The 60,948-nt window shown below is 42.7% G+C and overlaps 2 protein-coding genes and 1 non-coding gene across 8 annotated transcripts; 1 reads left to right on the top strand and 2 right to left on the bottom strand.

The window, feature by feature from the left end:
* Window positions 1-3,208: 3,208 nt before the first annotated feature.
* On the top strand, window positions 3,209-40,224 carry LOC139389308 (phosphatidylinositol polyphosphate 5-phosphatase type IV-like). Of its 6 annotated transcripts, none has more exons than XM_071135947.1 (11): window positions 3,209-3,468; window positions 33,154-34,046; window positions 34,954-35,077; window positions 35,194-35,291; window positions 35,490-35,614; window positions 35,837-35,956; window positions 36,083-36,190; window positions 36,368-36,529; window positions 36,683-36,798; window positions 36,932-37,068; window positions 37,254-39,996. In XM_071135947.1, the coding sequence occupies exons 2-11, from the start codon at window positions 33,208-33,210 to the stop codon at window positions 37,384-37,386; spliced, it is 1,962 nt and encodes a 653-aa protein (XP_070992048.1). In that variant the 5' UTR covers window positions 3,209-3,468; window positions 33,154-33,207; the 3' UTR covers window positions 37,387-39,996. The 6 variants fall into 6 exon arrangements, with proteins under 6 accessions (XP_070992048.1, XP_070992044.1, XP_070992046.1 ...); XM_071135943.1 differs by having other exon boundaries at window positions 3,212-3,468; window positions 35,194-35,306; window positions 37,254-39,095; XM_071135945.1 differs by lacking the exon at window positions 3,209-3,468 and adding an exon at window positions 32,407-32,558 and having other exon boundaries at window positions 37,254-40,224.
* A 798-nt stretch (window positions 40,225-41,022) lies between these two features.
* LOC139389309 (mitochondrial-processing peptidase subunit alpha-like) lies at window positions 41,023-52,125 on the bottom strand. The gene is made up of 13 exons (XM_071135948.1): window positions 52,071-52,125; window positions 46,561-46,763; window positions 46,376-46,455; window positions 46,148-46,230; window positions 45,876-45,970; window positions 45,607-45,707; window positions 45,163-45,426; window positions 44,974-45,066; window positions 44,736-44,854; window positions 44,559-44,649; window positions 43,222-43,284; window positions 42,978-43,122; window positions 41,023-42,822 (listed from the first exon to the last, which is right to left on the bottom strand). Exons 1-13 carry the CDS (start codon window positions 52,115-52,117, stop codon window positions 42,653-42,655), a joined length of 1,554 nt encoding a protein of 517 aa, XP_070992049.1. The 5' UTR covers window positions 52,118-52,125; the 3' UTR covers window positions 41,023-42,652.
* A 2,345-nt stretch (window positions 52,126-54,470) lies between these two features.
* Window positions 54,471-54,523, bottom strand: LOC139390260 (U7 small nuclear RNA). Its single transcript, XR_011629486.1, has one exon. It is a non-coding gene; the product is annotated as a U7 small nuclear RNA (small nuclear RNA).
* Window positions 54,524-60,948: the final 6,425 nt, after the last annotated feature.

The raw sequence follows: 60,948 nt of genomic DNA, 5'->3' as shown, positions 1-60,948 counted from the left end.
GTATTCTGTGTCATGATGAGGTAATTCACCAAATTGACAATATTCTGATTTATTGCACCACCTCCTCCAGGCCAATCTGAATTCCAGTTAGGAGAGTCACCTTTTCCTAGAAACACTCCTCTTTTCATTCTTTTCACTTTAGTGGCTTACTAATATCCTCCCTTTATGGGTATATGGCCGTGCATAGCGCAATCAAACATTTATCTTATCATTACTTCAGGATAAAATCCGGCATATATTTTCAACATCAACTTCTGCAATTTTTATACTAGAAGATGAGAGATCCTGAGTTTGATATTCCTTCATAGGGTATGCTGATGTAGTCACGATTAGAGTGTTGTGAGAGGCTAAGGATCACTGATCAGCAGGACAGACTGGCTCCATGCCCCATGGAATTCTGGGTAAATATCTGGGGACCAGTCATGGGAATGAAATACATGTCAAGTCTCAGAGCGGGGACAGTAGCACTGGCACCAACACAGCAAGGCCACAACTGTGCCTCTGTGTGTGAGTGAGGGACTTTCCTTCTTTCTCTCTTTCTTTCATTCTTCCTTTTCCTTCTCTCTCAATATTTGCAGCAAAACAATCTACTTAAGACTGATGGACTCTGGTTGTTTTAGCAAAATATAGTGTTACATCAAGTGTTTTTTTTACAAGACTGAATAGTCGTGTATGCCTCAATTGTGTGTGTGTGTGTGTGTGATCTAATGTTTGTTTGGGGAGAGGGAAGGAAGGGTGAGGAAGATTAGTACTCTCCTATGAGCGCTGTGTAATGTCGGTATGTGAGCACTGAGCACTATGGTAGTAGATTGTGACACTCTGGTTTAGAAAGAGACTTGGAGATCAGTGTTGTGCTAGCTGGACAATGGACCACCAGAGGGTTTTTACTACACATTGAAGACAGCATGTACATATCTTCCTTTCTTCCATAGCCAGGTTCCTTCACTTCTTGTGCTAAAAGTCCCTGTTATCATGTGGTCCTATTCTGCAGCTCACATAGAGAGCCCGCCCAGATCAACAATATCCATATTTCGCCTTACAAATGTTTTTTCTTACTGTCCTCTCTCTCTAAACTTCCGTTAGGCAAAATGTTCCATATAATATGGTACCATCAACACTAAATCACCTTCAACTTCCTCCTCTCACTAACTCCAGAATTTCTTTGATGTGTCCTGAATGCCTAACATGTGAAAAACAGTTATTTAAGGCAAGTTTCAGCTCAAGTCCTCGTGCTTTTCACAGGGTTTTCAGATGTTCACCCCCTATTCTCTCCAAACAATGCCACATTTAAGAGTCTACGCATTTCAGACCTATTTTGTTTGTGTCTGGCACAAACTATTGTCCTATTCATGATATGACTACTTCTACATAGTGGGAAACACACAGAGTAACAGGGAGGAAATAATTCTGCAACGACATCTGTGAGAAAGAAGGAGAAACAAAAGGTTGATTACACCTTGGGCGTTATACCGTGATCACACACAAATGGGACGATTGTAAAATATAATCAACAGCCTGATAAAGTGCACATCGAACAAGTGAAGTCTAAAGAGGCCATCAGCAGTTGAAACGATAACAAAGCTTCTCTCCGCCATGGTTTCGCAAAGAAGCTGAGGGATGGGGCTGGAGAAATGTAACCACTCTCAAATCATAGACAGAGCTAAGGACTGATCATGCATGATATCAAAATTACAGTTTCAACCATGTTTTGAGGCTATGTAATGTTTGTTAATTTTTTACTTTGTTTACTTGTTTGGATTAAAACAAGTTTATATTTGGGGTTATTATGACAGTTGAACTCAGCTCATGAGGCATTTATATGTTATATTGTATTCCAGAATCAATGTGTGCATATCATTAATTTATTAATTTAAAGTCCAAAAATACATAGTAGCTACTGTATATTTCCCCTTTAAGTGCAGTGCAGTTCTTCAGTACTTTATTTCAACTTGCTTTGGATGATAAAAAGTCCCTGTTATCATGAGGTCCTATTCTGCAGCTCACATAGAGAGACCGTCCGGGATCAACAATATCTCTGATTTATTGCATGCATTCGCAACAGCCTTGCATTAGTTTACTAGTTCTTTATGTTGCCTATGAATGCATAATAAAATGAACACTTTTTTTTACGATATCTGACGAAGATCTCAAATATGTCTCCCTGGTGTATGGGGGTTCTTTCATCTCTTCCTTAAAACTCAAACCTGGCACATTGCCATTTTAAAGGTCCAATGCAGCTATTTTATCTCAATGTCAAATCATTTCTGGGGAACAATTAAGTTCACCTTACTGTGATAAATAAACAAAAATAGCTTCTTAGCAAAGAGCAATTTCTCAAGCAAGAATTTTGCTATAACTGTCTGGGAGTGGTCTGATTGGGGAGAGGGAAACTGAAAACTAGCTGTTATTGGCAGAGAGGTTTGGAACTCTCTTTCTTATGGGTCTTTAACTAATTTACCTCATCGTGATGTCACCATGAAAGGCTAAAACACAACCCAAAAGGCAGTGAGAATCTAAGGACATATGGCTTTCTTTAGCTAACTTCAGCAGTGCTCTGAGGATGCTCCACCCTTTCTGATCTTTTGCTGTGTTCAATGGTACTGTACTGTGAGTATTTAACTTCTGCACTATGTAGCAGCCTCCCTAGGGTGGAGATGATCTTTGACTGTACATTATCGTCACAGTAATAATGTAGTGTATGTATCCTCAAGAGGTTTATTAGAATAACATTGAAAATATCTATTTGTACAAATGTTATTTTGGGAAAGTAGAGCTTTTGCATATGCACAATTGATGCTTTGTATCATGGCATCTGTGTCCAGTGTCTTCTATAGTCTTTTGTGTATCTGTCATTTCTGGGCAACAGAATATCTAATTTGGTACTGCTGTTTTATTCTGTCAACATTGACCATTTTAAAGCCCTACTGTTTATGGAACTTAAACACTTAGAATTGTTTCACAATGTGTTGGTTTGTTAGACCCAAATGAACTGACTTATTCTAACTTGACATACCTCTGGTCAGAACATGGCATGTTCATAGACACAAACAGTGTCTCCTTCCTGTCGTGTTCCATTCATACCAGTGTCCCATCAGGTGAGAGGTAGAAATCACTTCTCCCAGCGTTCTGTGCAACAGGAAATGGCCTCCTATTCCCAGGCCGGGCGTGGGGCGGAGAATCAGCATTGCCACAGGATGATGTTACACTCACTGTAGTAGGGGAGAACCAGGATGAACGTGACACTTTTCGTTTTTTTCCTAATTACTCAGCGATCAATAGCGATAGAGACACCATATTTTATTAGTTGTGATTTCATTTCAGGGGAAATAAGTTGAAATTAAATAGACCGAGAACAGAACTTCCACAACCTTACTTTTGTACTTGCCAGCAGGACAGGAGTAACAGCCTTGGGACGGAAGTAACGGCTAGCGAGAAGCGCACAATATCTGTCTTCTCTCCATGTTTCTGGTTTGTAATGCCCTTTACTTTCAACAAATGTACTATCAGTCGTCATTTCATGTTTGTATCGAGTTAAATAATTGATGCTTTTGGTTCATACATAAATTTATGAAAATGAGCCATGAGTCAACAGCGCAATGTTGCACAACCACAATATTTAGCCTTATGAATATTAATCAGACTAAAATGGATGACATAATAGCTGTATTAACCATCATTTTCTCATCTCACTTTAATGGGAATGTGGTAGGAGATGTTTTTCACAATTTTCTTTGACTATTCATGCTTTTTTTTTGTTGCAGGTAGGTCATCCTCCACGTCATGAACATGCTGACTTCACTATGTCATTCCAGCTTCTGTGATATCTGAGAAAATGGGCTTGTATAGTACTTTCGTCGCGACTTTCCCCTTCCCCTTTCAGTAGAGGGATATCAGTAAGACTTGCAAGCTTTGGTTCTGAGGGTGGAAATGGGCTATAATGGGGAGAGGGATGACTAGTCTTTCCTAAAGCACTGTGTTCATTTGGTTCATAATTAAATGACAATAAAAACGTAATACTATACCTCACGCTCTCTGACTATACTGTATGTACTTAAAGCGGAGCAGAAAAGAGTTGCACTACTCTCACTCGTGAAGAGAATTACAGAATCTCCCATATGTGTTCAATTGGGTTGAGATCTGATGAGTGAGACGTCCATGGCATATGGTTTACATCATTTTCATCAAACCATTCAGTAACCACTCGTGCCCTGTGGATAGGTGCATTGTCATCCTATGGGGGCATAGCCATGGTAGCCAAAATTATGGCCTGTCCAGCATTTTTACACATGACCCTAAGCATGATGGAATGCTCATTGCTTAATTCACTCGGGAACCACACCTGCTTTCAAAACACTACAGTATGTGTCCCTCATTTACTCAAGTGCTTCCATTATTTTGGCAGTTACCTGACCTTGTTGATAGATATACCTGTCCCTGAGATCTGGATGTTCTCCTCTCACCCAGGACAGGTAACTACTGCCTTGATCTTTCTATCTCTGAGAAATCTCAGCCGGACTCCCATTTTACCTGACATCTGCCATCCTGTGTCGTCTCAGCAACCGGTTGACAGCCCCAACACAAAGGGAAAGAGATGGAGGGCATTAGGACTTTGTTTACCATTTAACCCGAGATCTCTTCTTCTTCCTCGATCAGCACAATTCTGCGGGTTCTGTAACATCACCACATTCCACATACAGTCAGAAGCCTGGGAAACAGTTCCAGAGTGGAGAAAATAATATTTACATTTCTATTTACAGTTTTATTTCCCCACAAATGTCCGCTGTGACCTCGCACAAAGAGTTTTGGGTTACTCTCTTTTATGAGGCTCTGCCAAAATGTGTGTTTGTTTGTTTAAGTGCTGGGTGTGCCATGTTGCAGTAGACCAGATTGAAGCCTTCACACTGTTTTGAGTTACTTTCATTTGGCTGGTATATTGGTAGAAGAGAGTGAACATATGTTCAAGTTTGGGTGAAGAAAGATAAGTCATGCTAGTTTTGTCAACCTGCGCTGTGATTGCCTCAGGTCTCAACATTTTGCATGGAATCTTCTATACTGAAAACTATAAACACCGAACTAGGACACATTTTGCATAACAGAAATTCAAGAAAATAGTGTCAGTTATTCTTTGACTCATTGAGTCCACTTTGGGAGTGGAGTAAGTCTGCAAATTCAAAGTTCCCTCGACAGTTACTTGACTATATTTAACAGTAAAGATAGGCCTATACATGTACTGTACCTGCTTTTCCTTTAGAAGACACTTATTTGCTGACCATATGATCAGACCGTCCTTACCTCCTCCATTGCGGCTCCTAATAATTTCAGTTTCAGGGAGCCATACTGCTAGGCCTGCCAGCCGGCCATTCAGAGCCGCTGAGTTATACAGTACTGGCTGGCAGGGCAGGTCAGGGCAGGTCAGGGTCGCCATGTGTTTGTCCCCCAGGCACCCTCCCAGTGTCCCCAGACAGGCACCAGTGCTCCAGTGTTTGACCGGCCATCCATGTGGACATGTGCTGGACAAGCGCTCCCGACAGTGAGACCGCAACACTGGGAAGAACTCACCCGTGCATCTGCCTATCTAGTCCCTGGGAAACAAAGACCCGTTTGTACTTTTGGACTCATGGACTACTCATTACCCCAGCGCAATGCTCCTCCAAAGCCAACCTCCACCCTTTGCCGGCCTGTTTGGTTGTGTCCTTTCATTCATTGCCACCACATTCAGCTCCTCTCCTAATTTGTGATTTGTGCTTTGAATGGATGGATGGGGTCAGGGGTGCAGAGAGAGGCAGAGACAGGCCAGGGAGATGGTCCCTCATTTGGGACTGAACGGCTGCCAATCTCCCAGCTGCCTTTGCTCAACTGGAGGATTACAAAGGAGAGACTGACTCCCACGTTCTTCTGGTGCTCTTCCTGTAAGTCCCCCTGTTTAAGATATGTGTCAATTAGCCTCCCTGGTAGTGTGTGTGTGTGACAATAGTCCATCAGCCTTGCTCACCTGTTCCTCATACATGAGAGGGTAACAACTGGTTACTGATTCCCCAGCCTTTCTCCCTCCCAAATGCCCCCCTCTGTCTGTCAAAGCTTCTGCTCTGGGGATCTGTGGTGTAATTTAGCTCACCACACTCTGTGTAACACACCCTTCATTTGTCACGGAGCTTATCGAATGGCCTGCTATTAAATTCTAGTACTTTCCTGTGGTTTCCATGTGTGTAGAATTGAGCTGTACAATAATGCTTGATGATTCATCAAATTCTACATTAAAGCTCAATATGAAAAAAGGCCCCATGAGAAAGCGACAAAAGCATTCTTACTTAATTTGTCAATCATCCAATAAATAGTTTGCATAGTCAATTTACACACAGCTCTGACATGCACACTTACCCCAACAGACATGCCACCAGGGGTCTTTTCAAAGTCCCCAAATCCAGAACAAATTCAAGAAAGCATACAGTATTATATAGAGCCCTTATTTCATGAAACTTCCTTCCATCTCATATTGATCAAATAAACAGCAAACCTGGTCTCAAAAAACAGATAAAGCAACACCTCACGGCACAACGCCTCTCCCCTATTTGACCTAGATAGTTTGTGTGTATGCATTGATACTGTATGTAGTTCTGTCCTTGAGCTGTTCTTGTCTATTGATGTTCTCTATTATGTCATGTTTCATGTTTTCATGTTTACATGTGTGGACCCCAGGAAGAGTAGCTGCTGCTTTTGCAACAGCTAATGGGGATCCTAATAAAATACCAAAATACCAAATACTAAGTATCATCCTCCACGAGTGAATCTCACTATATCTTTATATTCCCCATCATGCACACTTTCCCATCAGTCTCTATCAGTTGAGCGGTGGATCTCGTGAGCATACTTGTCCTTGAGTAGCATCTGAATGAACACATTGTTCTCTGTGTGATCAAGTGTAAATGTGCAATTGACTCTTGGCCATGAACGATAGAATCTACGGAAATATTCATGTTTTCCCCTGATTGAGTTTGCCTTGCCAAGTGGAAGTCGCATGCTGATGTCATTACATGTAGTTGGACAATAAGGAAACAGGGCAACAAAACATACAGTACGAGGTCAACAAGATTGCCGTCTCCAATACTACAATCATAGCTATTTGCAGGAAATGATATTCTAGGTTCCATTAAAAATGGATCGCTTTCCTAGTCCATTATAATGTATTAGATATCTCAGATGATCAAATTGTATTTGTCCAGCTCAACTCATTATGTAAACGTTAATGGGCTTGTTATACTTCACACGGTTTTCTTTATTCAGTGCAAACAACATATGTAGACCCAGACCTGTCCAAAATACATACCCCAAATCTCTCTCACTCGTCATCTGTCCAACACATCAGAATGACATGAATGAGTGGCATGTAAACCAAGCAGGAGAAAAGTCGCCACATGTTACCAGTCATGTAATTCCACCGATTACTCTCTCCACTGTCCTCTCCACTCTGTGACTGCTCTGTACATTCCAGAGGATACATTTCACTGATTTAGAATCAGTTCATGGGGTTGACTGTTGCAGTCCAGAGACCACGTGCCTCCCTCACAGCACTGACAGGCCATGTTGAGGCATCTCAGCTATTTCCTTGATTATTCTCTTCTCTGTTGTTTGGGCGCATGCTATATTTGTGAAATCTGAGTTATGTGGAGTATTTCGTCATGTGTCTGTCTGTTAATTTGATTTGGGCTGATATGTTATCTTATATTGTTATAGTGTGTCAACCGTGTTATCTTATACCCTTATAGTGTGTCAACTGTACCATATAACTTGTTATAGAGACACAACTTATATGGATCAACTTCAGAAGTGACCTTCGCTTGTTCATGCCCCTCAAAAACAAAGCCTGCTTTTCAGAATTGACCCCAATGAGCACAATGGGGTTTGGGACTTCAGCAGTTCAGTCAGACCAGAATCAAACTGATTTAGGCTACACATTTATTTCATTGAAATGATCCTGACCTTTCACAAAAAAACAAAGCTAAATCTTGACCCATAGAAATGACTTTTTTTCCTGTCGTATTTTTTTGAATAGCCTTTATTTGACCATTTTGTTCTGATATACTGTGTACATATAATTCCTCTCTGAAAAGACAGGCGCACATAGGTGCTGGAACCAACAGCATATAATGTAACGCAGTAAATAAGACAGAGACTGGACTGGAAGTAGTGGAATATGGAGTAGCTGCCTGGCTGTGAAGTTGTGAACTTTAGGAGCAGCGGGCCGGCTCTGCCCAGTGGCTGGCAGACACACACATGCTGCAGACAGCTGCAACTCACACGTACAGATCTGTGCCAGTGACATCTCTGCTGCCTTTTTGTGGTAAATAGCATTGCCAACAGCTGCAACACGCTGAACTGATGTATTGAAGTAATGTGTGACAGTCAATGATACAGTAACCAACAGTGTGTGGTGCATGTACAGTACTAGTCAAACATTTGGACACACCTACTCATTCAAGGGTTTTTATTTATTTGTACTATTTTCTACGTTGTAGAATAATAGTGAAGACATCAAAACTATGAAATAACACATATGGAATCACGTAGTAAACAAAAAAGTGTTAAACAAAATTAGATTATTCAAAGTAGCCACCCTTTGCCTTGATGACAGCTTTGCACACTCTTGGCATTTTCTCAACCAGCTTCATGAGGTAGTCACCTGGAATGCATTTCAATTAACAGGTGTGCCTTGTTAAAAGTTTATTTGTGGAATTTCTTTCCTTCTTAATGCGTTTTAGCCAGCCAAACCTGTAGATTGAAATTCATTCCAGGTGACCACCTCATGAAGGTGGTTGAGAGAATGCCAAGGCAAAGGGTTGCTACTTTTTAAAATATATTTTGATTTGTTTAACCCTTTTTGGTGACTACATGATTTCATATGTGTTATTTCATAGTTGTGATGTTTGCAGTATTATTCTACAATGAAGAAAATAGTACAATTTTTTTTTTAAGAACTTGAATGAGAAGATGTGTCCAAACTTTTGACTGGTACTGTATGTGCGTGTAAACTTGAGTGGATCAAATCAGTGTGGCTGTAACAATGTCACACAGAATATATTTTTTGTGTGTCTTTTCCTACCAGCACTGACTAGCAATGGAAAAATGTACTTGCTACAACTGTGATATGTGGTTGTCTCACCCAGCTCCTGAGTGGCACAGCGGTCTAAGACACTGCAAACTCAGTACTTGAGGTGTCACTACAGGCACCCTGGTTTCAATCCAGTCTGCATCACAACTGGCCGTGATTGGGAGTACCATAGGGCGGCACACAATTGGCCCAGCGTCATCTGGGTTTGGCCGGTGTAGGCCGTCTTTGTAAATAAGAATTTGTTCTTAACTGACTTGCCTAGTTAAATAAAGGTTTAAAAAAGGTATATATAGCTTAAGATGAATTTGCAAGTTGCTCTGGATAAGATTGTGTGCTCGGCTAAATGACTAATACTGTTTGTAAATGTAAAATGTAAGAATGTTTTCCTGCAACATATCCAGACAGAATGGCTGATTTTACAGCTAGAGAGAAGGGGAGAACATAAACTAGTGTATATGGGTTAAAAATAGCAGACTTGGTCACTGATAAAAGTCTAACTGTTGTGTCCTCACCTTTGGTCTATCCAAACTGTTCCCTTTCAATTGCTACCATGATCATGCATCTGCTTTTCAAATTTCGTCTGTAAGAAACATTTCAATTTAGCCCTATCCACGTAGGCCAATTCCGACGAGTGTAAATGGTTAAGTAGCATGGCTGTGTTAAACCCCCCCCCCCCCCAGTACTTGATCCCTAGAGGAATGAATGAGTCAGTGGGAAACAGCCATCTGTCCCACCAGGTGTTCTGCTGAGATCAATGGGAGATGAAAGGGCTCTATAACTTGACAATTATCACCTACGACCACTGGGGACTATCAGGAGAAATGACCCATATGCTCCTCTCAGCCTCTCACAGGCCGCTATCAGGCGTCGGGTCCTCCTCCGCGACATCACTTTCCAATGATATCCTCACATGGCGATTACATAGAAGTCATCAGGTTGATGGGAAATGGGTAAGAAGACAAGAGGAGGGTGAGATGGACCACAGAGAGGAGAGAGAGAGAGAGAGATGGGGACAGGGAAGGGGGTGGGGGAGGCAGCAAGGCTCCCATGCCCCAGGGGCCCCAGGGGAGTAGTGATGGCAGATGTGTCGTCTGGGGTCCAGCTCAGGCCTCCTGCTCTGGGGATGGAAGTCTGCAATCTGGGCTGAGACCAGAGGATGACAAGAGACTGTCATCCATCACCCTCAGAAGACCTTGCTCTATAAATACATAAACAGAAGATCCAGAACAGCGTCTTATAGAACACCACTCACTCGGGGCTCGTCCAATCACAGTTGGGCATCTTGTCTCAGAGAGTTTTTTTTTTCTTTTTTCTAGGAGGTCACCACAAATCCCAGGTCAAGATGTCATCTAGTTCGTTGATGTGTCATTCTATTTCGGGTAGCTTAAGAAAAAGAGAGAAATATCTCAGTCTTGACCAAAAACTCTAGTGTCTCAACATGAAAATAACTTATGAAGTAAAATCAGCTCAATGGACAGGCCAGGAGTCAGAGCTGAGGGATGGAAGGGAGAGAGGGAGAGAGAGATACAGGGGAGGAAGGATCCTTCCAGAGCCTCCCAGAGCCAGTTTTCCAGGAGGCTGTCAGCATGAGACAGCTGTGAGGAGAGGCATTTATCTCCTAATGCACTGTATTATAGAGTCCTTGGAAAAAGACTCGTCTCTGTGAGGGTGGATGAAAAAGATCCGGAGCGGATCCCTACTTTAAATAGATTAGGACTGCCAGCAGTCACACATCTGTAGCCCTCATTATCTCCCTTTGAAGCCCCATGAGTGGCTGTCGACACCGATCAAATATGGCAAGTGGTGCACCCGGGCTGGGCTGCTGCTGTGCCAGGGAAATCATACAGGGTTTGAAGATCCGCAGGTGACCGTCTTTGAGGTATCCTTTCTTCTCAAGCCCCTGATGATTTGTAAATAAACATCTGAAAGCGCTGATAAGTAGATCGCTTGGTTTCTCCCTTGGGAATGACAAAAAAAGGAGGTGGGGAAAACAACACAAATTAAGCAAGGACTTCCTGTGGATGATTAACAACCGTGGATTATTCAATGACAATAGGATCAGGAATAGCACCACAGGAAATTACCTCAGAGGCCTAGAATAATGGGAGAATCTAAACTGCATTTCCTTGACTCCTCGCGTCCCATCTCCTCACCCTCTTCTTAAAACCCATTGGATGAGAAGGTCAGACGGGAGGGATCTTGGACCTTCTCATCCAATGGGTTTTTAGGAGGTGAGGAGAGAGGATGTGAGGAATCTCCCAATGGCCCCTCTTCTTGGAGGAGACTGCTCCTCGTTCGGCCTACTAGGATCTCGGGTTAATGTGTATCTCTGAGGGAGGTCAACAAACCTATTGGGAATGAATGACTAACTATGAGGTAGATCAATCAGACTGGATAAGTCTTTCTTTTTCCACACCACTGGTCTTCTCAATGAGCTGTGAAATAGACAGATACAGTACATGAGAGGAGGTGGATTGCATTGTTAACACTATGACACTTACAGTAGCACATGCACTCACTTGGCTGTAAATAACCCAATTCGTAAGCTCATCAAGATCATTTGTACAAGTGTCTTGAGACAAAACCAATTCGTCAGGAGACATTTCAAAAGTCTGAGGATTCGCTGTGTGTGTTGATCATCTATTGTGTTCCCAGAAAGCTGTATTTTCTTTGTTTGCTATTTAGAGGCAAGACATTAAACCCTACCCCCTTCAGCAGGACTTCCATCCCTATGGCTCCTTGGGGAGTACACATCCCTAAAGCACCTGTGACACCACAGCGAGCGAGCAAGCGAGAGAGCGAGAGAGAGAGAGAGAGAGAGAGAGAGCGAGAGAGAGAGAGAGAGAGAGGGAGAGAGAGAGAACATCCTCCCTCTAACTAACCAACCCCCCCCCCCCACCATTCACATAATATAATAACACAATACGGACACAAATAACTCTGAAACAAAACACAACAGGTCAAAGTATTAACAAGCTGTTATCTCCCAGTAGACCGACCAACCTGATACCATTGTTGTTAGTTTGGGTTTGGTACCACACCCTCGCCCACACGAAGCCATGCAAGCGAGATCTCCAGGCATAGCTGGAGGACAGGGCACTGACTGAGAGACAAAGGGCAGCTTTCCACCACTGTTTGGCCTCCTCTCATTGTGCTGCCTCCTGGTCAATATTGTAGGAAAGGCATCATTAAGAGCACCACTGCCCCCTAATGGGGAGAATAGCACATACACTGCCTTCAGAAAATATTCACACAACTACTTTTTCCACATTTTGTTATGTTTACAGCCTGAATAAAACATGCAGTAAATTGAGATTTTGTGTCACTGATCTACATACAATACCCCATAATGTCAAAGTGGAATTGTGTTTGAAGAACATTTTAGAAATGAATACAAATGTAAAACCGGAAATGTCTTCAGTCATTATAGGTAAGTATTCTTTGCCTTTGTTATGGCAAGCCTAAATAAGTTCAGAAGCAAAAATGTACTTAACAAATCACATAATACGTTTCATGGACTCATTCCTTGTTCAATAACAGTGGTTAACGGGATTATTTAATGACTATCTCATCTCTGTACCCCACAAAAGGTCCCTCATTCGAGTAGTGAATTTCAAGCATAGATTCAACCACAACGACCAGGGAGGTTTTTCAATGCCTCACAAAGAAGGGCACCGATTAGTAGATGTTTCAAAAATGAAAAACGCAGAAAATGAATATCTCTTTGAGCATGGTGAAGTTATTAATTACACTTTGGATGGTGCATCAATACACCCAAAGATACAGGCATCCTTCCTAACTCAGTTGCCGGAGAGGAAGGAAAATGCTCAAGGATCAGACCTCAATTTTCACCTAAAATGACATACTCAAATCTAACTGCCTGTAGCTCAGGCCATGAAGCAAGGATATGCACATTCTTGATATCATTTGAAAGGAAACACTTGAAGTTTGTGGAAATGTGAAATGAATGTAGGAGAATATAACACATTAGACCTGATAAAAGATAATACAAGGACATATGTCTATGTCCTGGGAAATGTTCTTGTTGCTTACAAGCTCATGCTAATCACATTTGCACATGTTAGCTCAACTGTCCCGTGGTGGGTGAGTGGGTGGCCAAATCACCCACCCTCCAAATCCACACTGGAGTTGCTTACCAAGACTACATTGAATGTTCCTGAGTGGCCGAGTTACAGTTTTGACTTAAATCGACTTGAACATTTATGGCAAGAGTGGAAAATGACTGTTTAGCAATGATCAACTTCACAGAGCTTGAAGAATTTTTTAAAGAATACTAGGCAAATATTGTTCAACTCAGGTGTGGAAAGCTCTTAGAGGCTTACCCAGAAAGACTCACTGCTGTAATCAATGCCAGGGGTGCTTCTACAAAGTATTGTAAATGAGATACTATTTCTGTATTTCATTTTCAATAGATTTGCAGAAATTCTAAAACCATGTTTTCACTTTGTCATTATGGGGTATTGTGTGTAGATGAGTGAAAAATAATAATATTTAAAACATTTTGAATCCAGACTGTAACACAACAAAAGGACAGCTAGGACAACTAGGACAGTACATCAGCATAGGGGCAAGGGGTTGCAGGGCACAAGGTGAATGTGTCATGTTGGTATGAATGATTCGGGAGACAGGCGCAGGAATGCGCAATAGGGTTTTTTATTCAGCCCAAATTACGGCGTGCCGTGTAAAGGGATGGGGACGAAGACCAAACAAACACATAACAAAACACAGGGTTGAAACCCAAACAGAAGATCGAGGAGTACCTTGAATAAATAACACAAGCGCACAATGATTACCACACGGGACGAGACCCGTAATCATCCGCACAATCCACAAGGGCACGAAAGCCCAAAACACACAGCACAGGTACTCACACGCACCAACGGACATAGTAACAATAATCGACAGCCCAATGGAAACCAAAGGGGACACTTATACAAGTACTAATCAGTGGGAATAGGGGACAGGTGTGCGTAATGAAAGTTCCGGGGGGATCCGTGACCCCCCCCCCCCTGACCCGCTGCACCAGCAGCCCAGCGGCACCGGCACCGGCACCGGCCTCGCCTCGAGGGCGATCACAAGTTGCTTCGTAGTCGGACGGGCCAGTTGCCACTGCCGAAGTAGCGGCGTCGTTGCACGGACCGGTCACAGCGTCGTCGGACAGGCCGTTCCCACTGTCTCCCTTAATAGTCGTTTATTCTGTCACGTTGGCATGAAGACAATCGGGAGACAGGTGCAGGAATGCGTAATAGTTTTTTTTATTGCACCCAATTTACATCGTGCCGTGTAAAGGCACGGGGACGAAGACCAAACAAACACTATACAAAACACAGGTTAGAAACCCAAAACAAAAGAGCGAGGAGTACCTCGAATAATGATTATCACACGGGACGAGACCCGTAATCATCTGCGCAATCCACAAGGGCACGAAAGTCCAAAACACACAGCACAGGTACTCACACTGTAATGCCCGGGGTGTAGTGAAGGAAAGAGTCAGACGCAGGAGACAGAGAGTTCATAGTAGTGCTACTTCTTTATTCACCAACCAGGTGAAAACAGATGCCACTCAAAACAAATGCCCCAAAAACACAGGGGAACTAAACAGTCCCAAAAACAACTCACATACACGAACAACCGTGACTTACAGGCGTGTATAATGAGTACACATAAAACAATCTGCTGGCTGGCTAATAAAGCCCAACTAATAAACCTAATTAACAACAAGTGTAACTAATAAACAGACAAGGAGGGGGAGGAAAAGATCAGTGGCAGCTAGTAGGCCGGTGACGACGACCGCCGAGCGCCACCCGAATGGGAAGGGAAGCCACCTTTGGTAGGAGTCGTGACAGTACCCCCACCCTGACGCGTGGCTCCCGCAGGGCGCCGATATCGGCCTTGAGGGCGACCCGGAGGGTGAGGCGCAGGACGATCCGGGTGGAGGCGATGGAAATCCCTCAACATTGACGGATCCAAAATGTCCCCCACCGGTACCCAGCACCACTCCTCCGGACCGTACCCCTCCCAGTCCACTAGGTACTGCAGGCCCCTCACCCGGCATCTCGAGTCCAGAATGGCCCGAATCGTGTACGCCGGGGACCCCTCGATGTCCAGAGGGGGCGGAGGGACCTCTGGCACCCCATCGTCCTGCAGGGGACCAGCTACCACCGGCCTGAGGAGAGACACATGAAACGAGGGGTTAATACGATAATAGGAAGGGAGTTGTAATCGATAACACACCTTGTTTATTCTCCTTAGGACTTTAAAGGGCCCTACACACTGCAGCCCCAGTTTCCGGCAGGACAAGCGGAGGGGTAGGTTTCGGGTCGTGAGCCAGACCCTGTCCCCTGGTACAAACACGGGGGCCTCACTGCGGTGGCGGTCAGCACTCCTCTTCTGCCGTCCACTGGCTTGTTGGAGGGATTCCTGGACGGCCCTCCAGGTCTCCTTGGAGCGCTGCACCCACTCCTCCACCGCAGGAGCCTCGGTCTGACTCGGATGCCACGGTGCCATCAGCCTCGAAGCGGGAAGGATGGGAGTAGGCTCGGTGGACCGATCCTCTGTGTCGTAAAGGCGGGACAGTGCGTCAGCCTTTACGTTCTGGGAGCCTGGTCTATAAGACAAGGTAAACCGGAACCGGGTGAAGAATATGGCCCACCTTGCCTGACGTGGGTTCAGTCTCCTAGCTGCCCGAATATACTCCAGATTCTGGTGGTCGGTCCAGATGAGAAAGGGGTCCTTAGCACCCTCAAGCCAGTGTCTCCACACCGTCAGAGCCCTGACCACCGCTAACAACTCCCGGTCCCCCACATCATAGTTACGCTCCGCTGGACTGAGCTTCCTTGAGAAGAAAGCGCAGGGGCGGAGTTTTGGTGGCGTACCCGAGCGCTGTGATAGCACGGCACCCACCCCAGCCTCGGACGCGTCCACCTCCACTATGAATGCTAGAGAGGGGTCCAGGTGCACCAACACGGGTGCATTCGTGAACAGCGCCTTCAACCTATTGAAGGCTTTGTCCGCCTCTGCCGACCACCGCAAACGCACCGGGCCCCCCTTCAGCAGTGAGGTAATGGGAGCCACTGCCTGGCCAAAACCCCGGATAAACCTCCGGTAGTAATTGGCAAACCCCCAAAAATGCTGCACCTCCTTTACCGTGGTTGGAGTCGGCCAATTACGCACGGCCTTAATGCGGTCACACTCCATCACCACCCCCGAGGTGGAAATGCGATAACCCAGGAAGGAGACGGCTCGTTTGGAGAACACACACTTCTCAGCCTTGACGTATAGGTCATGCTCCAGCAGTCTACCAAGCACCTTGCGTACCAGAGACACATGCGTGGCGGGTGGCGGAATAGATCGGAATGTCATCGATACAAACAACCACGCCCTGCCCGTGCAGGTACCTGAGAATCTCAACTACAAAGGATTGAAAGACGGCTGGAGCATTCTTTAAACCATATGGCATGACGGAGGTACTCATAGTGGCCTGATGTGCTACTAAATGCAGTTTTCCACTCGTCACCATCCCGAATAAGCACCAGACTATACGCGCTCCTGAGATCCAGTTTTGTGAAGAACTGTGCTCCGTGAAATGATTCCACCGCTGTAGCGATGAGAGGTAGTGGGTAACTAAACCCCACCGTGATGGCATTTAAACCTCTATAATCAATGCACGGATGCAGACCTCCCTCCTTTTTTTCACAAAAAACAAACTCGAGGAGACGGGTGAGATGGAGGGCCGAATGTACCCCTGTCCCAGAGACTCCGTGACATATGTCTCCATAGCCAACATCTCCTCCTGGGACAATGGGTACGTGTGACTCTTGGGAAGCGCAGCGTTTACCTGGAGATCTATCGCACAATCCCCTCCCGGTCAATGAGGTGGTAATTTAGTCGCATTCTTTTTACTGAAAGCGATTGTTAAATCGGCATATTCGGGGGGGATGCGGACCGTGAAACCCTGGTCTGGACTCTCCACCGACGTGGCACCGATGGAAACTCCCAGACACCTTCCAGAACACTCCTCTGACCACCCCTGGAGAATCCCCTTCTCCACGAAATCTTAGGATTGTGCCGAGCCAGCCAGGGAATCCCCAGCACCACTGGAAACGCAGGTGAATCGATAATAAAGAGACTTATACGCTCCCTATGATTACCCTGCATTACCATGTCCAGTGGAACCGTGGCCTCCCTGACCAACCCTGACCCTAATGGCCGGCTATCTAGGGAGTGCACGGGAAAAGGAGAATCTATCGGCACCAGCGGAACCCCTAACTTAAGGGTGAGTCCGCGATCCATAAAGTTCCCAGCTGCACCTGAATCGAATAGCGCCCTATGCTGGGAAAAGGGGAAAAATCAAGACAAACAAGACAAACATTTGACCAACAGGGGGTTCTGGGTGAGTTTGGTGCTGACTCACCTGGGGTGACCGAGAAACGTTCCGCCTGCCCTCTCGTCTCCCAGACGGGCCCCCCCAGCACCGATCGCCGTGTGTCCTCTCCGACCACAGCTGGTGCAGGGGAAGCCTCCTCCTCCCGTACCCCTCGGCACGGCCCCTCCCAACTCCATCGGAATGGGAGCGGGGCTGCTGGGTGGTGGAACGCACAGGACCCTCTCCGAACGCCCGCGGGTAGCCAGCAGATTTTCCAGACGGATAGACATGTCAATTAGTTCATCTAGGGAGAGAGCGGTGTCCCGACACGCAGGCTCCCTGCAGACGTCCTCCCGGAGACTACACCGGTAGTGGTCTATAAGGGCCCTGTCGTTCCACCCAGACCCAGCGGCCAAGGTCCGGAACTCCAGCGCGTAATCCTGGGCGCTCCTCTTCTCCTGCCTAAGGTGGAACAGTCACTCTACCCGAATTCCGGGTAGTGCTCCTTCGCTGAGTCTGGGCCATTCCAGACCGCGTTTGCCCACTCCAGAGCACGACCCGTCAGGCAGGAGAGGGAGTGGGTCTCACGGTCGCCAGGTACAGTTCTAGTTGGAGTAAGAACCCCTGACACCCCGCCGCCGCTCCATCATAATCCCTCGGGAGCGCAAGACGGAGAGCGCTGGAGCCGGGGGATGGGGAGAGAGGAGAAGGGGAATCCTGAGCTGGGGAAGCCGAAGGTGGAGAGAGGAGACCACTCCTCTCCCATCGGTCCATTCTCTCCATCATTTGGTCCATGGAGGATCCGATCCGATGGAGGATGGTGGTGTGGTGGAGGACACGTTCCTCCATCGATGGGAGGGGTTTGGCAGCTCCTCCTGCTGACTCCATATTTACTGGTACGGGATTCTGTAATGCCCGGGGTGTAGTGAAGGAGTCAGACGCAGGAGACAGAGAGTTCAGAGTAGCGCACAGGGTAGCCTAGTGGTTAAAGCGTTGGACTAGTAACCGAAAGGTTGCAAGTTCGGAAGGTTGCAAGTTCAAACCCCTGAGCTGACAAGGTACAAAGGTGACAAGGTACAAATCTGTCGTTCTGCCCCTGAACAGGCAGTTAACCCACTGTTCCTAGGCCGTCATTGAAAATAAGAACTTGTTCTTAACTGACTTGCCTAGTTAAATAAAAAAATAAAAAATTCACCAACCAGGTGAAAACAGACGCCACTCAAAACAAATGCCCCAAAAGCACAGGGGAACTAAACAGTCCCAAAAACAACTCACGTACACGAACAACCATGACTTACAGTCGTGTATAATGAGTACACATAGAACAATCCCGCACACCCAGCAGGTGGGCCGGCTGGCTAATAAAGCCCAACTAATAAACCTAATTAACAACAGGTGTAACTAATAAACAGACAATGGGGGGGGGGGAAAAGATCAGTGGCAGCTAGTAGGCCGGTGATGAAGCCACACGAACGGGAAGGGGAGCCACCTTCGGTAGGAGTCGTGACACACGCACCAACAGACATTGGAACAATAATCAACAGCCCACAGGAAACAAAAGGGCACACTTATACAAGTACTAATCAGTGGGAATAAGGGACAGGTGTGGGTAATGAAGGTTCCGGTGGGGTCTGTGACAGAATGTAACAAAAAGGTCACAGCACAGCATTTGTATTGGTTCAATGTTCATGTGACAACATTTTAACTACAAGAATTGATCATCCAAACTGTCATGTTTTCATCCCAACTATAGTAACAAATTTAAAGATGGATGCACTATGCATAAATCACTCCGCCATTTCCTGGTGGCAAAAATTCTAATAGTTTGCATATTTTCAGTTTATGTGACACAACAAGCAAGTATAGCATAGAGCAGGTATTGCTAAACTGGGGTACGCGCAGCGCAATGTCATATGCCAAATAAAAATGTGATTCACATTTTTAAAAATAAAATAAAAATGATATATTTTCCAATGAGGCTATGCATTTAGGTGAGGTTTTTTTCACCTCGTTTCACTGCCCAAAATAAAATTAAATCATCTAGTGTTCAGCGAAATAACAACACAATGTCAAATACAGTTAGGCTAGTCAAATAATTAACATCCAATCACATTAACAGTTACTCACTCGCGGGAAACCTTCACTCTTGCGCAGAAATGTAGAAATGAAACATGACCATTTGAAAAATAAGCCACGGGCAATTTTTGAGCGAGAATAAATAGGACTTTTGAGTAGTAAGACGTATAAAAGCAACAGATACCATTAATAAGAAGGGGCTAGAAGCGTCTTATATGGTGAGCTATCGAGTGGCTAGGACAGGCACGCCCCATACTATTGTGGAGGACTTCATTCTTCCTGCAGCCGTGGATATGGCTGGGAAAATGCTGGGGGAAAAGGCCCAAAAAACTATATATACAATGCCTTCATCAAACAACACTGTTTCACGATGCATCAGTGACATGGCAGGAGATGTTTTGAAACAATTACTGCTTCACATACAAGCCAGTGAATTATATGCGTTACAGCTGGATGAGTCAACAGATGTTACGTTTATGGGGGGTCAATTAAGGAAGACATCCTCTTCTGCAAACCACTAGAAACCAGAACAACAGGAGAGGATATTTTTAAAGTATTGAACAGCTTTGTGACATCAAATGGACTTAGGTGGTCAAGATGTGTTGGTATCTGTACTGATGGCGCAAAAGCCATGACAGTGGAGCGGTAATGCAGTTGCTCTCTTCCCCGCTTGGGTACACTGCATCATCCACCGAGAGGCTCTTGCTGCCAAGAGAATGCCTGACAGCTTGAAAGACGTTTTGGACACTACAGTGAAAATGGTTAACTTTGCTAAAGCAAGGCCCCTGAACTCGTGTATTTTCTGCATTATGCAATGATATGGGCAGCAACCATGTAACGCTTTTACAACATACAGAAGTACGCTGGTTATCAAGGGGCAAAGTATTGACACGTTGTTTTTAATTGAGAGACGAGCTTAAAGTTTTCTTTGCTGACCATCATGTTCACTTGTCTGACCGCTTGTATGATGACGAGTTTCTCACACGACTGGCCTATCTGGGTGATGTTTTTTCTCGCCTGAATGATCTGAATCTCAGATTACAGGGACTCTCCGCAACTATATTCAATGTGCGGAACATAATTGAGGCTATGATTAAGAAGTTGGAGCTCTTTTCTGTCAATACAACCCAACATTGCAGAGTTATGTGCATCCTTTCAAGCACACCTTTCTCTGAGTCATTCACAATTTTCGATGAACAACTAAGATTTTTTTAATGTAAGATGGCTAAATAAAGAGCAAAATGATTGATTATTATTATATTATTATTTTTGCCCTTGTCTTATAAGAGCTCTTTGTCACTCACGAGCCGGGTTGTGACAAACTCACACTCATTCTTATGTTTAATAAATGTATTGTATAGTGTGTGTGTGGTAGGCTTACAATGATGGTGCGCTGACCCTTGTGCTAGACGCAGTTGGAGGTTGAATGTTTGAAGGGGTACGGGACTATAAAAAGTTTGGGAACCACTGTTGTAGAAAATCATTGAACCATCTAAACCCCTGTGAAATATATTTTCCATAACCAAAAATAATGTACTTTCAGCTATTTGAAGCTAGTGTACAAAACCGAAAGTAAAAGACGCAAAAACAAAACTTAAAAACTGGAAGCATAGAAATAGCTGACATAGAACAGATCTACCACATCAATTTGCTTTCAATGAGAATGACAGATCTGTAAAACACATTTCTGTGTGACTTCTGTAAGGTCTCCCAAAAAGTTGCATAATGCAGCTATATCAATATTTTCTTAGTATGGATGATCAGTTATTGTAGAGTGGAGCCGCTGGTTGTTTAGTTTTGTAAGGGTGCTGGCTACAATTATTCATCAGTACCTGATAAGATAAGACTAATAACAAAAGGGAATTTGAAAAATGTTTTTGTGTAAGAACAAGCTTCAGAAATAAAAGAGTGGCGTGTCCAAGAGGGTTGTTTGCTTCCAGTGCCCTGGCCTACAAATTACTCAAGCTTTCTCTCAAGTCTAACGGCTAACAATCAAAATATCCTCACCTTTCAATTGTTCTCACAGTGAGTGTTTAGCCCTGTGAGGTGGGCTGGCAAGCACATGATGCATCCTGGTTTCTGGGTAGGCTACACACTCACTCCGCCTGCCTGCAGCTGTGTCAACAACACAGTAAGCTGGGAGACTCCCTAACTGCAGACAGACATCTTCTATTAATCTGCAAATGGAGTCTCAGAGAAGCAACATGATTACAAACATAGCTGTAGAAATGTGCGTAACATATTATTTCACATATCATAACATGAAATACCTGATTTGATTGACCCTTATGAATTGTGAGTACGTACTGCATGGAAATCCAATAATAACACTTCATGAATTGTGCCTTGTAAGTCACCATGTGGAACTAATCTCTGTAGCCCTTACTAAAGCGTTTGGCCACAGCAGAACAGGGGTCAAAGATGATCAGAGGTTGGCAGGGTCCCACCCATAGAGATATAACCAAAGATGGTGGATACAGGCAATGCTACCAAATACTAATTGAGTGTATGTAAACTTCTGACTCACTGGGAATGTGAGGAAAGAAATCAAATCTGAAATCAATCATTCTCTCTACTACATTTCACATTCTTAAAATAAAGTGGTGATCCTAACTGACCTAAGACAGGGAATTTTACTAGGATTAAATGTCAGGAATTGTTAAAAAACTGAGTTTAAATGTAGTTGGCTAAGGTGTATGTAAACTTCCGACTTCAACTGTACATCCACAGGGACACCTCCAATTGACTCAAACGGTGTCAATTAGCCTATCAGAAGCTTCTAAAGCCAGGAAATAATTTTCTGGAATTTTCCAAGCTATTTAAAGACACAGTCAACTTAGTGTATGTAAACTTCTGACCCACTGAAATTGTGATACAGTGAATTCTAAGTTAAATAATCTGTTTGTAAACAATTGTTGGGAAAATGACTTGTGTCATGCACAAAGTAGATGTCCTAACCGACTTGCCAAAACTACAGTTTGTTAACAAGAAATGTGTGGAGTGGTTGAAAAATGAGTTTTAATGACTCCAACGTAAGTGTATGTAAACTTTCGACTTCAACTGTACTTTAAATGTGTTCAAAACCATGTGATTTGAAAAATAACTATTCTTATATTAACACAAAACCATTTGTTTTGTCAGTAGAAAGCATCGCACACACACTGTGCAATCTGTAGATCTAATCTTGTTCCCCTCACTCTCCAATAACAAATAACAGACACAGACACCTTAAAGGCAGCAGTGTGTGTGTGTGTGTGTGTGTGTGTGTGTGTGTGTGTGTGTGTGTGTGTGTGTGTGTGTGTGTGTGTGTGTGTGTGTGTGTGTGTGTGTGTGTGTGTGTGTGTGTGTGGGTGTGTGAGAGAGAGAGAGAGAGAGAGCGAGCGAGAGTGAGAGTGTGTTTATGTGTCTGAGTGAGAGTGCTGTCACCATGGCTGGTTATGGCAGTTTGGCCAGCCCAGTGCCCGAGGCGCTAACGTGCGCCTGTTGTCTTTCTGCTGGAGATGCTATCATGTGTGATTAGTGTACAGGGTCTTTGCTGGCACATGCTCTCTCAGAGAGCACACACACACACACACGAGCACGCACGCACGCACACACACACACATACAAACACACGCACATACACACACACAAACACACGCACACACACAATACCCCTGAGGCCTGCACCTGCTCCTCTCTTTGCCCAGTGTAAACAGAGCAGGGGCAGAGCCAGAGGGAGGAGGGGAGTGGGGGGGATGGATAATGGGATGAAGCAATACAGGCAAATTCAAGTTGAGGTTCACTGGGGGCCCCTTTCATTTAAATAATATCTGAACAGTAAATGCTAATTAAATACTACACCCTCGAATTTGAGGTAGGAGTAATTTAATTTAAGAAGCCAAGTTTAGGTGTTGATGAGTTTGAGAGTTGGTGATTTTGGGTGGAGCAGTGTTCATGCCAGTTGACCCGTAGACCTGCCTGGATCATTCCGACTCAAATTGGGAATGGGAACATGGAATGAAGCAAGCAGGGAATCTGAGTGGATTACACAAAGCATGTTTGAGCAAAAACATCCCCTCTGAGGGAGATCTGCCACAGTGATTGAGTATATGGATCTCTAACCTGTGCCTCCACAGCTTACGAACCCTATACTTTTCTAAAGACACCATCATATACTACACATTGCCTGACGGTTGGTTTCCAAGAAACTTCCAATAAGCAATGATGTTGTTTTTCTTCCATTTTTGACCCCCTTTTGGTGATATAAATGATAATGTTCCTTGCCCACTCGATGTGCGTGCACAGACATGGCCCAACCTACCCTCATAAAAACCTACCCTCATGAAAATATGGTGGATATTGGATATGGATATAATCAAAATCAGCAGGCTGTGTTTTGGTTTTGATTGGCTGGTAAGGCAGTGTTAAGTGACACAGAGCTCTAAATTAGACCTGCAGAGTTCTCACTGTTTTGAAAGGAATACCTTTGGAAGGGAACACAACTTTGTTGTGACAAAGTCAACTGTATATCAACTGTCCCTTTGGGTTCAACAAAACAAAACGTAAATGCGTTTCTATTCAAAACAAAGTGCAGATCAAATATGACTTATGACGTATATTTGACATAAAATATGAACTTAATTGTTGACTGCAAAAATATTGCCAGTGCTGGTCCCCATTGTAGAGATAATTCTGAATTACACCTCTTCAGTCTTTTAAAGACAGTTTTTTTATGCTGCCATTAGCTGGAGAAGAAATGGGGAATCTGCCCCCCCCAAAATAAAGCAGGGCTCTTGATGCTGATATTCCTCCTCAGGTGAAAGACACATGCCTTTGATCTTCATTCAGACACACACAGATACAACTGTACCGATGTCTCCCTATGGCCTCACCTCATCATGTCTGTGCTGCATTACTGCTTTTAGCAACTCTTACTCTTAATGAGATTAATTTATCATTATATGTTTTCTCCCCCGGCTCCCTCGTCGTCAAGCAATAGGGCAAGGTATTTATGATGGTTGAGCTATAGCGACATCATCGCCAAACAAATGATCCTCTCACCCCAACAGTGGACCATTGCAACGCCTCTCTCTATCTCTCTCTCTCTCCATATCATTCAACATTAACCTCCTTCATTAGTGTAAATTGGGACGCGTGCATTGGCCGACAGGAATAGACGCCCTTGGTGTTGATAAGCTGGTTTTCACAAAGTTCGGCTGCTATTCTCATCCACAGGGCTCAACAAAATGGTTCTAACGTTGTAGTGTAATAGAGCACAGAGTTTTTCCTGACCATGTGAGCTGACCTGACTTTTCCTGGGAAAACTCTCAGCCCTATAGCTGGAGCCCGTAACTAGGGCCTTCATGTTCAGGACTATTGTAGGAAGTAGAGATCACCAATACACACACCTCCATTCAGACACCCAACACCTCAAATATCATCCAACAATATTCCCTCTGGATATTTTAACATGCTCCATTCACAAGGGTCTACCTTGCAAAGGTATTTGCAAAGCAATGTGGTTGGACAGGTTGGATTTCATAGGTTTGATTGATTTCAGTGGTCCTGTCAGAAGTGTGTAGTCCTATACACGTATGGTGTCACATTATAGGGGTCATATCTGTTTTGAACACAATTCATGTAGGATACTCTCAAGATGAGGTTTCTTTTGTAAAAGCCTATATGTCTGACTACTAAAGTCACACTGTCTAAGGTCATACAGTAAGTATTACATGACTCAGAAGTGTGTCTCTTTACTTCTGGTCAAAGCCCAGCCAGTCTTACCACTCAAACTCCATTATAACATTTAATTTGATAAAATGATTCAACAATACGTCTGTGCCCCAGTCCCACACTGGTCTAGAGTTATTAAGCATATGTCTCATTTTCCATTTCAGTCCACTAATACTATAAGAAGTGCATACAAAAGCACTATTTTCAGCCCTGGAGCGCTTCTCTTCTTAAAGTCTAATGAGGGGATCAAATATAACTGACACCGAGAGAAGACAAAGAGAGCGTGGCCCTATGTGAAGGATGGGGAGAGGGAGAACAATAGCGAGGGCAATGTGCCGTGACTGCAGAGGTAGGAGCACTGAATACAGATTGGCCTGTAATGAGGGATTAAACCGGGATTACGGGCCTTCATTAAGATGTTTCTGATCCTCATTAGACTGAATATCATATCAGCGCATCGATTCCCGCTCGCTCGGCCCTCTCAAGAGAGAGAGAGAGAGAGCGAGAGAGAGAGAGAGAGAGAGAGAGAGAGAGAGACCATTACACTGCTGCACAATAGAGAAGTTTAATGAACAACTTTGTCCTTTTCTCACCCTTAAACGGATGGAATGGAGTGGGTGTGTTTGTGTGTCTGTATGACCACTGATGTATTTACTGCACTGCTCTGTTATTGTTTTTTATAATGAGAAACGGGTAAAAAGGAAGTGTACAGTCTGGCCATGATAGAAACAGACATCAAGTGGCCAAAGTCAATGTTTACACCGCATGGACACTTTGAATAGGAGTCAAGCAAATGCTGCTAATGCTAACATTACCAAAGAATCCAAAATATTCTGCCCAGGTTTACTACATGGCACTACAGACACAATGTTTGAAATTCCAATTAGTATCGTCACAGTCTAAACTATGGTTCCAGACAAAAATATTTTGATTCCAAAATCTATACAAAATCTACAATATGATTGAAAGAGTGGATCCACAGTTCCAATGTTTTATCAGGGAAGGTCGATCAGTTGTCTCTTGGTGAGGGGCGATACAGTATATGCTCACATACTAGTGCATACAGTGACAAGAAAAAGTATGTGAACCTTTTGGAATTAACTGGATTTCTGCATAAACTGGTCATCAAATCTGATCTGATCTTCATCTAAGTCACAACAATAGACAAACAGTCTGCTTAATCTAATGGCACAAATTATTGTAATTTAAACATTTAAACATTCAGTGTAGGTTGGAAAAAGTGTGAAACCCTAGGCTAATGACTTCTCCAAAAGCTAATTGGGGTCAGGAGTCAGCTAACCTGGAGTCCAATCAATGAGACGAGATTGGAGATGTTGGTTAGCGCTGCCTTGCCCTATAAAAAACACTCACAAAATTTGAGTTTGCTATTCACAAGAAGCTTTGCCTGATCTGAACCATGCCTCAAACAAAAGAGATCTCAGAAGACCTAAGATTAAGAATTGTTGACTTGCATAATGCTGGAAAGGGTTACAAAAGTATCTCTAAAAGCTTTGATGTTCATCAGTCTACAGTAAGACAAATTGTCTGTAAATGGAGAAAGTTCAGCGCTGTTGCTACTCTCCCTAGGACTGGCCGTCCTGCAAAGATGACTGCAAGAGCACAGCACAGAATGCCCAATGAGGTTAAGAAGAATCCTAGAGTGTCAGTTGAAGACTTACAGAAATCTCTGGAACATGCTAACATGTCTGTTGACGAGTCTACAATACATAAAACACTAAACAAGAATGGTGTTCATGGGAGGACACCACGGAAGAAGACACTGCTGTCCAAAAAAACAGTGCAAAAGTGCACCTGGATGTTCCACAGCGCAACTGGCAAAATATTCTGTAGACAGATGAAACTACAGTTGAGTTGTTTGGAAGGAACACACAATACTATGTGTGGAGATAAAAAGGCACAGCACACCAACATCAAAACCTCATCCCAACTGTAAACTATGGTGGAGGGAGGGAGCATCATGGTTTGGGGCTGCTTTTCTGCTTCAGGGCCTGGACAGCTTGTTATCATCGATGGGAAAATGAATTCCCAAGTTTATCAAGACATTTTGCAGGAGAATGTTAGGCTATCTGTCCACCAATTGAAGCTCAACAAAAGTTGGTTGATGCAACAGAACAACAACCCAAAACACAGAAGTAAATCAACAACAGAATGGCTTCAACAGACGAAAATACGCCTTCTGGAGTGGCCCATTCAGAGTCCTGACCTCAACCCGATTGAGATGCTGTGGCATGACCTCGAGAGAACAGTTCACACCAGACATCCCAAGAATATTACTGAACTGAAACAGTTTTGTAAAGAGGAATAGTCCAAAATTGTGCAGGTCTGATCCGCAACTACAGAAAACGTTTGGTTGAGGTTATTGCTGCCAAAGGAGGGTCAACCAGCTTTTAAATCCAGGGGTTTAATACATACTTTTCCCACCCTGCACTGTGAGTGTTAACACTGTGTGTTCAATAAAGACATGAAAATGTATAGTTGTTTGTGTGTTATTAGTTTAAGCAGACTGTGTTTGTCTGTTGTTGTGACCTAGATGAAGATCAGATCAAATTTTATGACCAATTTATTCAGAAATCCAGGTATTTCCAAAGGGTTCACCTACTTTTTCTTGCCACTGTACATATACAGCATGCAGAAGATTCAGACATTGTGGAAAACCTTTTCCGTGAGCAGACCCTAATTACTTTTTTGTGGTTAAACTGCATACGTGTCCCTTGAGCTTCCAGCTCATTTTTTATTCCCACGCCTAACCAAGAGTCTTGTTGCAACATGCAGCTGCCACTTTCACCAGGGCTCTCTATATAGCAGCTCTGTAAAATGGGTCGGAAACACTGGGAGAGAGAGGCATGTCTGAACACAGTCCTATTTGGGAGACCTTTGGGTCCACACCAACAGGCTATGTGTAAGTGGTATTCTCAAACATGTTTGAACTGTGCAAGGATCATTCTCAGTAGGGGAGATGAGGTAACCTGGTCCCCAGATCTTTAGTGTATATATAATAAGCTCTGGTACAGATGATCCAGAAGTTCATAATCATGGAGTGACATCATTGGGAGGCTTTTTAGTCTTACAGTCATGAAAGAACATTGTTTACAGTGAACAGATGCCCTGGATTATGGAACCCTCTCTAGTCAAGATTCCCAGGTCCTCTCTAACCTAGCCATCTCGCTTTCAACTGTAGGAGGGAGCCATAAAAGGTGACGATATCAAACACGAGCTGAGTTGCATGAAGCCAGCTGCAGCATCCATCTGCTCTCTACCAGGGTGAGACTCAATGTCAGAGCGCTCGCTGGGATTTCAGATAAAGCACCGTGATTCAATCACAGGAGAACACTTCTGTGCTGCAGGATCATTGAGCCAATAAACATTTTAAACATGAGTAAACACAGGAACTTAGCAGTTCTCAAACAGCTCAGAAAGTGGCCTTTGTATTTACTCTGGGTAAATAGCCTCGTCGACCGTATGCTGAATAATCATGGCCTCAACAGTCTGCAAACCTGCTCTCTTCACTCTACCCACTATTTCATTGGAAATGGGATATGTGAATGTGTGTAGATGACGTACAAGTCAATAATTGAGCTAAATCAGATGTATTTCATATGTTATTGTGAATCAAGTAGCCACACTTGCTGCACTTACAGTACACATCCCTATAATGACACCTTCTGGTTAAAAGTGCAATTGCAAAGGTTGTCTCTGGCTGCAACAAACATTTTACTTAGTAATGTATTCAACTTTTTATAACGCTTTTCATTACAGAATCTCAAAGAGCTTACTAGGAAAAAATAAACAACAATAAGTCATTTCAACATAAATATAGGCTACAGTAGGCTACATGTGTGAATACATTGAACAAACAGACAAGTCTATTTTGATTTATTTTATTGTAAATAATATATATATATATAATCTATATTTTACGAGGGGGTTGACTGAGACCAAGGTCTCTTTTACAGATGAGCCCTGAATTAAATAATTAACAGAAAATACACACATCAACATACAAATACTAAATGCAAGCAGAAAGAAAAATATGGTCATAAAAAACAACAACACATTCATCAGTAATAAGGTCTTCAATCAGCTTTCTGAATTCCCCTAGAGGCACCACACAACATCACGTTTAAGAACATTTTGAAGATTGTTCCACAGATAAGGTTCAAGAAAACTCAAAGCTGACGTACCTAACAGTAGAGACCAAAGGAGTTTCCAGAGTCAACCATCCCTGAGACCGGGTGTGGTAACTGAAATGTATTTGACTAAGGTGTATGTAAACTTCCGACTTCCCAACTGTAGGTTGATACACTGCTATGCTTCCATTTATAAAGAGTTCCACTGTACCTAACATCTTTACTAAACTTTAGACATTTGAGTTACCACACCCAGTCAAGTTTACATACACCTTAGGCAAATACATTTAAACACAGTTTTTCACAATTCCTGACATTTAATCCGAATACAAATTCCTTATCTTAGGTCAGTTAGGAACACCACTTTATTTTAAGAATGTGAAATGTAGTAGAGGGAATTATTTATTTCAGCTTTTATTTCTTTCCTCACATTCCCAGTGGGTCAGAAGTTTACATGCACTCAATTAGTATTTGCTAGTATTGCCTTGAAATTGTTTAACTTGGGTCAAACATTTCAGGTAGCCTTCCACAAGCTTCCCACAATAAGTTGGGTGAATTTTATCCCATTCCTCCTGACACAGCTGGTGTAACTGAGTCAGGTTTGTAAGGCCTCCTTGCTTTCACACACTTTTTTCAGTTCTGCCCACAAATTTTCTATGGGATTGAGGTCAGGGTTTTGTGATGGCCACTCCAATACCTTGACTTTGTTGTCCTTAAGCCATTTTACCACAACTTTGGAAGTATGCTTGGGGTCATTGTCCATTTCGAAGACCCATTTGCGACCAAGCTTTAACTTCCTGACTGATGTCTTGAGATGTTGCTTCAATATATCCACAGAATTTTCCTCCTCATGATACAATCAATTTTGTGAAGGGCACCAGTCCCTCTTGCAGCATATCACCCCCACAACATGATGTTGCCACCCCAGTGCTTCACGGTTGGGATGGTGTTCTTCGGCTTGCAAGCCTCCCCCTTTTTCCTCCAAACATAACGATGGTCATTATGGCCCAACAGTTCTATTTTTGTTTCATCAGACCAGAGGACATTTCTCCAAAAAGTACAATCTTTGTCCCCATGCTCAGTTGCAAACCATAGTCTGGCTTTTTTATTGTGGTTTTGGAGCAGTGGCTTCCTCCTTGCTGAGCGGCCTTTCAGGTTATGTCGGTACCTTCAGGCATTTGGAAATTGCTCCCAATGATGAACCAGACTTGTGGAGGTCTACAATTGCTTTTCTGAGGTCTTGACTTATTTTTTTTGTTGATTTTCCCGTGATGTCAAGCAAAGAGGCACTGAGTTTGAAGGTAGGCTTTGAAATACATCCACAGGTACACCTCCAATTGACTCAAATGAGGTCAATTAGCCTATCAGAAGCTTATAAAGCCATGACATAATTTTCTGGAATTTTCCAAGCTGTTTAAAGGCACAGTCAACTTAGTGTATGTAAACTTCTGACCCACTGGAATTGTGATACAGTGAATTATAAGTGAAATAATCTGTCTGTAAACAATTGTCTGAACAAAATGGCTGACCTTTTATACTTTCATAGAACTAGACTGCTCAACCAGCGAGCTGTGGACTGCCATTTCTGTTTTACCCTTAGCTCTGATGGTTTTCCAAAATATATATATTTTAAAGTTGTAGTTAATATTGTGTTGATTATTTTCTTGTATGTGAATTGTGTAAAATAATTCAGCATCGGCTGCCATTGATACTTTGTAATGTCGAATTAATGTGAAATAAACCATTTTTAGAGCATTCATGTCCATTTTAATATTCTAAATCCTAATTGTATGAGCGAACTATTTATGTACAGTAAACTCATGACATGAGATCAGGTTGGCTCGCGTAGTTGTACGACTACTATTACTAGTTACCAGTAGGTGGCGCTACAATGCAAGCAACGTGTGTTTTGTTTTCTCGTTTGCGGTCTCGAAGATGGTGAACGACGAATTGGGTAGAGTGGAATCGGTCAGAGTGGCAATGAGCGGTATGATATTGATATCGTGAGTGTCGAAAGCGCAAAAGGAGAAAGATCTGTGGCTCTACAAGATGTTGACGTATGACGTGGAAAGCTGTGATTTTCAGAGTAGGGCTCCGGATAAAGGTGTCATCTCGTGTCTCGTTTGACATAGAGGCTGTGGGGTTAAGGGATAACGTCCCAGGAGTGGTAGACGCACGTCGCTTGAATTAAATGATGGATGGAAAGAAGGAGCAAAGCCGATCGGTTTGATTAAGTGGTTCACCCGATTTATGTCAAACGTGGAAATGTGAGGTATGCGGTGACAACATATGTACTGTACAGAAGCCGCTGCAGTGTTACAATTCTAACAAGTTTGGACACGTGGCAAGTGTTTGTCGAAGTAATAAATACTGTATGTAGCAGTTGAAGAGTCCGATGAAGCATGTTGTTATTGTGATGGGAATCACGTTCCCGGTGTGTCCTGTAAGGATGAATGAGATTGCAGTAGCTAGGATCAGGGCTATCCAGCAGGTCGCCTATGTGGAGGCAGTGAAAATAGCTGAAGGAGTGAGTAGAGATGAGATGGTAGTGGATGGCCCACAGTCTGCAGTGAATGCCATGCAGGAGACGGATCCCGACACACTAACAGTGAAGAAGGTGGACTTAGTTGCGTTTTATAGCGCAAGTGATAAATTGCACTAGTCAAATGAATACACAAATCTAAGTTAGACATAATTGTGAAGGCGGCAAATATATTTCTGGATCTCCAGGACTATACAGCTGAAATGTTACAAGTAGTACTGAATGAAGAGGTTCAATGAGCCTGTGTAGGGATCTAAAATCCGACCGAAGGAGTAGTGTCTATTTTATTTTATACAGGATAGTAGCGTGAATTTGGTTAGTGTTTTTGGTCATTAGTTATGAATTTGTTTTGGGGGTATTTTTTTTACTACCCCTTACAGTAGGTGGCGGCAATACACATTATGAATGTAGTCTGCCAATAAACATCAACGAAGAAGAAAAACCATGTCAAGTGATCATAGAGAAGTGGAAAGTTTGGTTTAGCGTTGGGAGCTAAACTAAAAATAGCTAGCTAGTTAACGGTAGCTCTAACGATATATTCTCACAATGTTGTAATGGACGAAACTTGATTTCGCTTTTCCCCAGGTATCTAACGTTGATTAAATGTAGTGTCATGTCTAATGCATTTGTCTTTCCCAGACTGCCATATTCCTAGCGTTCTGTCATAGGTTAGAATATTAGCTAGCGGCTACAACGTTTCACCAGTGCGCTAGCTATCTAGCGAATGTTATGTGAATTTGAATGATATATAGCTAATGTTAGCAGCTTACTATGCGCCCTATCTTTTCTAGCAGCACATGTTTACGATGATGTAGCTAACTAGCTAGCATTATCGTAAACGTGCTAGCTAGTTAGCTTTACATGTCATCACAGTAGTTAGCAATTTTAGCATCCAGTTAACATTACTGCCAACTGAGCTGTTAAATATACAGGTAACGAAGGTTTATTATTTTGTCTGTGGAGTTCTCTTTTCCAGTAATTTAGCTAGCTAACATGAGCCAACCATATGTGCAGCTAACTTAGTCGGGCTAATCAATTCGTTACCTACCTAGCGTCATTGCTTGTGTAAGATAAGTAACATAGCAAGTGTCTAGCTAGCTAGTGTAACAATCATGCATATAATTAGAAATATTGTCAATCCATTCTCATTAATAGTACAGTAGCTATAATTGTTTTCTAGATGACCTTCCATGCCATGGTACTGACAGACATCTGACAGAAGGTGCAGCCTGGCATGAGGATGACTGAGAATGGGGAGGACAGCAGCCCCTCTCAGCCTGATGGAGTGTTACCTCGTGGAGCTCCTGGTTGGAAGGATCCAGGAGTTAGCAGTGACAAGAGGCCAGTGAACCCCTCTACAGAGGACAACAAACCCACCAAGCTCATCGACACCCTGCAATTCCCTCAGGATGTACAAGACCAAAGCAGCAAGCCCAGTCTCTACCAGCCGCGACCGCCCCTGCTGCCCAAGCCCCCTGTACTGTCGAAGGGAGGGAAGAGCGGTTCGATGGAGGAGGTGAGAAGCAGAAGACTTAAGCACAGCCAGGAGAGTCTGACTGACCCAGCTGAGACTGGTTCCTCCACAGACTCTCTTAAGGAGGACTCGACAGTTACAGGTGTGTTCACCTTGAGCGGTGCTGCCACCTTAAGGAACGGACAGGGCACCATCGTTGGACCCCTCTTAACTCCTACAGGGTCCCCTGTCTTCAGAGCCAGGGGCCAGAGCCTCTCCGAGTATGAGAGGAGGCCCCACGACCACCACGGTGACCCAGTGGAGCAGCGGGGGAGGCCCTTTAAGGTACGCCTCTCTCCCTTACAGCCATCGGGTCCACTTCCTGCTCTGGAGCAGACCTTGGCGTCGGAGTCCTTAAGGACGGCTAATCGGATTGACAGGGATTGCGTGGATTATGGCATTGTGCCGGGGAGAGCTGGGCCTGAGAGGCTGCACCTGCACAGGAACCTGAGCGACAGCCGGCTTCTGGATAACATGGTGTTGGACAACACCTCTGTCAACTCCATGAAGTCCACCTTCAGCGTGTTGAACCCCATCAGACACAGGGACGTCAGGAACAGGTAGGACTACACGCCTCTCACTCATGATATCCTCTCCAGATTACTGACCAGATACGTCCTGTAGAAGCCTTCTCTACCTGTATTGGATACCATACCGGTATCAGAGTGCTATAAGTCTTGATAGCTTTCTGAAGGCATTGAAACTGTAATAGATGATCTAAATACAGTGTATAAAGTATCCGTTGAATGTTTGATGCAGCTCTAAAATGAAGATGGGCTTAAGTGATGCTCCATCTCATTGATAAAATCATGTACTTCCTGCGATGTGGAACATGACATCTCATGGTAAGACTTGAGGTGGGCCTTGAGTTAAATATATTCTGCATGAACTACAGATGGGCATTTGAGCTATTGTAACTTATTGTGAGCAGTCACGTTCATCAGTGAATTGTAACCAAGAAGACTGTGCTGTAATTATTACCGTGGCACATCTGCAGCTAGGGCATTAGCATTGGTGTGTGCTCTAGCAACACTGGCTGCTTTAATGAAGGCCTCAGAGGCTTATGGTATGTAAGTGCTCACTCTGACAGAGGAAATTGTCAGGTGGGAGTGTGTGAATCAGCATAGCTTTTGCCACCTTTTGGGGTGCAAAGATGGGTCTCAATACACATGTTGTGCCTCAGCAAGGAGCTGTTCAAGGAATCGGGGGATTTATCTGAAATGTTTCAGACAACTATCAGCTATGGAAGAAGCCTATGTTTTGAAATGTGCCTCAGCGCCAACGATATCCAGCGTTCTTTGAATCGTGTGTGTATTCTACTTAACTTGTATAATGGAGCCTACCAGACATTTGAAATGGGTTTGGTTCAAAGTAGCCAAGAATAGGAACTGTTTGTTAGAGCAAGCAGGGAAAACCGTGCTGCTATACCTCCGGTTATGAAGTGTTCATTTCCTCATTGTGTTCCAGGAGTTTTCTGGAGGGCAGCGTGCTGGGCAGTGGTGCCCTTCTGGGCGCTGAGGAGCTGGACCGCTATTTCCCAGAGAGGAGAGTTGGCATCTACATAGCCACATGGAACATGCATGGAGAGAAGGTGGGACCACTCCTACTGTTCAACATTAGGCCTAGAGCCTGAATATCTGTACGCAAGTTCTACACTCACTCTTTGATAAAAATAAATTTAAATGACCGCTTCCGTATCATTTTCAGGGACTTCCAAACAACCTAGATGATCTGTTGCTCCCGACAGACTCTGAATTTGCACAAGACTTTTACATCATCGGAGTCCAGGAGGGATGTCCAGACCGGTATAGGACGACTGTGTATGAGAGCATTTTGCATTATATCAATTGTGTCTTCAGCACTCTATGCTGATTTTGTGTGTGTGTGTGTGTGTGTGTGTGTGTGTGTGTGTGTGTGTGTGTGTGTGTGTGTGTGTGTGTGTGTGTGTGTGTGTGTGTGTGTGTGTGTGTGTGTGTGTGTGTGTGTGTGTGTGTGTGTCACAGGAGGGAATGGGAGATCCGTCTTCAGGAGACTCTGGGGCCGTACTACGTCATGCTCTACGCAGCCTCCCACGGGGTTCTCTACCTCACTGTGTTCGTCAGGAGGGACCTCATTTGGTTCTGCTCAGGTCCGTCCCAATCGGCACTACTACAAGTTGTCAGGGTTTTTTTTTCAGAGGAGAGTGAATCAGTCCTTTCCCATCAACAAATCTCAGAAGGTTGTCTCTAATTAAAATGTTGTAAGAGCGGTAACATTGTAAGGTGATCTCTCTGGCTACCCACTGCACATTTTATGTGTACAGTACGTGATCTGATTTGGCCCCTGTAACCATCGCATCTCCTCCTAACAGAAGTGGAGCATGCCACGGTCACAACACGCATCATGTCTCAGATTAAAACCAAAGGAGCCGTGGGGATCGGCTTCACCTTCTTTGGCACTTCCTTCCTCTTCATCACCTCCCATTTTACCTGTGAGTGACACCTCTGTTGTTCAGGAGCTGATGCTATTACATGTGAATGTAAACAGGAAGTGGAAATCCTTTTGGATACAGTCACACTGCTAACTATGTGATTTAATAAATGTCCTTATGTTCCAGCTGGAGATTCCAGAGTGTACGAGAGGATTCTGGACTACAACAAGATCGTTGAAGCGCTTGCTCTGCCTAAAGTTCTTCCAGACACCAACCCTTACCGCTCCACATCCTGTAAGTACTCTTAAAGACCAGAGCTGTTTATTGCAGTACTACTACTATATTGAAGTACTGCTGTCACATCTAGAAGAGCATCCTAATTATGTGAGGAGAAATGCTGTGGTTTCCCTCATGCAACAAGTGCTCAATAAGTACATTGTTAATGTTACTGATAATGACTATGTCTTTCAGCGGATGTGACAACACGGTTTGATGAGGTTTTTTGGTTTGGGGACTTTAACTTCCGCCTGAGTAAAGACCGTGTGGAGGTAGAGGCCCTTCTAAACCAGAACCAGGGTGTGGACATGGGTCCTCTTCTCCACCATGACCAACTCTCCAAGGAAATGAAGGATGGTACGTCTACATGGAACAACACCATACTAACACTAGAGGTTTAGGCAATGATTACATGTATTAGATTGTGGATGATATCTTAATGTATTGTTACCACGCTCACTGTGACAGATACTTGACAATAGAGTGCAAATGTGTTATGCTCTGTTCTAGGTTCCATCTTTAAAGGCTTCCAGGAAGCACTGATTCAGTTCCTCCCCACCTACAAATTTGACGTTGGCTGTGATGTGTATGACACCACCTCTAAGCAGAGAACTCCCTCATACACAGTACGTGTCACCATCAGTGATACCCTGTGTCATTCATACAAGCAGGCCTCTTTGCTTTATTTTATAGGCTTGTTTTAAACACACACACACAAAAAATGAATGTTTTATTTGACTGTTCCTCTGTGTGCTCTAGGACAGAATACTGTTCAGGAACAGGCAGGTGGGTGACATCAAAGTGATAAAGTACACCAGCTGTTCAATGATCAAGACGTCAGACCACCGGCCTGTCATCGGCATGTTCCAGGTCAAACTCCGTCCTGGAAGAGACAAGTGAGTCCCACCCCTGCCTCTCTTAGCTGTTTACAGCAGCAAGCTATTTGCAGCTTTCAGCTCCAACACTATTAACTTTTCTCGTAGTAATAGGTGTCCAAAAGTGCGGTCAACGAAAAGCTCAAGATTTAGAACAGTTGGTTAACCCTCTTTATTTGTTGTTCACTGTCTGGCGTGTTTCTCAGTATTCCTCTGGGAGCGGGCCAGTTTGACAGGAGTCTGTACCTGGAGGGCATCAGGAGGAGGATCACCAGAGAGCTGAAGAAGAGAGAAGCCACAAAGGACCAGGGCAGCAGCACCATCTGCTCCATCTCCTGAATCTGGACCAGAATCAATCTGACCCAGCCATGAGGGACCAAAGGGAACCAGTCTTGTGTTTCCACTTCCAGCCCAGTCTGTGGGAGAATCTGTTGGTTTTTGTCCGAGGCCTTGCATCCTCGCCTGCTTTTGAAAAAAGGTCAAAGGTAATCGAGGAGCAGAGTCGAGGAGAGGAAACGTAGAAACAAATGTGCTTGTATGAAATGACTCTCGTTCTCCACTTGCGTGTTATCAGGCAAATAACGTTGACAGGGGTAGAATCTCCAAATAAATGTGTAAATAGATACAAATTTAGCTAGTTGTGCGAGACATTTTCTAGATAAAAGTAGCGTATAGTTTTTAAATGTGTGCATACTTTTCTCCTTTGAGAAAACAACAGCTGATTCAAAAGGGGTGTGGTGGATATTAAAACACTAGCCCAGGATACTATTGTGGAACCTCTGCTGAAGTAAGTAATGAGCAGACTCCTCCGTTCGCCTACTAACGAATTGACACTCTCCTCGACCACTTATCGCTTTCCGGGTCAGGGGGGAGAGGACGGACTTTTGCCCAATTGAAAATCTCCCTGTGAGCCATGGAAGTCACGTAGGCTGATCCATGAGCGCCCCCTACTGAGAGCTGTTGGAACTGTCACTCGTGTGGTTTGGGGGGGCTGAGGGGCTGTTCTCGAAGGCAGGGATCTTGAGTTCAGACAGACTCCAGTCTGCAGACTCGGCAGTAAACTGGTCTATTTATAAACAAGACTGAACTGGAGAACTTGACATTGAAGATTGAAAGGTAATCAGTCACCCGTGTGTGCTGGTTGGCTGATGTTGCTCTGAGTATACTGTACTTAATGTTCTTTTTTTTTGTTGGTTTTATTTTGTACATTTATTTAACAAGCCAGGTTGATATGGTCCATATGTAATGTCACTTTTTACTTGGTGTACCTGTATTCAAAGGCCTTGTCAATGCATTTTCATCAAACAGCTCTTAAGCAGTATAAAGCACTTTCTCTGATATACCAAACTTTTGGGGTGTTCTTGGATTTCCTCCAGTAAAGAAACAACTGACCCATGATTTCACAGAAATGGACTTATCCCTATCAAATTTAAGGGGAATTTCAGTTATTTTGATGTTGCTTGATGAACATACATTTCCTGCAAGTATGGTGCTTATTGAATTAAGGCATGGTGGCTTTTCTGGCATTGTATAAAACAACTTGTGTGATTGATATTTGTGAAAAATCTTGCTTATTAACATGTTGTTTAATATCTCACATAATGGATACAGAACCATCCTTTGCAATGATGATGTGGATCGTGTTGGAGCGGTTGAACTCTGGTTCATTGCCTTAATGTCATCTGTCGTGACTAAATTAAATACACTCATGTAACTTAATCAAAACAAATACTTTCCATGTACTGTATTGTGCTAACGAGGGGAAGAGGATTCATTGCATGGAGATCAATGGTTCTGGTGTAATGGTGAATCATGAGTTCTCATTCACTTTAACGCTCAGGGCAAGTGCCTGTGATCTTGTTTGTGATTTTTCTCAGGACTCCATATCTGTGGGTCTTTTATAACATGATTTGTGATGTAACATCACATAAGCTGTTTGGAATGTTATTTCTGTTTTATTTTTGAGATTGTGAAACAAATGTTTTCTTCTGTCATCTGAAGTGGACATTAAATATCCCTCAAAGAAGGGCAGTATAATTGCTTTATAAATGCTAATTCATGGCAATTTGTAATTTACCAGAAACAAATCTCCAATTGGGCTGAATACAGATACACATATGGGTCATCACATTCATTATTTTCACTTTCAAGGATGCAGAGAAACCTTGGTTTTAAATTTAAGATTGTGGCAGTATTCTGAAACTAAGTGAAAAAGCTAAATACATGATTACAATATAGAGAAGACACATACCACAATATAGTTTTGGAAATGAGAAATAAATGTAAAGATTTCTCTGGCACCTGAAAGGATATCAGCTCACACACACACACAGTACGATATACATTGAGTGTACAACACATTAGGAACACCTGCTCTTTCCATGACATACTGCCCAGGTGAAAGCTACTATCACCTGTTAAATCTGCTTCAATCAGGAGATGAAGATGAAGATCTGGAGATGAAGGGGACAGGTTGAAGTATTTTTAAGCCTTGAGGCAATCGAGACATGGATTGAGTATGCGTGCCATTCAGAGGGCGAATGGGCAAGACAAAATATTTAAGTGCCTTTGAACGGGATATGGTAGTAGGTGCCAGGTGTACCGGTTTGAGTGTGTCAAAAACTGGCATGCTGCTGGGTTTTCCAAGCGCAACAGTTTCCCGTGTATCAAGAATGGTTCACCACTCAAAAGACATCCAGCCAAGTTGACAATTGTGGGAAGCATTGGAGTCAACATGGGGCCAGCATCCCTGTGGAACACTTTCAACACCTTGTAGGGGGGTGAAACCTAATTAGGATGGTGTTCTTAATATTTTGTACACTCTGTATACACAGATGTCAAAACAGTGATATAGTGGGTTGAATGAAAGAATATAGCTTAGAATACTGACAATACTATAACTACACAGCATCATACAGTAGATCTAATTTCAGTCTGGATAAGTGGAAATCAATGTGTCTTCAAGAAACAGCCTCAATGTTGGTGACACTAATCCAAACATCTTATCTCTGCTGTACACAGGTGACCAACTCAGCCATATGTGTAAGGGACATTTTGACAGAAGTGCTTGCAGTTAGTCAGATACGTCTCTCTTAGTATTGTCACTGTCTGCTGAAGATGACAAGGCCTTGGGTGAGACTCCAGCCTCTGAAATGTCATTAAAAAGTGTCTGTCAAATTTAAGGAAGTATCTGTGTTAAATGTGCAAACATCAGTGTAGTAGGACATTGCTAGGACATTCACACATACAGTGTAGTCCAGGGCCCGGTTTTCCAAAGGTATCTTAAGGCTAAGTTCATCTTTAGAGCCTTTGTAGGAGCATTGTTAAATCTCTGAGCAGTTTCCCAAAACCCTTGTTACTGAAGTTGTATTTGAAAACGCACATTATTTACCGACTGCCTCAGACCACTCGTAGCACTACTAGGTGCGTCATTAGATGCTTTTTTTTTGGCCCTCCACGTCACTTCATGAACAGGATCAAGATGTTTATCTGTCTGTGACCACCGATAACCTCAGCAGCACAGCCTTTCTATTGATCCTATCACTGTATCGACATGCTCCAACGATGGACTTCGTGAACGTTCTCTCGGTGTGGTGTTTTGGGAAACGCATGTTACATCTTTGGCTGTTACAGGAACGACGCATCGTTAACAACACTCATACGCCGAAGGTCCATCGCTGTCGGGCAACCGGGGGCAGGCCTGTTTGCTATCCAACAGAAGGCCGGGAAACAGAATCACAACCCTTTATTTTCCTTTTTACCATGAAGGTCATTTGTAGGTCTCCCTCTACAGATCCAGCAATGTAACTCTCGAGCCATATTCATTCACACATACTTGGAATTAAACCCAAAAGCATGCAAACCATCCCAGCCAACGTGGGTCAGGTGGGATAGTGAAAAGGAAATGAAAACTTCCCTCTGGCAAGAAAGTGTAGACGCTCCAGGTAAGCAGAGCAGGGTATATCCTCACTAACATTTTGTTTTTTTTTAAAAATCACCTCACTCAAAAATGTTCTTTTACAGTTGGAGATCCAAACATTAATCCTCTCCCAGTGCTTAGCACAGCTCCATTGAGAGAACATTATTGTACCATACCGGTCAAAAGTTTTAGAACACCTACTCATTCAAGGGTTTTTCTTTTTACTACTTTCTACAATGTAGAATTACAGTGAAGACATCAAAACTATGAAATAACACATATGGAATCATGTAGTAACCAAAATAAATATAGCCACCCTTTGCCTTGACAGCTTTGCACATTCTCTCAACCAACTTCATGAAGTAGTCACCTGAAATGCATTTCAATTAACAGGTGTGCCTTAAAAAGTACATTTGTGGAATCTTTTCCTTCTTAATGCATTTTAGCTAATCAGTTGTGTTGTGACAAGGTAGGGGGGTATACAGAAGATAGCCCTATTTGGTAAAAGACCAAGTCCATATTATGGCACAAACAGTTCAATTAAGCAAAGAGAAACGACAGTCCATTACTTTAAGACATGAAGGTCAGTCAACGCGGAACATTTGAAGAACTTCAAAAAGTTTATTCAAGTGCAGTCGCAAAAACCTTCAAGCGTTATGATGAAACTGGCTCTCATGAGGACCGCCACAGGAAAGGAAGACCCAGAGTTACCTCTGCTGCAGAGGATAAGTTCATTAGTTACCAGCCTCAGAAATTGCAGCCCAAATAAATGCTTCAGAGTTCAAGTAACAGACATCAACTGTTCAGAGAAGACTGCGTGAATCAGGCCTTCATGGTCAAATTGCTTCAAATAAACCACTACTAAAGGACACCAATAAGAAGAGACTTGCTTGGGCCAAGAAACTCAAGCAATGGACATTAGACCGGTGGAAATTTGTCCTTTGGTCTGGAGTCCAAATTTGAGATTTTTGGTTCCTACTGCTGTGTCTTTGTGACACACCGTGTGGGTGAACGGATGATCTCCGCATGTGTGGTCCCCATCTTGAAACATGGAGGAGGAGGTGTGATTGTGTGGGGGTGCTTTGCTGGTGGCACGGTCTATGATTTATTTAGAATTCAAGGCACACTTAACCAGCACGGATACCACAGTATTCTGCAGCAATACACCATCCCATCTGATTTGGGCTTAATGGGACTATCATTTGTTTTTAAACAGGACAATGACCCAACACACCTCCAGGCTGTGTAAGGGCTATTTTACCAAGGAGAGTGATGAGTGCTGCCTCAGATGACCTGGCCTCCACAATCCCCCGACCTCAACCAAATTGAGATGGTTTGGGATGAGTCGGACCGCAGAGTGAAGGAAAAGCAGCCAACAAGTGCTCAGCATATGTGGGAACTCCTTCCAGACTGTTGGAAAAGCATTCCAGGTGAAGCTGGTTGAGAGAATGCCAAGAGTGTGCAAAGCCGTCTTCCAGGCAAAGGGCTATTTTTTTAACACTTTTTGGGTTATTACATGATTCCATATGTTTTACTTCATAGTTTGTCTTCACTATTATTCTGCAATGTAGAAAACATTTTAAATAAAAACCCTTGAATGAGTAGGTGTTCTAAAACTTTTGACCGGTAGTGTAGGTCAGTGTCCAGTATATATATACATTGATGTCAGGGTAAACGCAGGGAGGTCTATCGGAAGAGGCGGTACATGCGAGGCAGGCGTCCGTCCTTGCTGGACAGGGCAGCTTGGATGTGCTCATAGGAGGGCATCTCAGTCAAGTCTCCTAGTGCTGCTACTGCTGGCTTGCTGCGCAGCATCTTGGTTGTGACCCTCTTGATATCACTTGCTGTAATGTTACCTGGAAAGAGGAGTGAAAAGTCAGCATAAAGAACTACTGATCTGCCATGACAGTCATGATTTGTCATTTCCCTGCAGATTGTCGGACACCAATGTTTCATTTTGGGCTTGAGGATATCAATATCCACTATTATGACCCAGGGCACTACTACTCACTGATGAGGTCACACAGCTCGTGTGGCAGCTTCCTCTTCCCTGTGGCTAGAACCTGTCGGCCGACATCCTCAAAGATAACCGGCCGCGACTCCAGGTTCATCATCAGCATGGACTTGAGCTGCGTCTTCGCTCTCGCCAACTCCATCTGAGCACAGAAAGAGAGATGCAACGTTTGGAAGTTCAAAGAGAGAGTTCCAAGTTCAGAAATCTGTCATTTTAAAATGGCTTTTGTGACAAGCCTTACCTCTCCTGCTGTCCCAGCCATCTGAATAAACTCTCTGGTTATAATCTCCACCATTTCCCGAACCTTGACAAAGCAAGATGTTGTAATCAACAACTTTGGAATGGCAGCACTTTCACAACGTCAAGAGAACACACATCATACAAAAGTCAAATCCAGGGGCGCCAGATAGCCTAAAGGTTATTGGGCCAGTACCATAAGGATTCTAACTAGCAATCTGAGCCGACAAGGTGCAAAATCTGTCAATGTGCCCTTGAGAAAGGCACTTAACCCTAATTGCGCCAGGGTCGCCATTGATAATGACAGACACTGGCCCCACTCTGAGGGTGTCTCAGAGAGTTGGGATGTGCAAAAAAAACCACTTCCAATTCTCACACCCTCAATGGCCAGTTTATTAGGTACACCACCCCATTCACAAAAATGGGTCGCTCCTAAAAAACAGTCACGTGGTTGCTATATAAAGCAGTCAGAGCCCAGCATTGAGGCATTCAGTTACTGTTCAATTGAATGCTAGACGGTCAGAACGAGTGACCTAAGACACTGAGTGTGGTATGATTGTCGGTGCCAGCCGCGCCAGTTCAAGCATCTCAGAAACGGCAAGCCTCCTGGGCTTTTCATGCACGACACTGTCTAGGGTTTACCGAGAATGGTACGACAAAACAAACACCCAGTCAGCGGAAATCCTGTCGGCGAAAACAGCTTGTTGAGAGGTCAAATGAGAATGGCGGGCCACCAACAGGCAAATAACGCCGCAGTTCAACATTAGTGTACAGAGCGGTATCTCGGAACACACAACTCGTTAGTCCTTGTCTATTGCAGCAGACAACCACACCAGGTTCCACTCCTAAAGAAGCAGCTCCAGTGGGCACACAATCCCCAACACTGGACAATTGAGTGGAAAAATATTGCCTAGGCCAACAAATTTCAGTTGCTTGCTGTTGAGTCATGCTGATGGCAGTCAGGATTTGGCATAAGCAGTACATGTCCATGGCCCCAGTCTGGTGGCGGTGGTGTAATGTGGGGAATGTTTTCCTGGCACACGTTAGGTCCCTTGATACCAATTGAGCAACTTGTCCATGCCCCGAAGAATTCCGGCTGTTCTGGAGGCAAAGGGGGGTCCGACACAAAACTAGATGGGTATACATTATAAACTGGCCACTGAGTGCATGTAAATGTATGAAATTTGACAAATATAAGCCACCACCAAATTATTATTTTAAAAGACAAAACAAAAATGTTTTATTTTTAACAGATATTCTATTCCGAGCATATGGCGGCTTAGTATTAGCCCTTTAAACTACAGTGTAAAGTCCTGCCCCTCCTGAATCTCCTCTCCCTACCTGTCTGGGGTCTGCACTGGCATGGATACACAGCAGGCCGCTGTCCTCATAACTGTGATGGTATGAGGTGGCATTGTACATCCAATGATGCCTGTAGATTTAAAAAAAAAAATGAATTTAATAAATATACAATCGTAATTACTTTCATTAGAATTGAGAAGGATGTATCCTGCTTACCTGTTGAGCACGTTCAGGTAAAGCCGAGTGAACATGCCTTTCCCAGGACCCCCCGCTGAGAAGGACCCGCCTCCACCCATCATCATGTTGAGGACGGCAAATGGGATGAAGTCCTCCTCCTGTATCACAAAATATGTATAATAACATCCAGATACAGGATAGCCTAGATAGAGCCTGAGACAGTTCAAGCAAGTGGGCGGGAGATCCTCCACACCAACCAATCACAGTGAGCACCCACCAGGAACGAGCAGCTCTCCAGGCCAATCATGATGTGGGTGAGCTCAGGGATGGGAGTGGGGCCAAGGCTCACATCTGACATATCCTTATCCATCTGAGAGGATCAAAACAGAGATTTACATTCTGATTTAGTAAAATAAACAAGGAAAAAGGAAGGAAGGAAAGGGAAAAAAAATCTTCCTGCTCTTACCCTTACGATTCCACCAGTGTACTGTGCCACAGACAGGTCGACATTGGTAGGCGTACTGGCTCCCCATACTGGCTTCACATCCAGCAGATATTTCCTGGCGCAGGCCACCAGTTGTTCATGTTCGATACCCACACCGGCTAGCACCATACGCTCTGGGCAGTAGTAGCTCCGCAGGTACGTATGTAGCAGCTTCTTGTCAATCTTCTCCACGTTGTCTACTGGACAGAAGCGAGGCAACCCAACAGTGTTCCCCCGATATGCTGCCTAGTTCACAGAGGAAGTGTTGTGAAACGTTATGTATCATCATACGAATTTGTCCAAAAATGGCGCAATTGATCTAGGCTCACTGCAGAGGTGGGGCCAAAGTAAATTAGTAACGGTGCAACAATAGACGTCGTGCAGCTCAAGAATAATTTCTGAGTATCAATCAATAGCACGACTCACTGCGTGGATCATCTCTGCCAGTAAAGGTTCAGGGTCAGGCCTCATGTTCAGATCCTCCAGCTCAAAGCGCACTGCCATCCTAGTCATCTCAATCTCCTCATCTAGTAACCAGAAGCAAAGCCATCCCTGAAGAAAATATACTCCCACAAAAAACGTTTACTAGTCTTACTTTCGTAGACAATTCAATTAAGTCAACATTTTCCCCAAATCATTGAAGGAGACGTCAAACATGACGACAGACAGACCTGTCACTCAGAGTGTTGACTCACCTAGCAGGCGTGGCTGCAATACAGCATCAGAGAGCAGGCTGACTACCGTGTCCAGTCCCTTCACCTCGGCAGAGACGGCATACATGGTGGTGTCTCTGTGAATAAAACCTTAGGCGTCACACAAACTGACTGAAAAGCTTCATCCCCTTCCAAAGCAGTACAACACTGAAAGGGATAAAGAGTACCATGACTATAGTTCCTATACCTTTCCGCCAGTCAGAGAGAAAACATACTGTGCCTGGACATTGAAGCCAAAAGGAAATGATTCATACCTGGACGTTTGGCAGTCACAGATCCCTCCATGTTTTTCAAGTGTGAGAAGAATTTCGTCTTTACTGCCATACTGGGCTGTGGACTGAAGACGCACACACACGTACATTCATCGTTTCCCATAAACAAAAACATGGCCATCAATTTGCTTATGCTACAACAGTGACAAGACTGAGGCAAAACGGTGGAACATCTCTTGCACAAGCCGTCTCAAAGCAGATGACACTTACAGAAAAGGCCAGTTTCTCCAAAAAGTGTGCAATTCCACTGGGGTATTTTGTCTCATGTCTGGATCCTGAATTCACTAAAACTGGAAGGAGAGAAGCAAATCATCATTCGTTCATACTTTATTGATTATGCAGCAATGGAGACTTTCTGAAATAGAATAAGAAAATATCAATTATATTCAACTTACTTCCAACAGTGCAGAATTGACCAAACTTGTTTTGAGATGCTACTTTAAGGCCATTTTCCAAAGTAGTGATTTTAGTCTCGCATTGCTCATGCCCATCAACGGATGCAAACACTGGTTTAGGGATCCCTGGTAACGGTGCAGAGAGGGAGATATTTGGATATCTGCTGCCACTGCTGTACTTTCTATATACTGCAATTCCAAACCTGTAAATGCAAAGATGTAAGATTTAAATGTGCCTAAATAAATCAGACTGTAATCCCAGACTTCTGCAATCCAGTCTGAATTAAAGGACTGCAAAAACATACATTTCTTTACAAGCCAAAATGATGAACAACATTACATTTGAACTTACTCTTGTAGTTGTTTTATTCAGGCAGAAATGTAAGAAAAATATCCACAGGAAAATATAATGTACCCGATTTTTTAGAACGTCAGTACTGCCGTTGAGATTACGATAACCTGACACATGCGCAAAACTATGTAAACACCTGCAAAACTTAAGTTTTGTGCCTTTAACTAGGCATACATTACACAAAAAACAAATCTTCACATCTTGGGAGCACCAACATTATGCAAATTGTCAGCATAATCTTGTCATCCTGAAATCTGCGACTGGTGTGCTCATATTACACAAATTTGCTCACATTGCCTCCCATCCCGGTTTTATACATTTCCAGATGAGTCGTGGTGCCTGTGGCTTTAAGAAGTGTCATCATTACCCCTTCTTTGTGGTTGTAGCCAAGCAACAGAGGACAAATTGCACAAAAGATACGACGCAAAATATCTAGCATGTCAGAATTATGTTTATCTGGACCTAAAATGCGGACCGGGAGAGCGAAAGACCCATAATCGCACGTCCTTATCCCGCTCCCATTCTGCGACCTAAGACGTTTTAGTTGGCGCCTACAATTAAACAATTCACCTGCAATCTCAGAAATGTGTTGTGGATCCCAAGTAGTTTAAAAATCATGTAATGTCCAGCTTTAGTTGATAAGCAGACAAATCGGGATAGCCACACACACAGATCCTCGTTTTAGGTCAGTTAATATTACTTTCCTGTGGATATTTTGTCTCCCATTTCCACCCGAATAAGGACGAAATGGTCAGACAACAGAGTAAATTCAAATTAGATGTATTCAACATCCTGACTTGTAGAGACCGTTTGGCGTTTTAGACCATATATATTAGAGACGAGTGAGGAAACAAATGTCACACCAAGATTAGAAAAGAGGCCAGGTTTAGGTTGGTTTATGGATTGCGGCAATCAACAACAGCATGTCTTGACAGTCAGGGGAACTGAAGTCACACCTAAGTACCAGATTCACCTTCCCACATGTTCTAGGTAGCACCTAGCCCAATATATACTCTTAAGGAGCCTAACGTTACCGTTAGTCCATTAGGTCCAAGGACCTTATGCTATTTTCAGAGGTAGACCGGCTCTGGTAGCCAAAACAGCCAAATACTCAATCTAAACGCGAATCGATTCTCAATTGCGGTACAGTTGTAGAAAGATACAGCCCTTTACTTTCCTCACATCAAAACAATATCAAATGTAAAATATACACTTACTGTATACTGTTCTAACAGGTTTTAGTACTGTTGTAGCCGGCAGGACAATGTTATGTGTAAATGCTAGGGATGTGCATCATTCCCTTTAAAGACCTCTTAAAACGAATATATGCCATTCAGTTTGATTAGAGAACTAATCAATGTGATTTGGTCCGATGACCTAACATTTGTTACATTAAGGCTGTGAAAGGAAGGAAAATCATTACAAACTCCAGCCACAGACTTCTCTCAATTTCTGCATGGCAAGCAGTACATAAAGTCTGACACCAACAGGCTCCTGAATAGCTTCTATCACCAAGCCAAAAGTCTGCTAAATAGCTAACACGTGACATTAAAGCTTGAAACTTAAACCATTTTTTCATTCTAAATTAGAATCTGCTGCTCATGAGCTGGGCCTCTGAGCTGGATCTGTCTGTGCAAGTGTAAATGATAATATATACAGTTGAAGTCAGAAGTTTACATACACTTAGGTTGGAGTCAATAAAACTAGTTTTTCAACCACTCCACAAATTTCTTGAAAACAAACTATAGTTTTGGCAAGTTGGTTAGGACATCTACTTTGTGCATGACAAGTTATTTTTCCAACAATTGTTTACAGACAGATTATTTCACTGCATCACAATTCCAGTGGGTCAGAAGTTTACATACACTAAGTTGACTGTGCCTTTAAACAGCTTGGAAAATACCAGAAAATTATGTCATGGCTTTAGAAGCTTTTGATACAAACAATAGTACGCAAGTATAAACACCATGGGACCACGCAGTCGGTATACCGCTCAGGAAGGAGACGCGTTCTGTCTCCTAGAAATGAACGCACTTTGGTGCGAAAAGTGCAAACCAATCCCAGAACAACAGCAAAGGACTTTGTGAAGATGCTGGAGGAAACAGATACAAAAGTATCTATATCCACAGTAAAATGAGTCCTATATCAACATAACCTGAAAGACCACTCAGCAAGGAAGAAGCCACTGCTCCAAAACTACCATAAAAAAGCCAGACTACGGTTTGCAACTGCACATGGGGACAAAGATCGTATATTTTGGAGAAATGTCTTCTGGTCTGATGAAACAAAAATATAACTGTTTCGCAATAATGACCATCGTTATGTTTGGAGGAAAAAGGGGGCGGCTTGTAAGTTGAACACCACCATCCCAACCGTGAAGCACGGGGGTGGCAGCATCATGTTGTGGGGGTGCTTTGCTGCAGGAGGGACTGGTACACTTCACAAAATAGACGGCATCATTAAAGCTTGGTCACAAATAGGTCTTCCAAATGGACAATGACCACAAGCATACTTCCAAAGTTGTGGCAAAATGGCTTAAGGACAACAAAGTCAAGGTATTGGAGTGGCCATCACAAAGCCCTGACCTCAATCCTATGGAAAATTTGTGGGCAGAACTGAAAAAGTGTGTATCGAGCAAGGAGGCCTACAAACTTGACTCAGTTACACAAGCTCTGTCTGGAGGAATGGGCCAAAATTGACCCAACTTATTGTGGGAAATTTGTGGAAGGCTACACAAAACGTGTGACCAAAGTTAAACAATTTAAAGGCAATGCTAGCTAATACTAATTGAGTGTATGTAAACTTCTGACCCACTGGGAATGTGATGAAAGAAATAAAAGCTGAAATAAATCACTCTCTACTATTATTCTGACATTTCACATTCTTAAAATAAAGCGGTGATCCTAACTGACCTCAGACAGGGAATTTGTACTCAGATTAAATATCAGGAATTGTGAAAAGCTGAGTTTAAATGTATTTGGCTAAGGTGTATGTAAACTTCTGACTTCAACTGTATATATGGTGTATGTATGTGTGTGTGTGAATGTTGCATGTTTATGGTGTATGTACAATGTAGGCACATGGGCCATGAGGGAGACTTGGCATCTACCACCCAACTACCAATATCAGATTTGGGGAGGGGGGTGCAATGTAGCCTGTTTTTTGTCCCCCCACTTCAGAAATAACCGTCGCCCACTAATTAACGTATCATTTTTGCAGATTAACTGTTTGGGCTAGTAACGCATCAATTTTTTTAGTTTACAAATTAGCTATGACATCTCCAACAAATATAAAGCACAACTTCGGATTTCACCCCACCTCAAAATCTAATGGTTTTGACCATTTGGAAGTTTAGGGAGCTCCTGCTTTGGCCATGCAGTGTGCCTTGCAACGTGATTGCTGTCGTCGTTATGAAATGATCAACTTTACCCTGTATATATTTACACTGATTGTTTAAATCAGTGCGCAGTTTGACTAGGATAGTAATATTGCCTGGAGTTGATCTTGTTCAGCATGCAAAACAAATGTCAACAGTTACATGCTTAGTTCTACACTGGAGGTGCCACAAAATATGAGGTATTTTTGAAAGGTAGAAAGAAAGTAATGAGCTAAATGTTTTAGTAGATCTGCTATTCATAAAGTTTGAAACGATTATCTGACCGATGCATGCTACATTTGGATCGGTTGGGGTCCGTGGACCAGTTGTATCTTAAAGACGCTGCATGGTCAATCCGTTGTCTGCACTGGCCGTACAGTGATGTGGCCTCTGCAGAAGTCAGGGCATTCATACTTGTTGTGTTTTGCAGTCTTGCGTTTTGCAGAGCAGCACAGAGCTGTTGTGAAGGAATTTGTCAAGGGAGTTAGTGTTTATACAGGACCTCCCGCTCTCACCTACCGTCAACCAATCAAGTCAATGCAGACCTATACGGAGCTCTCTACATTGTTACAAAAAAAATTGAGAGGCCCACTGCGATGCCGTACGGAGTTCAATTTGGCCTCTGAGGGCCTCCGAAGGCTCCCCAATTGCATCACACCATCCATACGGTGGGCTATTCCTTGGGTGCTGAAATCCATTGTTTTTGATAACTTCATTTTATGTGATATCAGAGCTCCAGTCAGCCCACACTAGTCTCCCCTCAACTCCATCAGAGAGTTGTGTTGAGATATTTGGAGACTATATGTATGCCCCTTTTCCCGTAAACATAGAGATGGAATTCTCGGCCTACCGAGTGGCACAGAGGTCTACGGCACTGCATCACAGTGCTTGAGGTGTCACTACAGACCCGGGTTCGTTCCCAGGCTGTCTCACAACCGGCTGTGACCGAGAGTCCCATAGGGCGACGCACAATTGGCCCAGCATCATCCGGGTTCGGGGAGGTTTTGGCCATCGCACTCTAGCGACTCATGACTTGACCTTCATATATCACGAAAATGGGGGTAAAATACAAAAAATAATAATAATAAACTTAAAAATAAAATGTAATTCTCATCAAAAGTAACTCTAAGAAGCTGTATATGTTTTGTGTGTGCGATTTCTATGCATCCTGTTCTTACTTTCGTTTATGCATCTTTTACTATTAGTTTTGTACACCAGCTTCAAACACCTGAAAATACAATATTTTTGGTCATGGAAAATATTTCAGTGGTTGAGATGGTCCAATGATTCTCTACACTATACTTGATTGTTTTGTTATATTAACTGAACATAGGCGAACTACTAGAATTTTGTAATCAGGAAATAACCGAGCAATTATAGTGGACCTTTAAAACTTCCACGACCAGAAGATACTATTGTCAATAGACTCTAAAGGTAGTAGTTAGCTTATAAAAAGAGCTATGCTAACTATTGATGATGCCAAAGTGTGTTTGTCCAGAGATCCAAGTTGCCAGTGACAGTGTACGTCAGCTACCTAGTTAGCTAGCTAAAGAGGAAATCACGACTGTACTCGCATGCATATAACGCCACTGTCAATAATGCTATATAGCTTTCCACAACATAGATTAAGTCAAACAAACAATCAGTTACACGGCTTGCTTGCGCGCTAGCTGATCACGAAAATACATATTTCAGTAAAGTCAATTCAAATGCTTTAGGATTAACGTGAATATAAAATATTACGGTATTTTATTTTTGCAAGTACTAAACTGTGAATATTACCTCTGAACACGGCCCCAACTTCTACAATGCGACATGTGCGCCGCCATCTTGAATTCTCTTTGACCACTATTTCAACCGGATGCTATTTCAAAACACTTTATTTTCCTTCTTATTCTTCTTCCTCCTTGTCTTTTTTCTTCGATGAGGTTTAACGGCTGTTGGCATTCAATAAATGTTGCTTTACCGCCATCTACTAGACTGGAGTACAAATCCCTTATACTTTGCTGGGAAAAAAATAATACAGAAAATCATCAAACACAAAACATCAAACACAAAAAATAACACTACCATTCTTAATAGTTCTTAATTGACTTGCCTTGTTAATATAAAACATTTAGTCCTACCTCAGGCCAACAATCTGAAAGGAAGGGACACCACCACACCCTGTGTAACTCACACTCCCAAATACCTCTCCCCAAATACCTCTCTGCAGGTGCCACCACAACCTCAATTATCCCTGCAGTACAGTTGATAACCATTGTTATAAATGCTAAAAATCCAAACTTACTGAAACATATATCACTAGGATTTTTAGTAGATCTGTACCAGTATTGTGAACCCTTGGATTTAATAACTGGTTGACCCTCCTTTGACAGCAATAACTCCAAACAAATGTGTTCTGTAGTTGCGGATCAGACCTGCACAACAGTCAGGAGGAATTTTTAACCATTCCTCTTTACAAAACTGTTTCAGTTCAGCAATATTCTTGGAATGTCTGGTGTGAACTGTTCTCTTGAGGTCATGCCATGGCATCTCAATCGGGTTGAGGTCAGGACTCTGACTGGGCCACTCTAGAAGGCATATTTTCTTCTGTTGAAGCCATTCTGTTGTTGATTTACTTCTGTGTTTTGTGTCGTTGTCCTGTTGCATCACCCAACTTCTGTTGACCTTCAATTGGCAGACAGAGAGCCTAACATTCTCTTGCAAAATGTCTTGATAGACTGGGGAATTCATTTTTCCGTCAATGATAGCAAGCTGTCCAGACCCTGAGGCAGCAAAGCAGCCCCAAATCATGATGCTCCACAATACTTTACAGTTGGGATGATGTTTTGATGTTTGTCTGCTGTGCCTTTTTTTTCCACACATAGTGTTGTGTGTTCCTTCCAAACAACTCAACTTGTAGATTAATCTGTCCACAGAATATTTTTCCAGTCGCGCTGTGGAACATCCAGGTGCACTTTTGCAAACTTCAGACGTGCAGCAAAGTTTTTTTAGACATCAGTGACTTCTTCCGTGGTGTCCTCCCATGAACACCATTCTTGTTTTACTGTTTTACGTATTGTAGACTCGTCAACAGAGATGTCAGCATGTTTCCGAGATTTCTGTAAGTCTTCAGCTGTCACACTAGGATTCTTCTTAACCTCATTGAGCATTCTGTGCTGTGCTCTTGCAGTCATCTTTGCAGGACGGCCACTCCTAGGGAGAGTAGCAACAGCGCTGAACTTTTGACTGATGAACATCAAGGCTTTTAGAGATACTTTTGTAACCCTTTCCAGCATTATGCAAGGCAACAATTCTTAATCTTGGGTCTTCTGAGATCTCTTTTGTTCAAGGCATTGTTCACATCAGGCAATGCTTCTTGTGAAGAGCAAACTCAAATTTTGTGAGTGTTTTTTTATAGGGCAAGGCAGCGCTAACCAACATCTCCAATCTCGTCTCATTGATTGGACTCCAGGTTAGCTGACTCCTGACCCCAATTAGCTTTTGGAGAATTCATTAGCCTAGGGTTTCACACTTTTTCCAACCTACAGTACACCCTGAATGTTTAAATTATGTATTCAATATAGACAAGAAAAATACAATACTTTGTGTGTTATTAGTTTAAGCACACTATGTGCAACTCTATTTGCAAATATGTGCAACATAGCTCAGGCAGTAGGAAGCTTTCTCATCCATTTATATGCAGATGATACAGTCTTATAAATGCGCTACAACAAAGCTTTCTTAGTGTCCAACAAGCTTTCTCTACCCTTATCCTTGTTCTGAACACCTCCAAAACAAAGGTCATGTGGTTTGGTAGGAAGAATGCCCCTCTAGATACTCCAGTCCCCTCCAGGTTCTGTGGTAAGTCTCGCCAAGTTTAGTTTAGTGGAATTGCTCCTCATCACAAAAATATGTCTCTGGTTAGATCTACCCACATGAAAAAATAGTATAGTGTATACAATGGTAGGAATGTTTTTTCATCTGACTATACTGTAGTATTCACTGTAGTATACTGTAGAATTTACAGTTAACTACAGTATAAATACTGTAGTAAAGAAATAGTACTATATACTACAGTAATTACTGTAGTGTTTTTGCGGACTGTAGTACACTGTAGAATTTACTGTAGTGTTTTGGGGGACATTACTGTAGTATTTACTAAAGGGTTTTTGTTTTATTATCTTTGACATAGAAGTGGGGGGCTTTCTCCTTGAGGAAACCTACTGGAGAAATACTAAATGAGCACATTTTCCTTAACCTGTAGGTAGGTAGGTAGGTAGGTAGGTAGGTAGGTATTGTAGGTAGGTAGGACTGGGGTCTGAACGGAGAGTTCAGAGCTTCTGCTCTTTTCTTCTAACCTGTAGGAAACAAAATGTATGGTCTATACTTGGCATGTAGTTTTCTCACTTATGGGTGGCGCAAATTGGGATGTAGTGGAGGGGAATGGGCAGGGTATATGCAAATTAAATACTGTAGTATTTACTATAGTTTAAAAAAAAAAAAAGAGGACTTTTGTTGTTGTGGACTATATTAATAATGTAGTATTTACTATAGTATTCTACAGTATACTACAAAATTCTTTACAAAGTACTACACACTATCAAGGGATACTACAGTGTGTAGCATAGTACAGTATACAACAGTTTACTCCAGAATTATATAGTAAGTACTGGAATATTTTATAGTAAACTAGTATTTTTTATATGTGGGTAACTACTGTCCCAGGCATTGCAGACTTGGGCTGAATCCATCTGGGTTTCTCTGGTTTCCTGGAATGTGATAGGTTCACTGTTCACCGCAGATTGGTTCACCTTTGTGGTGGACTTTATGAAGTCAATGTCATTAGGGAACAGAAAAGCATCTCCCTAGCCTAGATTAGTGATGCAGAACGGTACAATTGATCTCTGAGAGTTGCCAATGGCTGCCCACCACTGCTGGACCTTAAATAATGGTTTGACCTAGAAATAGGCAATTCTGCCATTTACACATGCTTTTATCACATGTTGGAGCAGCTGAGCCGTTTATCAGAACAGTTGCTGCAGTAAGGGTATTCAGACATTCTTGACAAAGCAATGAAACATTGAGCTGATTTTGCCAGACAGAATTGCTATTAGCCTATCTTTCGCTATTATGGCCTTGAGGGAGACAACACTGCTCACTGTGCAGGTGGCTGTGATGTTCTGGGTGGTCTGTACATTTCCAAGCATTGGCTCTGGCTATGAGCTCCAGGATACCATCCACGCTCTGAAAGAGGAGAATGTCCACCTTCACCACCGTCTGGAGAATCTCACCCGCGCTCTCCGCGAACTGAAGCATCTGCTCTTGGATCACTCAAGAGGTGAGCACTTTAACTTAACAAACTACATGATTGTACAGTAGGTGTATTGTTCCCACATTTAATATTATGTTCCAATTCAATTCCATTCCACACAGACACTGGAGGACAGCATAAAAGTGATTCCCTACATACCTGGAATGAATGGACACAACATGGTAAGATCATATTTACAGGATACAAAAATAATTCTATGTATTCACTACTACATCTGTACCAATCTGCTCAATCTTCCTGGTTTTCCAGGTATCAGTCCTGAGACACGTCACACGTTGGAGCAGGCTTTCTGCTGGCCTGATCTCCACGGAGCTGCCAGTCCTATCTTCAAAGTACCTGCTCTCTTCCTTTTTACTCCAATCATTGTCTGGCTGAGCCCTCTGCTTTTCTGACTTCTGAACTCGAGAATACAGAAATCACTATTGTTATCTGTTTGTGCTGTCTCACCAACTCGGCCAACTCCTATGGTCCTTTTCACACACATGACAATGACCAAAGGAGTATGCAAGACAGCAGAAATAGATCTGGGACCAGGCTAAAATTGTGTCTTCTAAAATGATAGCTAGGCATAATTGCACGTCCTGTGCATCACAATTCTTGCACCTGACCTGTAGCCTGTTTCTTTTGAATGTCATGCTTTTAACAAGGATCTGTTCCATATTACAGTTTATTGTGATTTTCAGTACAAACACTGAATTTAACTGTGGCTGTAAAACTTACCATTACAATAATAATAGCAACAACTGAAGACCTTCATCCCTTGGTACTTAAATAAACCATTAAAAACCTGTCAAATCAAAACATCTAGCTAGTTTGCAGATCTGGCCCCGAGAGACACGGCAGTGAGTAGGTATACTTTGAATTAATTTATTGTTAGACATATTTGAATAAAAAGTAATTTAAAGCTGATGGTTTGTGTACCAATCAATATATTTATGTAGTAATGGTACTGCACGTTTTTGTAGGGTAAGTTATTGCTCAGTAGTGTCTGCCTGCTGGTCCACATGGCTTGATTAGAGAGCCGAGAGCTGAGGGTTTGAATGACACCACTTGACACACCCACACCCTGTCAATGTCGAGGAAAGTCCCTTCATCGCTCACATTATCATTATCTCACAACAAGCCCTCTCACTGGGAAGGTACATCAATGCATTAAAAAAAACAAGACAAACAAAGTTCGTATAATATTTGTTTTACTGTGGTTGTTGGTAAATGCATTTACATTACCGTGCAAGAGCTGCAGAAGTTAATTCACAGAATGCATATTCCTAGCTCTGGAGACAATTTGGTCTCAATATATCAATGACTCATCTTAGTACATTGCATTTCAATTACATTATTATTGCATTATTGAGGCTTCTGAGTAGAGTTATATTTACAATTAACCAATGACCACACCCCCCCCCCCCCCCCCCCATTTACATTTTATATAGTACTTTTTATTCAACTTTATCACATCAGCAACAAATGTAAATGCTTAGCGTCTAGGCAGGTATCGAGTTGCACACATCCTTTGGTGAATTTCTGTGTTTGATGTCCAGACCTGACAATATCACGTGCCAACTAAATCAGTCTTCGTCCGGTTAATTAAAATCACCCTCCTTGCATAGATTATAAATCGGGCCTATTTGTACTTTAATTTCCATTTTATTGTGCTGAATTGATTGGGGAAAATAAGTCCATTTCCATTTGCAAAGACTTACTACAGGTCGACTGAGGTGAGGCTATGTGCGGATAATAGCCATGCCTTTGGATGTGCTAAACAGTGCTACTATGGCCTCAATTCCATGAAGATGAGACCATAGTGTTTAGCCTATCTGCTTTTCTCCCTAACATGGGAAGAGGAAAAGTGCTTCTCCGTTTATGCTTACATTGATGCCTCCTCAAACTTAATTGACCACCAGATTTAATTGGTTCAGTCAAGGCAATCACAATCACATTATTTTCTATGAACATAGGATATGTGTCTCATCAACATCTTACATGACACAATGGTGTTGTTATCAATTGTTTGATAAAGTGTTCATTTCTGTTTTTCCTTATCTACGAAAGCACATTATTTCCAATGACAAAAACTGGCACAATACTGGTTTAGTGTTGCCTTGCAGTCATTCTCATTAGCCTCATTTAAGGCAGAAAAGTCCAGACAGCAATTTCCATGATGCACAGTCCATTAACAGATCCACTTCTATAGATTGAAAGCTATCATAGAACTGCTGGTTTTAGTCACTCAGGCACAGGCAACTCTTTTGAGTTGTTACAGGACATTTACAATTCTGTCTTCATACTGTGTGTCCCATATTGTTCATTGATAGTACTTTCAAATTGTGCCTTTTGGTATATTAACTAACTCAAACACGTTCATCATTCGTAGTGTTGAAAAGCTACCAGTAGTTTACCAAAGTTACCCGAATCTTCAGTAATTTAGGTAATTAACAGAAAATCTAAGGCAATCTATCATAACGTTGGTCATTTATCTTTGAATAACTTTACAAAATTGTCCATGAGTTTCTAGTAGACAGACCATATGGTTCAAGAGAAAATAGTTGATTAACGAAAAAGCATCTAATCAACAATGGCATTATTTTTTAATTAACTCTACAACTCTTCCAACTATTGACTTTTATCATAACTGCCATCAGTTTGATGCGGAAACAATAACAATAAAGAATATTTCATTCTGAAACCCTCATATTAAACACCAATGGTATTCACTAAGTTCATAGTTTGTATTTAAGATCATGTTTTACAGCTTTGTCATGCATTATTTTATTTTTTAAATCATCTTATTTAATGATTTCATATATTGTACATGTGATAAGGCCACATAGAGGGCCAGAGATCATTACAGACACCTGTGGTCATCTGAAGTACCCAAAAGGGCCACTAGATGTCTTGTGATAGGTTACATAAAATCCTTGAGATATTCCTAAATTCTGATCGTTTACTGGAAAATGTCAACAATTGTCAGTAATATACCCTCACTTTGCAACCCTAACCATTAGTGATATTTAATATGAATTTTCATTATCTGTACATACCTTTTTTTCACAACGCAGTACTCCTTCATCTGGAAAAACAATAGAAACATAATACTTTGAATTATATTAGGATAATAAGCTTGTTATAGTACTGGAAGTGGCTATGAATGGATTATGCTCTGCTCTGCTCCACTGTGTGTGTGTGTGTATTTGTGTGTGTGCGTGTGTGTGCGCGTGTGTGTGCGTGTGAGCGTGGCTTGTCCTTTCCACCTGAATCCTAAGCATATGCAGTGGACGAACGGAGGGTCTGCATGGACCAGAGAGAGCTGGAGAGATCTACTGGCTGAAGGTACAGTGTCTTACTTTATACATCATGATACTGTGTTTCATCATTCTATAACTTGCAAATAAAGAGCCTAAGCAAAGGTTGTCTTGTAATTTTAGCAATTTTGCTACAATAGGAAACATTTACATGCATTCTGCATTTCATGCTGTCATTTGTTTGAATAGTAGTTTTTAGCAATAGTGTTAGTTCCAGTTACAATAGTGCCCCGATAGTTCTAGTTCCAGTTACAATAGTGCTCCAATAGTTCTAGTTTGAGTAACAATAGTGCTCCAATAGTGTTAGTTTCACTTACAATAGTGTTCCAATAGTGTTAGTTTCAGTAAAAATAGTGCTCCAATAGTGCTAGTTCCAGTTCCAATAGTGCTCCAATAGTGCTCCAATAGTGTTAGTTCCAGTTCCAATAATGCTACAATAGTGCTAGTTCCAGTTACAATAGTGCTCCAATAGTGCTAGTTCCAGTTACAATAGTGCTCCAGTAGTGCAAGAATAGTGCTCCAATAGTGTTAGTTCCAGTTCCAATAGTGCTCCAACAGTGCTCAAATAGTGTTAGTTCCAGTTCCAATAGTGCTCCAATAGTGCTAGTTCCAGTTCCAATAGTGTTCCAATAGTGCTCCAATAGTGTTAGTTCCAGTTCCAATAGTGCTCCAATAGTGCTAGTTCCAGTTCCAATAGTGCTCCAATAGTGCTAGTTCCAGTTCCAACAGTGCTCCAATAGTGCCAGTTCCAGTTCCAATAGTGCTCCAATAGTGTTAGTTTCACTTACAATAGTGCTCCAATAGTGTTAGTTTCACTTACAATAGTGCTCCAATAGTGCTAGTTGCAGTAACCTTCAAATATATTGTAATATTACAGTGGGTGTCTGTTTCTGGTAATTAAGTTTCATATCAATTTGTAAATGTTGCAGTGGCCTTTTACAATAACCAACATTGATTTCATGTATCTTTGTATGTTTACATCATTACACATAAATAATGTAATTTCAGAAACAAATTGATAGCATTTTGATACTTTAGGAGCCTGTCTCATTGGAGTATTTTTTTTATTTTTATTTTTGTACAAAAGCTGCTGACAAATAACACATGTCTGTAAAGGCAAAATATCTGAAAAAAACAAAACAAAGAAACAGACAGAGAATACACAGATGTAGGATATTATTTTGATCACCCTGTTGCAGGAGAACGTTTAAAACTAGTTGTGTAGTTGAGGTTTAAAAAGCCTTCTGAAAGCCTTTCCACTCTGGAATAAAAAATATCCATGAACCACATTTTCTGTTGCTGCTGTAGCAAACTGGCTCAATTTAAGATCCTACATCTGTAAGTGCTTGAGTGAGAGATGAAGTAAAATCTTAATGACTTGCTAAACTGCTTGCTAGGTAAATGGCCTGTTGTTAGGTTAAAGAAAACACACACCCCCAGGCACTCAGCAGATAGCTGTTAGTGTGCCCACCTGCTGGCTTGCTACCCACGCCAGATGAGTCCAGGCCCTAAAGGTCCCATTCACATGACCACTAGTAGGCACTTCCACTGCCAGTTGGAGGCCATGGCCATGGGACCACTTTCACTATCATAGTTCTTAAGCAATCTGTGTTCTTTCTGCCTGCAGTTTTACACTAACATTTGTGTCAAATTTTCAGGCGTTTACTTCAAATATTTACGTTTAATGGAAATTGAAGTGTATGCTTTCAGTTGTCTGAGGTGACTTTTTTTATGTCAATTTTGTTGTTTCGTGTTATACAGATATTCCGTGAAGGAGTAGATGACCATTGATACAATCTGAGGTGAATTTATCATTCAACTATTGTGATTTGAACTATTTCCACATAGTTTCACTACAGCTGCTCACGCCACTGAGAAAAACATACTTCAGACATCTCCTTACCCCATGCAATATGAACCTATAGCCTAACCCTGGATCACAGCAGAGTAAATGCAGTGTCTTTTTTGTTGTTGTCAATTTATCATTATCACATGTAACTAATCTACTTTTATATGCATGTCCAGCATGAGGAGTTTAAAG

The sequence above is a fragment of the Oncorhynchus clarkii genome, chromosome 30 (genome assembly GCF_045791955.1).
Source record: "Oncorhynchus clarkii lewisi isolate Uvic-CL-2024 chromosome 30, UVic_Ocla_1.0, whole genome shotgun sequence".
Classification (NCBI taxonomy): Eukaryota; Metazoa; Chordata; class Actinopteri; order Salmoniformes; family Salmonidae; genus Oncorhynchus; species Oncorhynchus clarkii.
Note: the sequence above shows the minus strand (reverse complement) of the source record. Positions and strands in the feature narration are given on the sequence as shown.

What these genes read in the sequence shown, in the direction of transcription:
- LOC139389309 (XM_071135948.1), bottom strand. Translation starts at nt 52,117, where the DNA reads ATGGCGGCGCACATGTCGCATTGTAGAAGTTGGGGCCGTGTTCAGAG. An exon ending in AGTTGGGGCCGTGTTCAGAG is followed by an intron (nt 46,764 to 52,070) that starts GTAATATTCACA and finishes TTGCATTTACAG; the next exon opens with GTTTGGAATTGCAGTATATA. An exon ending in ATTGCAGCCACGCCTGCTAG is followed by an intron (nt 45,708 to 45,875) that starts GTGAGTCAACAC and finishes TCTGGTTACTAG; the next exon opens with ATGAGGAGATTGAGATGACT.
- LOC139389308 (XM_071135943.1), top strand. Translation starts at nt 33,208, where the DNA reads ATGAGGATGACTGAGAATGGGGAGGACAGCAGCCCCTCTCAGCCTGAT. An exon ending in GGAACATGCATGGAGAGAAG is followed by an intron (nt 35,078 to 35,193) that starts GTGGGACCACTC and finishes TATCATTTTCAG; the next exon opens with GGACTTCCAAACAACCTAGA. An exon ending in CTCCGTCCTGGAAGAGACAA is followed by an intron (nt 37,069 to 37,253) that starts GTGAGTCCCACC and finishes CGTGTTTCTCAG; the next exon opens with TATTCCTCTGGGAGCGGGCC.